The following is a 71,192-nucleotide window of genomic DNA, read 5'->3' as shown; positions in this document are numbered from 1 at the left end:
AAAAAGCTGAAAATTTAAATAGTTAAAAGTTGAAATGTGAATAGTTGATTTTTGTATTATGATTTATTTATTACATTTTATGTGGAGTGAATAAATAAAAGTATATTTACGGTGGCCCCTAGAGACAAAGCACGTAAAAACTCCAAAACACGTACGAACTCTGAAGCACGTACAAACCCTGAAGCACGTGCAAACTCCAAAACATGTACAAACTCTGAAGCATGTAAAAACTCAGGAGCACATAAAAACTCAAAACACGTACAAAATCAACAGAAGTGCTCCAGGATGCTAGGCGCAGTGTTGAGCTTTTGTTACCTACTGGCTACACAAGCCAGCAAGTACCAACGACCGGATTTGGTGTGTGGTAGTAACAGGTAAATGAACTTTTTTTTTTTTTAATTATTTGAATATATATGAGTGCCTGTGTATAAATACACAAATACACACATGCTTTCAATTGTGTAATTTAAGTGATCTAGTAGCTCTGCTTTGGAAGTTCAGTTCATGCTGGAATGTGTTTTGGAGTTTGTACGTGTTTTGTCTCTAGGGGCCACCGCATATATTTATATATAAATAAAACCACTTGTTTTTACGTTAGTAATTCCTTTTGTGCATAATTTTATATTATTGTTAATAATAAATTAACTAAAGCAACAAAACAACCTGAAGAGCCGGTTCGGAGCCGAAAGAGCCGGCTCTTTTTAGTGAGCCGAACGGAAAGAGCCGGAAATCCCATCACTATTTTTTTCAAATTCTGTAATTCTCACTCGCTTTGGCAACTTTGTACTTTTGTGTTACTCGGAGCAACAACTCCACCTCATTGTTAGTCCATTTAAAAAACTCGCTGCTTTTCCTCAACATTTTGCTGCGACGTTTCAAAGAGCCGGAAAGTAAATAAGCGGCAGACAGAAATGAGGCAGGTCGAATCTTCTTGCATTTTACACATGCGCAGGACTGGAACCGTAAGCGTTTTCGGCTGTTTCAATGTGGACGCACAACTCTGTGAAAACGATTGAAAACACTAGTGTGGACGCGTTTTCAAATCTATCCAGGCTAGCTAGCTATCTAGGCTCAACTTTTTAAATTATGCAAAATGTTTAACTGTATCTCTAATAGAAACTTCTTTAACTTTGCTCTGCTTCACTTCAGCAGCATCAGGTAATGTTCAGATGTTGATTCATGGTTTTCTTCCGTTTCTGTTCGTCTGCAGAATATTTTTAAGGTTATCTGTTAGAAAAAGCCAGACCAGGAAAATTTCCTTCATGTTTTTCTGTTTTGTCTTCAGTTACTTTGACACAAAGGCATCTGCTGTGATGCTCACAGCTCTGATAAAGTCTCACAAATGTCAGCTTTCTTTTTATATATGTAGAATATGTATATGTACTGATTAGTGATCAGAATTATAATATTTCTGACTGTCTGAGGCAAAATTTCCCAGATTCAAATCCATTTGAATTGAATTGATTCAAGAAATCAGTGATGATACACAGCCCTATAGTTAATATAATAAAATACGCCTTTCAGCTTTTTATATATTTAGTTTTTTAGGAGAGCTGGAATGTAATTGTGCCCGCCTCTGACGCACTCTGGGTCAAATGTGCTATAAACAAAACAGATGTAACAGTCAACACAAAAAGGTTCAGACACTTTCCATGGCAATGTTTCATTTAAAAAAAAAAAAAACGTATTTAACCCACTCAGTGGGCTACATCTGTTCATGCCAGTATCGATATTATCGATATTTGGTTCAATCTCTCCACCTCGAGTCTCGAGTTGAAAGATAGAGGAAATCCCCAAACAGCAACAACACACAAAGGTTTTTATGTTTAACAGCCTGACGTCTGTCCAGTCATCAGGTTAGCATTAGCTGTAATCTAACCTACGTTTCTGAGAAATGCTAGTATTTTTTCGTGCTATAATTAAAACGATCACAGAGGCCGAAGTTCAGGCTTCAGAGCGATGTTGTTTGATGTCAGATTAGCTCCAATCGTCTTTTTATATACACTCTGTGTAGCACTGATTTCCTGGGTGAATCAAAACCCAACCTTGGACGAGTCACTAATGAGCTGCTGGTGTTGACCACGTCAGGATTCATCTTCTTCTGTGTGCAAACTCAAAGAAGGTGAAAAGCCATAAACTAGAACTGTTGGTGTTTAGGAAATTTGTATTGAATTTATATGTTGAGAGGAGCAGAGACTGGGCCAATAATCCAACACAGCAAAGAATCACGAACTCGTGCTTCTGGGTACAAACGGTCACGTTTGAGTTCGTTTTTTTCGTCCTGCTGGAGAGTCCAGAGAGCATAAATGCTGCAGACACAGAGTATACTTACTTTAGAAGTACATCCATTTCTGTGTTGGTGTCACTGATAGAAAAAAACTTGACATATCTGTGAAATCGATTTTCTTTTGTGGATGGTTTGATGTATAATTGATTATTTTTCCTCTTATGTACACAAATGCTACTCTAAAAACCTGATATGTAACTCCAGGGGAAGAGATGTGAAACTAAACCTGAACTGATTGGAGAATTTAATTGAGTTGGATGTCTAGAGACCACTTTGGTCTTGGTCTTGTCTTGGTCTCGGCGGACTTTGGTCTTGGTCTTGTTTTCGTCTTGCTGTCTCGGTCTCGCTGTCTCAGATCGACATAGTGTTCGGGAGATTTGGATTCAACCATCGGCGGAGCGGTGATCACTTGACCCATATTACGTTACTTGCTCTTCGAGTGAATCAACAAAAGGCGAAATGAAAAGCCGAACAACAACAATGCTGTTTTTTTGAGTCTTAGCTCACATGTGTTTGTTTCATATTTTCAGTTGTTTCCCTCCACGGCTGAACAAAACTCTCTAAATCGGTTTCAGTTATGTACTGGTGAACACAACAATGGACATAAGGATCTTCTTTCAAAGAAAAAACTCTGGTAGATGTTATTTTATATATTATGCTTTGTATGTTGTTCAGTATATTTCTATGCAAAACAAGAGGAACTTCAATACACAGCAGTATATTCACAGCTGAAACCAGATATTTACACTTTAGGGAAAAAACAACATTTTTTTTTTTTTTTTACTGTTGAACATCAATTTAGAGTAAACTTGTTTGTTTTAGATAAATAAATATTGAAATGTCTTTTGAATTAGTTAAATGTCAGAATAAAGAGAGAGAGAGCTGTCTATTTTGACCACTTTCATCAAATTTAGGTTTACATGTACACTAAGTTTATTGTTAATTAATAAGAAAACTCTGGACGATTCCATTCTGAGCTGAAGAAGCTTCTGATAGGTTCGTAGACTCCATGTGAGTAAATTGGTGGCTGCAGTTTAAAGACTCTCTTGTCTTGGTCTTGACTCGGTCTGTCTTGGTCTCGATAGCCTCTGGTCTTGGTATTGTCTTGGTCTTGGTTTAGGCGGTCTTGACTACAAGTCTAGAATTTAATAACAACTAAAACTCTTTGACTGTCAAATAACATCTAACTCTATAACCGGTTGATTTATATCGATGGTTTTAAGCTTTAAGAAATGAGAGTTCCTTCTAATCTATGCGGACGCTTTTATTAGTTTCTTTTCTGCTGCTGCTGTTTCCTGATAATTTCCTAAAAATGACAAATAATAATTTCCCCAGGGAGGGAAAACAATTAAAGCTGTTCAAAACAAAACCACATCTTCACTCCTGTCAGTCGGTAAATTAATATTTGTGGAGGCAGAAAATAAACCCAAGGATCCGGCGAGGAGTTTAGCGGCCGGGCTGCGTCTCCCATCTATCAGCAGAGCTAATTCGCACCCAGGATGAAGCAGTGCTGGCTGAAAAACAGCCATAATTTTGACCGTCCTTATGTATTTATCAAGATGAATAATCAGGATGAAATATCCCCCCACCACCACCACCCAAGCCCAGGAGCTGAGAGTGGAGGATCCTTCACTGCCGATCGCTCCGCCACATCAATATTCAGACGATCAGCGGCCCATGAGTAAACAGGAAGAAGCGCTGGCCTCGGCATATTTAAACGCAGCCAGTTTAGCGCGGCAGCTATTAACTGATCTGCCCGTTATTTATTTCCTTTCCTTGTTATTAACGCCGGACGTGATATTATTCTAATTATATCCGGCCCAATCAGCAGTATGGCCTGTCTGTGGCTCATTTCCATTAGCTTTGTCTTTCACACTGTGATACTAATTCAATGAGACATCAAACATTTAAATGGAGCTGAGATGCAGAGGTCAGGAGTTTCTCACTGGGTTTTTTTCCTCTCTTATTGCTTCGCTGTAATTGTGTTTGTCCCCCCGCCGGATGACTGATCACTTCGAGCGGCCCATCCCATCAGATGAGCCGCACACTAATGTGTTAGTTTGCTCTCTAATGCTAATATGTGTTTTGTTGTGGAAGAGGTGCTGCCGGACTCTGAGCACCATCCAAGGCTTCGGGTTCGACAACAGGACGGGAAGAAAAGCGAGAAGGAAAAGTTTCAGAGAAAAACGCCAAACCAGAGGATGGACGCTCAAAAGACACAGCGAGCCACAAGAGGGTTCGGGAGAAAAACTAAAACCAGGTTTTCCATCAGAGTGCTTCACAAGTTTCACAATCTAACTTGAATTAAAGCCCGTTTTCCTATTCTATAAATATTAGCTCGGTGGCCAATAGTCACGTTGATTTAAATGGCACTTTTAAGCACACCAAAGAGCAGCACAACAATCAAGAAAATGCAAAATGAAAACATGAATAATTACAGATAACAATCAATCAATCAATCAAAGCTTTATTCGCTGTACACCCTGTACAGTTCACAGAATGAGAGTTACAAGAAAAAGTGAGCTTTGGTGAAGCAGACGACCTGATTCGGAGGCTGTTCAAGGATGATTGTTGGTTGGCCTGGTCTGCATCAGGACGATCCAACAGAAAATAGAAGCTCAGCTGCAGAATTTATTCTGCAGAACGTAGCGCTACGGGGGTTTTATGTTCCTCATCAGCTCTATGTGCAGGTAGTGACATCTCTGAGTCCTGGGACGGTAACAAAAAGAGCTAAATTGGAGTACTTAAAGAAACAATAAAATAGACGAATACTGGAGTGGCTACTTTTAAGTCTACTGATTATCAACTAAATCAACTATTGTCCCCATGGCTTTTAAATATGGAATAAAAAGATGGTTTTATGTCTCGTATATACACATATTTGTCTCGATTCGACTCGACTCGTTTTGGTTGTTTTCCATTACAGTGGTATTCCACCTCAATGTGCACGGGGTTGTTATAGCAACGTGGGACAAAAGTCTCGTAATGTCATTTGTATGCAAAATAAACACAACACAACAATGGAGGACATCCAAACAACGGTGTACCTGCTGCTAAACTGAGGTAAGTGTCTGCACCTTGGTATTGGACCATGGCGTTGGTTTGTGTGCTGCCTTTCACCTCATTGTGGGTGTCAGGAATGTCGGGTTGAACTCTTGTGAAGGAGTCGCTCTCATGACTCATCCAGTGATGCCACTCCCTGACCAATCAGTGGCATGCAGTCTGTTGACATCACATTCACAGCATTCATTGGAACCCCGATAGAGTAGGTGCTAAAAATGACTTGGTACAAGGGCCTGTCATTCAATTTTATTTATACAGCACCAAATGACAGCAACAATCGCCTCAAGGCGCTTTATATTGTAAGGTATAAAGTACAGTAATACATACAGAGAAAAACCCAACAATCATATATCCCCTTATGAGCAAGCACTTTGGTGACAGTAGGAAGGAAAAACTCCCTTTTAATAGGAAGAAACCTCTGAAGAAGAACCAGGCACAGAGAGGGGCGGGGCCATCTGCCGCGACTCACAGGGGACTGTTGTTGTGATTTGGCGATATATAAATAAAATTGAATTGAATTGAAAAAATTCGAACACGTGGTTTTAAAGGCAGACTGCATGGCTAGGAGCTCGAGTCCGTGACAAGAAGTTGTTGTGATTTTTCAGGCCAGATCTTTAAAAAAGTTACTTGTGAAGAACAAAGTCAAAATTCTGCAGTTACGTAGAAATCACTCCCACATGTGAAATGCTCGCCTGGCTTGTGGTCATGATAAGTGCTGGCGTGTTCGGTTTTCCTGTGTAGCGATGAAGCTGAAATGAGTGAGGAGAAAAAGGTGGGGGAGGAGTCCTGATAATAGTATTTAATTTATCACTTAAAGTGGTGGTCGACCTCTGGGTGTCCCGGTCCCTCCATCACCTCCTCAGCTGCTCCTTTTAATTGTTGAAGCCCAGAGAGTAAATGAAAATCAACTGGCCTCATAATGAATAGAGGCCATTACTCTACTGAAACCACACACACAGACACACACAGAGCAGCAGCACAAAGCCAACCGAAGGCTTTCAGTCTGAGATCCAAGAAAACATTAAACACAAAGTTGTTGGTGAAACCTGTAACGTTACACTGAGTGGTCGAGATGACTGAAATACAAAAATGAAGCCAAACTGTAGAGACTACTACTCCCATGATTCATAAAGGGTTTTGCGTCAGATCTTGTACCAAAAGCAGGAACAAATCAGTCATAAAGAGAATGACCGATTTTACCTAGCAACAGCAAGCTTCCGCAACCACTCGCCGACTGGATAGCGGTGGGCGGATACCAATTCTGTTGCTGAAGAGCCAAAGGTAACACGACACTAAAAGGTACAGTCATTCATTTTTGAGGTTACTTAACAGAAAAAAATAATACTGTACTCATGAATATGCACTTGTTAGTGTGTAATTACATCTTAAAATGAACTGAATTCCAGTTAACTAACAATGAAACTATTTAAAGTACATAAGCGCGAGATTGCAGTTTGTGGTAGCCGTCATGTTCGGTCTTCCAAGTAATCGCAGTTTGCGTATGTACCTAGAGACCAGCCACATATGTATGACACAGGCTGAGCAGAAGAGAAATCACAGGGTTTCACGTGGCGTGACATTTAAATTCATGGCTGCACCTTCAGGCTCAACATACGAAAGATCGTACCTATATTTTATTGTTGAAGAAGCGGTTCCCTTTACCAAAGAAACGAAAATGATCATAATCCTCTTCCTCCTCACCTCAAGCTGCATCTCATAAACTGCAGTCAGGACTCTAATACATGGAAAGATGCATAAACATGATTATTTATTCCCAATAATATCACAATTACTTATTCCCACAGATGCGTGACCCTCCAGTCTCTGAACAGCCTACAAGAGCTAAACAAACAACAAAAGCTGGTTATAGAGATAAGACAACAGTTTATTGTCATTGCACAGTGATGCCTAGTACAACAGCAGGCACTAGGCACAACTAAACACGAAACACAGTAACTTAAATTGTTTGGGGGTTTTTTAAGTGCAAGAAAGATATGAGCAAAAATAAATAAAAGAATGAGTGAATGTTTATTGCACATTATCATTATTGTTATTGCCCGCCCAAAAGTAAATCAACATTATGCCAGCTAACGTTAGGCTAACTTTCCCTCTCATAAACAGCAGTTTGATTACATACAAGCATCAGAGTCCAACAAAGTTACTAACAGAGGCTAACAGCAGAGCTTACCAGCAGTTCAGCATATCCTCAGCAAACATCACTGACACATCGACTCATATCGCACTCCTTTCACACAGTTTTACAGCCAAGTGAAAACTTCTCACCCGGCATTGACAGCTGAGGTAAACAGCAGACTGACACGGATGGGGAAAAAGTCTGGTGTCGCGGTCATTTCGGGGTGCAGTCTAAATGTTTTTGATTTCTCTTGGCTGACTGAAACATGTTTGTCCTCTAGGCGACACTGTAGGGTTATGCTTGAATTGGGGGGGGATAGAAAACAGAGCTCAGTTACTGCAATCTACTGACATCTAGTAATAAAGACGGTGCACACTATACCTTTAAAGAAAACATAGACAAATCTCAACTTCACTAATTATTCTGACCGTTATGTCAGGATGTGAAAAATGCTGCGTGGGTCTCATTTGTCAGTATTTAAGTTTTAAATGCTTTAGAGAATATTTATTTGTCTGTTTCTGTGTTTTTACGAGCTGTAAAAGTATATTTATTGTTATTAAATTCCTATTTAAATACAAGATATTATTCTTATTTAGGTGATGTACAATTATGTTTGCAAAGTCTCTGATTCAAATACAGTTTATAATCTTTGCTGTTCTGAGTGTGGGAGTCAAAGTTATGGAGGCAAGGCTGAGATGGTTTGGACATGTGCAGAGAGGGAGAGTAGATTAAAAAAAAAGGATGATGAAGATGGAGCTGCCAGCCAGGAGAAAAAGAAGACCTCTGAGAAGATTCATGGATGTAGTGACAGAGGACATGCAGAGGGTTGGCGTGACAGAGGAGGATGCTGGGATAGAGTGAGAGGGAGGGAGATAAGGAAGAAGAGGCAACAGTTGACACAAAGATACATACATCGCCTTTTCTCTCCCCGCGCACTGATGGAGCTCGTAAAAACACGATCACATGTGTGTATATAAACAGACTCTTCTCCCCGTGCAGACCTGGACCTGGACCCGAGGTTCATCGGTGAGCCGGTCAGGACAGATCCGTGGATCCCGAGCGTCTTCGCTCAGGACGGTGTAATGAAAAGCCTGCGAGCTTCCACGTGCTAAAGAGTTCATTACGCCCCGTCATCAATCCTTCCTCTTTCTGAAGACTTACATTCATCAGGAAAATTAAAAAAGTGTCATGTCTGGAGTGATTTGTATTCTTCCATCAAAAATACACACCGTCGCTCTGCCTCAATTTGCATATTCCCAGGATGTAATAATAACTCATTGGGGCCTGGCTCAGCCTGAAGAGCGCCAGGGACGAGATGGCGTCCCAGCAGGCGGCGAGACCAGGAGAGTCTCGTAAACCATCAAGATTGTAGAGCTAAAAACCCCCGAAATAAAGTCTGGTAAACACTGTGGTTAGTTCCGTTATTTACATGCTGTTTTTTAACAGAATAGTTTAGTATACCGTGTTTTTTTCTTTGTACCGCGAAATTTAAATTTGGTAAGAAATAATGGATGAGCTGCTGCGAGTCCTCTGACCTTTTTCCTCAACACTACACCAAATAAACTAATCTTAAATCAAAGAAGCAGAGCTGGCCGAGATGTCAGAATCTTACGTCGTCGACGTGGGTTAGTGACATCCTGTAATGAAGCCTGTGCTGGATCCCCTCCATGCCTTTGGTAATAAATCCCAGTGGTGCTGCCAGTGCCTGAAGGTGGGTGGAGTCCTGTGGTCACCCAGGGGCGGGTGAGGGTGGATGAGGGTTATTATGCTGATGATATATATATATAGGAGAGGAGGATCAGAGATGGAGGACACAGCTGACTGAGTCCATTTACATGACGGCTTTGTTAGGAAGTTCAGTGACAGATGACGATGAGGGTCTTGGAGTGAAAAGCTGTTTCTCAGAGACTGAAGAGCGAGCACGTGGGAGAGAATCACCATCTTCTGTGGAGATGGGCTGGACATACAAAGTATATACAAAACAAAAGTGAGAACTGTGACGAGGAGGTGAAAACTGCCAACAGAGTCGGATCAAAGCTCAGCTCTGAATCACATCATTACCCGTTTCTTCTTTAAAGTGGCCGCACGGTGACACTCCCGTTAGCCATCATGCTGTGATGATGATGCCTTTGTTTAACTTTACATTCTGCATTTGTCAGATAGCGACACAGTGTTTCATAATCCATGAAGAAGAAGGCCCACGGACACAGGGAGGCCTTCGGGACTGATCGTTACCAACACTTCTGTTCAAAGGTTTTAATAATGAAACATTAAAGAAGACCAGAAACAGTCAACAGTGCTGAAGTTACTGTGTGATTCCTAATGTAAGTGTCATAAACCTGCATTCTTTTAATGTCCAGCGGGGGCGGTGTCTCTGGTTGTAGTCACCAGTAATCACTCATCACATCAAAAGGCCAAGATGGAAAAATGCTCGTGCTGGGTTTTTAAAGCAGGATGTCTCAAACCGTTGGTTGACGTCACAGTGACTACTGGGGATGGTCATGATTTAGAAATATAAATAATCTATTTGTTAGATCAAAATAGTTTGTAAAACTCTTCCTTGTCTTACAGTATATTTTTTGGTTTGTTGTTACTGATCACCAGCCTCCATCGTGCCACTCTAAGAGTCCTGAGATGAAATCGATCGATGACTCTGTGAAGGCGGTTGTTGTTCCACCACTTTCCCCAAAGAACCAATCAACAGCCAAAGCTGGAATCATATCAACCATTCACACTGTTATGCATGGCAGGGCTTCACAAGTTTTATCTGTGTGGTGGCAGCAAGCTCGAGTGCTAAAAGCTGCAGTTCTTCTAATGTCCACCAGAGGCTCCAGCAGTGAGTCAGACCCCATAGACTCATGTTATAACCTTATATCATGAATATGTTTACGTTTAGGGAGCAGTTAATAACACACCAGTTTAAACTGTTTTAAGGCATATCGTTTTAGGGATTATTAGGGGCGTGGCCTGTGACTGACAGGTGGCTGTAGCTACTAATAGTGAGCTGGGTAATTGTTAAAAATACACAGAACCGCTCACGGTGTATATCACTCTGTGTATTTGGTTAAAATGCCAATTCCTACAGGCTACAGCCATCTTTTATATCCAGTCTATGATTCTGGAGTATTGCTCCTGCCTCGTGGCGGGACACCGACGTTCTGGTTTCTGCACTCGTGGGATTTCTCTGGGTCACACGATGAGCCTCGATAAACTGGATTAGTCCAAACAAATCGGGGCCTCCGGTCGTATCTCAGGCTGCGTGTTTCTCTCGAGTTTTCGCCTTTTTCTTCTCGTTTTCTTTCGGTGAATGTTTCACTGGGGAGATAATCAGCTCCGATCCAACAGACGGCATCAAATAGTGAACGAAGAGCGTTTGACTGGAGTCGGCGGGCCGCGCGGTTTGTTTTGAAGTGCTGAGCGGTAGCCGGCGGCGGCGACTGGTAAAATTCTGTGCCTGCCTTTAATTTTAATGATGCTCTTCCTCCAGCTTAAGTAAAGTCTTCCACAGTGGGCACCGGGTTTCCACCCCCTTTGAAATCACATGTGAGTATATATTTAATTTTGCTGCTGGTGGCTGCGGGCGCTCGCAGACACAGAAATTAATTGGCACAACATAATGTGGCCTTATCACGTTCCTGCCTTCGTTTTCTCGCCGCCAACAACTGACGGAAAAGTTGCTCTGTGAGTTTTCTGCACTACTTACCTGAAAGTTTCTTGACTCTCTGTCGGCAGGGAAGCCGCGATTCCCTCGGTAAACTTCCAGCCGATTGCTTTCCATCTAGAATGTAAATAAGTTGGTGTGAAATACATAACGCGTACAAGTGTGGGGAGATTTGCATTTGCCTCGTAATCAAACTCTGCTCTCTTTGCTCCCAAATATGTTCAATAAAAGATTCCACAAAGGGTACATATGTTTGGCTGTTTGCCTCCCTCGCTTCATCTTTGTATGTTAACGGGGAGAAAAGTACACTTTACAAAGGTTTGCCGTTTTCCGGCAGCCTTTCAGCCGGATCCCATTTCAGCAGCAGCAGCAGCATCAGGGCGGAAGGAGATCAAATATTTATGCTAATTGTTGCAAAACTTCCCACAAAAGACGACAAGAGGCGCGTGACGAGGAGCTGTCAGCGGCGCTGTCATTATGACGAGCTGAAAGCGGCGGAGGCGCGGGAATCAAAGGCCAACACAGGCGGGCGCCGGGTCCCGCAGAAGGTCGGAGCTTCTAATGAAGGGCTGCCATCAGGAGCACGTCAGCGCCGATTAGCAGACACGGGCGTCACGCGGCCCTGCAGGCGAACTCTGCTCCTACCTGACTCCTCAATCTCTGTCAGCGGCGCCGTCGACGTGCTGAGGCCCGACATGAAAGCCGGGACGCAGGCCCTGCTGATAAACTTTGCATGTTCCCCAAGAACAAGAGCAGAAGAAAAGGAATGAGGAACATTAAACATGCGCGAATCAAACTTTTACAGCTGCTCCATTTGCATTTGGCTTCGGAGAGCAGAGTTGCAGAGAGCAGCGGGCCTCTTTGTTTTCACTCATGATGATTCAACAAGCCGCGGCTTTCATGGATCCTTCAGCAGGAAATATTTGTTGTGTTTTCTGCCTCTGTCGGTTTTTGCTCCTCTCTCTTCTGAGTGCTAATCCGCGTTTAGCCAGCGGGGGAAACGCGCCGTCGCGGGGCTCGATCGCCGCTCGGGGCCTCGCTTTGATCAAAGTGGGCCCGGTGGAAGAAGCTCCTCGAGGGCGGGGAGAGAAAGGCGCTTGATCTCTGCGCTTAATTAGCAACGCGCTTCTTAATTGTTCATTTTCCAGATCGCGGCCGCCTGGTGCGCTCATCAGAATTCAGGACTTGAAGCTTTGATTCGAGCTGAAAAGACACTAAATGGTTTCAGTGAAATCTGCTGCTCTGCATTATGCATGAATCGTTTGTCTTTTTATCTCTCAAATCTTCTGTAATTGCTTCTTCCTGTAAATTATCCACGTTCACAGCTGGAAGAACGACTCAGGTGTCCACCTTTTTTTTTTTCTAATCTGGGAACATTTTGGTTGCTCAGTGACAATAAAAAAGAAATCCAGGAGAGACCGGTCTGAGACGAAGCAGCCGAGAGCAACGCCACCATTAAAACCAAACCTGCGGCGGGACCACGACCGAGGGGAGTCCGAGGTAAACCCGCCCCCCAGCAGAGAGCGGCTCCTTGTGAATCAGGGTTATGACTGAAAAACAGATGATTGAAAACACCTCAAATCATCATTCAAACATTATTCATTCAGCTGCTTCCACAGACATACAAGAAAAATATCAAAAATAAATATTTAAACAGAATAAATTCAAATACATTTTTCTTTCAGAAATTATCTGAAGACTGTCATCTGAACAATTATCTAATTATATAATTAGAAGATGAAGGAACAATGGCTATGACCTCATGACTTTACGTCATCTTTGAATGTGTTTAAGAGATATTGGCTTGAGCTGAATCAGAGCAGGGGCTGTACTTTCATGTAATACCAGTTTGTACCACATGATGGTGCAGTGAGTTAACCAGGCAAAGTACATATTTACACTGAGTACAGTTTCCTGTTAAAGGTAGAGCCTGGGAAAAGGAAAGATGAGTAAAAGAAACATTAAACATTAAAACCAGCTGCACACATCGAAAACACTCGTCGGTAAAATGTCGTCAAAGTTTTCAACTACACAACGTATCTTTAAAATGCACATGAAACACCACATGTATAATGATACCGTCCACTGCACTGACTCGAGATGTTTAACGCCGTCTTGTGTCAGTCCAGAACATGACATCACCGGGTTATAAGCAGATGATAGATAGATTTACATTAGTTTATGTTAGCCAAGCAGTCTAAGCGGCGTTTATTTTGTACTGCCCCGTCTGAGTTTTATGTTGAAAGACCAAAGATGTCCACTTTCACTCCGTCTCTGCTTTGGTACACTTGATCTTGTCTGATGATCTTGTCACAGACAGGTTGTCCTCCACATCGCACTATTATCTACAAATCTCCACGTTAAGGCTAACAGGTGGATTTTCCTGTTGTAGTTTAGGTTACCAACAACGAATAACCACTTCCTGTTTAAGAGTAGGCGAGTGAAAGTGGACAGAATCTTGATGATTTTAGCCAGAGCTCCCTTAGACTGAGTTTTACTTTTAGTTTCGTTGTTTTGCTGTTTGCTGATCTTTTAGTTCTGCCTCCTGTTTCTAGTTTACCCGTTAACCCAACCATCGCCACAGGACAGCCGCTGTTGGACAGTAAAGGTAGAAGGTGTGTTGGTCTAAGAGTTTTTACTTTTAATTTTTCACTCTGGACCAAAATTAAAGGTCAGAGGTAGAAACAGAAGTGGTTAAACATGGTCACCATCTTTCTTTAATCTCAGCACAGGTTGTTTGTTTTTTATTAACCCCGCCTCCTCTGCTAGTTTCCCCTCCTCAGTCCTCCACATACATTTGATGAGCTGTGACCTATGGTAGAGCGGCGGCTATAATTTGAGGCTGACATTTGGTTCATGCTGGAGTGGCGGTCGTGGTGATTTCTGAAGTCTGTGTGTGAGGAGAAAGGGGGGAGGCGGTGGGATTCAGAAGGAAGGCCAGCGATGGGATTAGAGGAGCGTGACAATCGAGGATTAGCCGGGCTCTAAACAAATAATGCTCGCAGAGGTCAGCAGAGCGACACTCAGTCTGTAGAGCTGCTGCCGACTTCATTATCACAAAATCTCCCCACGACTTTGATCCACGTCTGAACGAAGAGGTGATCTAAGAGTGGAAAGTGACACCTGTGAGCTGTTACTGTAGCTCGTGGCTGTTCACAGGTTGGAGAATCTGTGTTAGCAGCTCTGACTGTGATGAGCCAGTGAACGTTCAACAACCCCCACTGCAGTACTGAAGAAAGCATTAAAACCTTGGGATTCTCAGCCAGGTGCTGCCTAAGAATCCCTAAACCACCTTTTCCTCCACATTTACCTGTGGGAGGAAAGGTGTGCCTTAATTAAAAGCAGCGTAAGAGTCATTTTTGCATTTATTACCTTATGTGTGGCACTAGGGGTCACTTTTAGTGTTTGTAAACACTGATATTTAAGGTAGGCAGATTTCATTAGCGTCAAGTGTTGTTGGTTGGAAGGAGCAACGAGTTTGTGACAGTTGTGATTCATGTTGGACGCTAAGAGAAACTGTCGAACAACTAATGCAACCGATGGTGAGCAATAAATGTGTTAAACGGACCAGATAAGTGCGGCTGGAGTTATTGGACTTCCTCTGTAGTTTCATTCATAACGGTGGCATCGCGTCAACGCCGCCTCAAACACCTCAGTGGCTTCAAGCGTAGCCTCTACAAGCAGTTTACTATTCACTTAAATTTGATCATTCTCACACCAGCATCACCTGCTGGTTAGAAACAGGTCATGCTATTAAATTATTAATTACTCTTAAAGAAAGTGACTCCGTGTGCATGAATGTGAGACGCCAGAGGCTCTGATAAAATGTCCGAGCATATTAATAAAACACACAAACCGTAACAGCAAAACCTATAAAAAGCCTTTATAATTTGTATGTCCGCCATCTTGGTTTTTAGATCTAATGGAGCTAATGCTAGCAAGCTTGGTTAGCAACCACAGACTGTCTGAGAGCTTGTTAATGCTCAGTGACATCATGCTCCGCCTTCTCGGACAGTACGGTGACCTCACAGCAGCCATATTATTGGTCACATGATATCCTTACAAATGCCCCCAAAGGCTCCAACAGCACAAACACAGTGCAGAGGTCCAGGAATCATAATTCGGAGATTTCTGCTAATTATGACATTTTAACATTGCAGTCTGTGGACACTGACTCACTGCTGGAGCTTCCAGTGGACATTAGAGGAACTGCAGCTATAGGTGCATAAACAAAAAAAGAATATCATTATAGCTTAGATGCTAAATTATATTCCTTGGAATGGAAGTTGGAAGTTGAACTGTTTGACTTCTTAGTTCAGGTCAGATTTCTTCACAGTGAACATGGAGATTCAAATCTTTTTCTCAGCTCTCTGCTCTCTCTTTCTTCCTCCTCTTCTTCCTCTCTCTCTACACAGCAAAAGCTTTTTTTCCTCAGCTCCACAAATGCAAATCGGCGAGTGTTGCTCGAGGTAAAATCAGCATCTTTAATTAAAAAATTAGCAGCAAACAAACAACAGAAAACCTACGAACGATTAAAGGAAAAACAAGCCGCAGGAGCAGCGGAGCCGTACAAACACAAACACACACCACAAATATGTGTCTACGTCAGTCTGCCGGGGACTAATTAATAACCAATATTTTGACATCAAATACAGACTTTGATCCTACAAACACTGATCAATCGTCAGGAGAGCCAGCTTCGGATTTTATTTTCAGCGCGGCAGCCTGACAGAATCCAAACCAACGTGTTCGTGGACCAAACCGCATAATAACAGCGAAAACAGCTCAGAGTTATCCTGCTCTGTGAGTTAAAGAATCATTCAGGATGTTTATGGCTCAGTGGTTAACTTAAACCTGCTGCACATCAAGTCTCTCCACACGGCAGACAACCACGAACGAGCCAGCGCTGATTTACACGAAGACGAAAAGCAGTGACTGTAATTTTATTGTCTATAAAACCTGAATATGAATAACTGCATAAATCAGATCTGATAAACGTGGCTCCAGAATAAAGGTCATACACTTTGGTCCCCTTTCCAGAAAAAGAGTCAAATGGAATTTTTAAAAAAATAAAATGGCAGTAATTATCTGATGTCTTTATTTCAGTGACAAAAAATCAGCATGTCAGAGTATAAGAACAGTTTAATCCATAACCTGATTTGAGAACTAAGAGATGGACTTAAAAGGAAGTGATTTTTTTTCTAATTTTTATTAGAAAAAATAATTTTCTGTTTTTTATTTTTGGCGTTTTTAGTTAAACTTTTATTTTTTTTAGATTTTATTCTCAATGTGATTCTTGTAAACGAGGCCATCTGTGTGTGTTTAACACGGAGTTTGATCCTTCGTGGTTTCCTGTACTGCGGCCTGCGCAGTGTTAAACATGCCTCTGCTGCCCCCTGGTGTTCTTTCACTCAAACAACACAAAGACAAATCATTTCTTTTCCCGTTTTTTTATTCCACAAACTGACGTCGATCACAGAGACAAACATGTTTAACCCTCTCGAGGCAGGCGTTGCCGATTTGCAACAGTTAAAAACTAACAACCCGATTACCCCACATACATATTTTATGAGTTTTTTTACTCAGAAGTACCACTGCAGGTATTCTTTTGTGCATTAGCAACAAAAACTTAATTTGAGCCTGAGAGGGTTAATCTGAGCACCGTGAAGGATTTCATCTGATGGTTGAAGGCCCTGCGGCCCTCTGGGAAATGTAGTTTCAGTCGTCTCCTCCGCACAGACTGAGCAGAGCTTTCTGGTAGTCTCCTTTAGTGTGCTCCTAAACACAAACGCACACACAAAATTATCCATCGGCAATAAACACAAACATGCCCTCTCCGTGGTGTGTTCGATGCCCTCCGTGTGTGTGGGATATTGTAGGACTCACAGTGATGGTCTGGTACAGCGACCTCTTGAAATGCTTCTTGAACTCTGTTCTGATCTTGATCAGGTCGACTTCACAGCGAGAAACGATGATCCTGGTCACCACCTTCTCCTTCGCTCCTTTACTCTGAGACACAAAATGTCAGCATGGACGGAGAAGGAGGAGGTGTTATGTTTAGTTCCAGGTGGAAACGTTGGACAGAAACGTGGGAAACTCACCTTCATGGCTTCGTTGAGTCTGCTGGCGAAGTACAGCTGCCTGTTTTCAAAGCACTCCACTGTGGACAAACGATACACACCTGCTTAATGTGTCCTGTCACCGTGAAGTAGAATTTCACTCTTACTTTGTTCTGATGGCGTCTATTTCTTTTAACGTGTGGCTGAAAATGAAAACGAGACTTGCCCTCGTGCTCGGTTTCCCCGTTAAACCGGGTCTAAATCTGTGACTTGAATATTTGATGTTTCTTAGACGTACCCAGAGTGAGGAAGGATTTCTCCAGATCCCCCTTCACCTCCTTCCTGATGCTCTCCTTCATGTCGTAGGGGCTGTAGCTCTTATACCGCTCAAACACTGACACACAACACACACATTAAACGTAAGACTTCAAACACAAGCTATGCTTTTTCACAGCACTGGTTTCTTTCAAGTATACAACTATAATTCCATATTATTTGTACATTTGTTGGTTTCATGGGTCTTATTTTGTAGGTTTCATTACATTTCCTGTTGTTTAGTATTTCATTTCATCTGTCCTGCTTATATTTATAGTTCTCGTGTTTTCTGGCCTATTGTTGGTGTCGTTTGCCTTTTTGTTTTGTTTTTATTGCTCTTAGTTATTGACTGAGTTTTACATTAGCACTGTAATGTGCTGTCTGTATAAATAAAGCTTTGTTGCATCAGTGTTGAGGATGCAGTTCACCTTTCTGCAGGTGGGGGACGCTTCTCTGAGACATGATTTCAATCCAGGTCACCACGTCGGTTCCCTTCCTCTTCACTCCGGCTTCATACAGAGCCTGGGAGGTTCACACAGGAGGACGGTTTAATGAAGAAATTGTGAAAAAAAAGGTCAGGTTTACATAAAAAAGAGAAAAAGCACATGTACAAAACTAACAGTTATACCTCTGAATAGATTATCCCCTCAGAGGACACCAAACCTCGTTTCAAGTCTTTAAAGGTGCTTTTTGTAATCATGTCCTGTGAGTTTTAACTTTCACCACCAGGGGGCACCGAGATGTTTTCAGACACGTTGCTTCAAAGTTTCATCATTATTTTTGGTCCACCCCCGTTTATTTCACGCCATCGCTGTAACAATGATTACTCTTCTACCCCGTTCAATAACGGTCACTTTCTTTTGTTTTTTCATATTCTTTTGATAACTTTAACTCTTAGAAGGTTTCAAAGCATTTTTAAGTCACGTGAATTTACAAAAAGTACCTTTAAAGAAAAAAAAAAGTATATTTTGACCTACTCTGGCATCCTCATCAATCTTTTCATAGTCGACGACATTCGAAGGTTCATCTCGTCTCGTCTGTGAAAAAAAGAACAGATTAAATAAAAACAGGTTTTTGTCGACTAAAATAAATCAAAGCTCATTTTCTTATCCAAGCATCAAAACTATAAATATCCTAGAAAAGCATTCGTGTTTTCAGAGTGTCGGTGAGAAACCAGTGTAACTGACACTGTCTGACAAAGTCTATCAACTTATTATTAAATATTGTGAAAGTAGTTTCTGTAGGTTTTTTCATATCTGTCTGAATATTTAACTGTTCTTAGAAAATATTTAGTTCTCTGAAATATTTTTACCAAATCCACTAAAGTCAAAATGAAGTCAGATGTGTTATTGCAGTTAAACACAGACCCGATACTCACAATAACATTTCCTGTGTTGTATGTGAAACATCATTTTTAGGATTTTATGGGAACCTGTCAGAGTTCTTATATTTCCTGCTTTGTGAAGATAAATGAAGTCCTACCTGAACCAGAGCCAGCAGCAGTTTAGCAAAGTTTCCCGACGTGTCTCCTGCGACGTCTTTCTCTAAGTCCTTCTTAAACACTGCAGAGAAAGTCAAAGTCACATTCTCTCACTTTTTGCCTTTAGCTCATGAAAACCTCTGTTATATATTTATTTAGTATTTTCAGGTTCCTGAAACGTGACTCACTGTCTCTGTAAACCCTCTTGATCTCAGCTAGTTCTTCATTGTTCCTGGAGCAGACGATCTCGATTAAGGTCTCCTCGTCGGTCCCCAGTCCCTGCATGAAAAAACCCCAAACTGTGTGAAACATCCAACAGCAGCTCTCAGCTATCAGAGTGAGTCTTTTCTGGAACGTTCAGATACCCGGTGAGCCATGTTCATTTGGTCTTTAGCGTGACACTGACCTTCATGGAGGCTTTGAGCTCCGAGGCGTCATACTGAGCGGTGCTTTTCATCAGACCCAAAATCAGAGCCTCCAGAGAACCGGATAGCGCCCCCTTCAGGGCACTGACCAGATCCTGACACAACCACAGACACAGGGTTAAAAATCACTTTAGAAATAATCATTTGTACAAAAGCAAAAAGTTCAGGATCTGTTGTATTTCTCACTGCCTTTTCTGTTTGTCAGTTTCCTTCATTTTCCATCGACCTTCAGAGTAAAGGTTCTATTTTTGGCTCATGATTCGAAGCATGAGATGTTAGCTGTTGGCTGGATTACCACCATGGCTGCTTCACGGCCTTTGGGTTTACATCAGGCTCCAAATGGAGGGTTGTCTGTGGACTTCAGGTTTATGCAAGTTTGGTTTGTGTACAGTTATTTTCCTGTCATTACAGAAATCGCTATTTTATTCATGATAATAATAATATCCCATTTATTAAAACAAGATTTAAAAAATAATCTCAGTGTTGCTGACTTTTGTTGTCCACCAAAAGTTTGTCGGTTCATGAAAAACTCTGAAGATAATTTATGAAATTATAAGTTTGCCAAAAATTAAAAGTAGTGGCAGTCGTGATTTGTTTTTATATTAAAATGAATGTAAATTACATCATCCAGCTGATTGATCTGTGCGATAATCTCTAGATCATGTTTAGCAAATTTCTTTTTGATGTTTCTTTTATTTCCTTATTTTTATCCTTATAAGTTATTATCCAAGATCATTGTTATTATCAATCAATCAGGGTCGATTTATTTTGAATGATTTATTGTTTAATTTATATTTAAACGTTACTGAGTAAAAACTGGGAAAAAAACAACAAATTTTTACGTTTATTTTTCATATTTAGGGAAATTACCAGAAACATTTTGGTGATTATTTTTTAATTATTCTATAAGACTACCCTTAAAAATTCTAAGCTATTTGGTCAATGATTATATAACATTTTCACTCACAGTGAACAAAATGCAACAGAAATAATTTGACCTCAGTTATCTGGTTTTAATAATCACTGGAAGCCAAGATTTAAATTAAAATGTGATTAACTGATGGCCCTGATTAGTTTCTGTATATTGATTGATTGAAATAATGAAAGTAACGTATACGTTAAAGGTTCATTTTTGTTCGTTAACAGCGAAGCATCTCTGACCTTCTTGGCAAATCGTTCGTATTCAAAGGCGATCTCTCTGCGCTGCTCGCAGCTCCGTCTCGTCAGGATGTCGATGATGGTCTGTTCGTCCACACCTGCAAATTTGTCAAAGAAACTAAGTTACTTACTGTTTTCAACTACCAAATACCATATACAGACGTCAAAACAACTTTCGCCTGTTGATTGCATACATGTCTTTATTATTTTTCTAAAGAATCAGAGATCACACATTCTCACAGGGCCAGTGAGAATGGTGACGGTTCAGGTATCCGTCATCATTACAAGTGACTTTGACCCTGATAAACTGTTCCTCTGATTATCTCCAGCAGTTTCTTTTGTTCTGATGCTGGAAGTCTCTCTGCCGAGGGACATCCTGCTTTTCCAGCAGCTCTCACAAAGGAAGCTGGAAAATGGAGGCCGAGCCTCGCTCAGCAAGTCCTCTGCAGCGTCTGAGTGAGTCACTTTCCAGGCAGATGAAATTATGTTGTACTTTGAAGAGGACAGATGTGAACAGATGTGTTACCCTGTGATTCAGAGTGCTGGGAGCTTTTATTTGTTCGGATTTTATGTCCCCGTGTTCTTCCTTCCTCTTTCCATCAGGATTTTTTTTTGTTGCTCAACCTTTTTGCTGTTTTTGTAAATACTACAATAATTAACCTCAGAACAAATTTGTTATTAACAAGACAAACACTCCTTTGCATTTACTGTAATGAGCATATTGACAGTGTAATGACGTGGACGTGATGAGGCTACCTGTGTCTGATTCATGATGTGTGGCTCAGTTATAGCTGTAGGCATGTTGGATGTTACTGTAGAAGCTACATATTATACATTATGCATTTTGCTTTCTACCTGTACACATTTATTGATCATTAAAATCACTACCGTTTCACATTGTGCATGAATTTGCACCAATTAGCATTATGGGTCATATTAGCTGCTGAATAAATTTGGCAAGCTAGCTAACGTTAGCTGATAAACTAATCTGAAAATGAGCAGCTAAGTTACTAGATCAGTTTGGTTGAATTAGTCACTCAGATCTATTCTAGACACCATTTTCCTGAGATAGCTTTAAGTTGATTTATGTTTGCAGGAAAGCTAGCATTAAGCTAGCAAAAAAAACCTTTTCAAAATAAAGGTTTTTATTTAAATAACTTAAAAAACAACAACAACCAAAAACCACTTTTTAAAATAACTTTTAAATAAATAGATATATAAAATGTGCAGCTTTAAGGTCATGATTTAAAGTGCCTACTTTTTTTCTTCTCATGGTTGGTTATGGTGAAATCTCCTTAAAACTCGTTACCATAGCATTAATAAACCATTAGGCCCATTACAATACCAGTAAAACAGTAGCTAGTATCCGCTTGAGAAAAGCTCTGAACCCCTGACTGTTGGCTATACCGATATCTTTTCCTCTTTTTGTAATCCGTTAATTGCTAAAAACCGGTTAAGAAGCTGAAACACCATCAGAAAACTCTGTTGCTGCAGTGTCGGTGATGTCCGAGTCGTGGACACTGTGTTTCCTGTGCACAGTTGAACAGTTAAACTCGGAGAGAGAAGTGGTGGGATCACAGTTACATAACTCAGTGGAAACTTCCTGACCGGTGGGCTTGGCAGGGAAATATCAGGGAGGAAGTTTTCCTGGACTCGCTCACCTTTGGTTTTAATGGCCGTGTCGATCCTGGCAGCATCACGGGCCGGGTCGAAGTCTCGGGCCGGCACCACGGTGGGGTATTTGGCCTCTGGTTCCTACAGAGGACAGAAACTGACCATTAGCTCCTGTTAGCTGCTTGACAGAAAGCACCGGACGAGACGCTGATGCTGTGATTTAACCTCGTAATGCCCAACAGACTGTTAGAGACACACGCAGGGGTACGGGAGGAGTTCTCCATCAGGCAGCTTTCTGAGGTTGGAGTAATTCTGAATGAAGCACTGATCAGTCATCAGTTTATCTGCTTTCTAACTGTACAGATGAACTCCAGGTGGAGAACGACTCTTGTTCTCTGTTTATTGTTGACTTCATTATTCTTGTGTTAATTTAATGAATCTGAGGTGGTGAAAATATGTCAGTTCACTGCTTTGTTTTTGTTTGGATTTTTTCAGGTGTGCAGAAAACATTGAATAACACAGAAATGCCTCCAGTACCTGAGACCTGTGTTATGGTACAGTACCAGTAGTGTGATGTAATGCTGCTCTAATTAGGGCACAGTTGGGTTCATCAGTAATTGGAGGAATAACCTGATATATCAAAGTCATTTATGGTGATTGCTGTGTTATCGGTGACTCACCCCACTGTACGACAGCGTCAGCTGACCCAGAAACTCAGACACCAGCGCCATGATGGATTCACCTGCAACACACAGTTCAAGCAGCTTAAAGGTGAGTTTACATCATTTTCTGCAGTCGTACAGTTTCTGTTATCGCTTACTTAATAGTTAAGAAAAAGGCAGTGAGAGAAGGTTCAGGATCAGAAAGTCTGCAGCCTGCTGGCAGTCGAGCTTCTCTGGAGGAGTCTCTGGAGCTGTGATATGTCCTCTTTAACCTTTGAGTGGAAACACTGGGTTTCCTCCTCTGACTGTCTAAAAACAGACCAACAATGGCCTTCAGACTCCAGCAGGCTGTAAACACTCATACGCTGGAGGGGTGTTTGATTTATTGAGCGGGACGTGCCAGCGGAGGGCGTGTGTGCAGATAAGGAGCATGAATCAAACAGATCTGCAGGAATCTCGAGTGCGTTGTGTAACACGGTGAAGCTGAAGCTGTAAAGTGATTACTGCAGAGTTTCCTCCACCTTTGACCCTCTTACAGACTCTGCCAGCATTTCATCTCGCAGCTGCTACAAACAGTCCTGAAGTCTCGGCTCGTCCCGTCGTCTGCTTGCTGCCGTTCAAAGAGGAATTCCACATATCGAAATAAATCACGGAGCACAGAGAGAACACGTCCCGATTAACCTCCTCAGGGAACCAACCAGATTAATAGTTGAAGAGAAATTAATTTACAACAATCTGACAATTTCTACTTTCCCAGTTTTCTATAGCAGCGTCTAAGAGACACCAATAATAATAATAAGTTTTTTTTCTATCACTTCACACAAAAATGTATTTATTAAAGGTACTTTTTGTAGATCTCATCGCCATATGTAACTAAGACATTCACCACCAGGGGGCAGTGTTTTACCGATCAGTGCATTGAAATTTGGGGGTGGTTTGTAAATATTTGTATAGTTTTTTTAGTATTTCTAAAACTCGTAGTGATTTCTGTTTCTGCTGGTGTCTAATGGCCCAACATGGCAAAAGCATCTTTACATGAAGAAACAATATTATGGTTGTTTACAGAGTCATAATTATATTTCCAGAGTCTCCTTCAACTCAACATCCAAAACTAGTTGATCAATCATTATTATCCTCAAATACTCAAAAGTCCCTGAAAAGTCTTCAGCTGATCCAAAATGCTGCAGCAAGAGTCCTGACAGGGACTAGAAAGAGAGAGCAGATTTCTCCTGTTTTGGCTTCCTGTTAAATCCAGAATTCAAAATCCTGCTCCTCACATACAAGGTCTTAAATAATCAGGCCCCATCTTATCTTAATGACCTCATAGTGACCTATCACCCCAATAGAGCACTTTGCTCTCAGACTGGGAGAGCCTTCAGCTGGAAACCAGCTCCCAGTTTGGATAGAGAAAACAATGCCGCTAGTTTTAAGCTTTCCTTTTTGATAAAGCGTATAGTTAGAGCTGGATCAGCTGACCCCGATGGCCCTGAACCTCTGCTTAGTGGAGCGATAGGCTCAGGGGGACTTCCAGTGATACGCTGAGAACTTCTCCTTATTTGTGTTCTTTAGATTTTGGTCTTTTCTGTCCCTCAGTTAGTTTTTTCTTGTTTGTTATTCATGGTTTCCTCTTTTTCTCCCCTCACCCTCAGCCAGTCGTTGCAGATGGTTACCGCTTCATCAGCCTGGTTACGTTGGAGGTTTCTTCCTCTCTGATTGGTGGATTTTCTCTCTGATACTGTAGTCTCTTTACTGTACTGTATGTAGGACTGCTGTCATGTTTAAAGTCCATATCATTTTAACCCTTTTTCACTCCTGTGTCTTTAAGTTTACCAGCTTAATTTAGTCTTCAGGAGCTCCCACTGTCTGGAAAGCCTGTCCCATAGGGGGTGCTCTTGAGCTGGTCCAAAATGATTGGGGCTCTTTGGGGCTGCAGAAAAAGTAAATGTCCTGGGAGAAATGTTGTTTTCACCTTAGATACAACAGATATAGCTCAGATTTTTAGATATTTTACAGGTTTATATTGTTGTAAAACAAGCTGTAGTTTCTACGACCCAAGTGTAAAATAAGAGCTTCCCTGAGCCTGAGGGTACATCTGTCATAGATAAAGAGCAGTGTGGAGATGATGGTCACAGCGATGTTTCCCTGTGATGCTGTTTTTACTTCCAAACATCTGGAAGAACCTAAAACTACCTGTTGAACCAAACTCAGAGTCAGAAATGAGCCCACGCACTCACTTTAGTTGCTAACATAAGTTGAGCAGCTTGAAGAATGAAAGGCGACATGAAAGCACAGCGAACTGCAGCCAGTCCTCATTTATCGCTCCGAGGCGGCGGCTCGGCTCCATGCACGACAGAACGACTCCATCTGCAGCGGACTTTGAGCTTTATAACCCTGCAGACATTTTACATCAACAAAGCACTTCAGCTTTATAAAATCACTGTTGTTTGCAGCTTCTCTGTCCAGCATTAATCACCGGTGGCTTTAGGTTTCACTCATTTCACTCTTATTTTGGCGGATTTTAGAGGAAGCGTTTGTAAAAACTGCTCATGCTGCTTAAAAAATTACAAACAAACACTTGAATTGATGGTTTTGTTTCTGAATGTTTGGTTAAAAAATGCTTTAAAAGTAAGTGAAACTACTTCTCCATCCTCTAGGCTTCAAAATAAAAGCCTCCAGTCATTGCTAAGTAAGGAAACAAACACGATTCGTTCTTTTTTGACTCTTTGAAGTAGAAAAAAGAAGAAAAGTCGTAAATCGTTCCTGCTGCTAAAGCTCTCTGATATCCCGATATCCCCGCTCACTCTGATGAGTTCTTACCTTTAGAGACGCAGCAGCAGCTCCGTTATGAGCCAGGACGAGGCTGGGTGTGGTGTTTAAATACAGGCTGACTCACACACACACGCACACACACACACTCTGCCTTCTGACTGCCTGCATGACTCACTGAGTTTTACACATCAGGCTGGACACATGGGCAGAAATTCCTCAGCGAGGCTCAAATCGCCTCGCCAGGGGCCGAGAAAACACTCGATTCTTATTGGCTGGCTGGCTGGTGGGAGGCTTTAAAAGTTAGATACAAATTTTTTCTTAAATTCAATCTGAGCTCATGATTTAACTCCTTCCTGCATCGTCTGTGAGTCAAGTTCATGAAACAAAGCAAAGTGAATGAGGGCGATTCAGAAAGGTTTCTGCTCGGTGATCAGTCAGGTGAAGTCAGGCTGCTAGTTTTATATCATCCGATGGGCCTAACAAGTTGGTTATATAACCACAGAGTCAGTCTGCCTTTCTCAAGTGTCGTGGCAGAGCGGGGTCCACAGGAGGTCACCGACTTTAGCTTGTTATCTTTGTCGTCACCCCGTCGGGCTGGTGGGCAGAAGATGTGAACACCTAAGCTTTAAATGCAATAACTCGAGAAGGAAGTCACCTAGGATTTTCAGATTGATACCATAGATGCATCTGCTAAAAACCTCAAGGTCAGAGGTCAGGTTTTCTAAAAGTCTTCTGAATGCACTAACTTGAGAACAAGGTGACGTAGGATTTTGAATCCTACCAGGGCTACCAGCCAGCCCACTCAGGCTGTGCAGGTAGTCCTGCTCCTCTGTGATGGCACATCCACATCCAAGTGTCATCAGAAGTAGGTTTGCTGTGTCTCTCAGCCCAGCAGCACAGGTATCATCTTCTTTGTGCAAGGAGGAACAAGAAGAGCAGTACTCAAGGTCCAGTAGTGACCTCTAACTCATGTGCATGCTTCTAAAACATCCAGGGTCCATCTATCTTCTGATTGATGGACCTTGAAGAGACAGGAGATAAAACAGCTTGTTTCATGGAGATGATGAATTAAGGAACTTAAAGATTTTTTTAAAATCTTTTTTTTTTATCGTGTTATTATGCAAAGCTGCTCTGATGCACTCCCACAATAAAAATACTAAACTCAAACTGAGCAGAATGGGTCGCCTTTAAAAATAAAATCAATTTATACTTGCACACTTTTAATTATGAGTTTTTTTTACAGTGGTGTCAGATCAGATTTAAGAGACTGTATGTCATGATCACTCTTCAGCAGTGACACTTCCCTTTTCTGTCCTCTTCTGAAGTTTATCGACAGGTTCACTGACAGTTTCTACGGCCCGAGTGAGACAGCGTGGTTCAGCCCTGCTAATATTTATCCAGACAGTGTGTGATAAAGCAGGTGCGGCGGGGTGGAGCGGGACAGTGACGGAGTTTTATTGATCGTAACAGGGCCACATGGTCTCAGGTGTGTCCCAGCAGGAAGTGACCTCCCTGTGGAGGGAGGGGGTGATGGTGGCCAGAGAAATCGGGGCCTTGACAGGTTAGATGGTCTAAACGAGCTGCTATGGTGATGCTGAGCGAGTCGTCACACTCATTCAGCAGTCATCCATGAGTCAGCCTTTCTGATCCCAACAGTTTTAATCTTCCCTGCATGAACAGAAACAGGCACATTCATCGTTACCACAGACGGTCACAGCTGGAGCAGGATCAGCAGGAAACCCTCCTGGAGAACAGTTAACAGCTGGAAAAGGTGACCAGGATTCAGGGAGGATTCAGGGTTACCTGAATTATGCTGCAATAGGTCTAAGGTGCTGGAAGATTCCCATGATGCACTGGGTGTTTCTTCTTCACTCACTATGTGTTAATAGACCTCTCTGCACTGAATCATACCTGTTATTAATCTCTATCTCTCTTCCTTCTCTCACCCCTCCACCATGTTAGACACATGATATGGATGCTTCTAGATCATGAGGTGTTTCTCTCCTTCTGCATACTTTTCTCTTCTCATTATCCTGGTAAAAGTTCATCTTGGTTTCCTCCACCAAACAATTTTTTTTCAGCGCTGTGTTGGCTCTTCTAGATTTTTCGACTTCCTGTTCTTGAGTGTAATCCGTGGCTTGCACCTCGTTATAAACTCTTGATTGTAGACCTCGTTAATGACACCAGAGTAACACCTGAAAAAGAAGCTAAAGTTTTCTCTTCCTTTTTATCTGCTTCTCTTTTATAAAAAGCTTTTATGTGAGAAAAGTTAATAAAAGAAAAAACAGACACAAAGCCCACAGAGCTTCATGCTGTAAGCAGTTTCACAGTCTGTGGTCGATCCTTTTAGTTTATCCCTTTCTGTTGAAATCTGTATGGCTTGTAATTTTGTGCATAGCACAGGCAGGTTGACCTGCACGGTGATGACACCACCCTCGGCTTTCTCCACAGCTGCTGGATAAAATCCAGACTCAAAGCCATGAGTCAGTGCTTGATTGGGAAACCCTGGGATGATTTACTGAACCACCCTGATGATCCTGACAATGTTGTTGGGATGTGACAAGTCAGATAAGAAAAAGATATCCTGGGAATGCTGGACTGGATTCATGGTACAGGGTTTGGCTTCTGTGTATTGGGGCTATAAAAACGAGGTGTGCAGTATGGGGTCATGAGTGAGATTAGCTTCTCTGAATAAGTTGTGCAAAAGATTTCTTTCTTTAAAGGTTTCATACCGCTGCGTGCGTTTTATCTACAGTAATCTGTGCAGGTGTAAAACTCCCCTTTTTTTGGCTGCAGATATATTTTGTTTGGATAAACAACGTCTCTGAATATTACTTGTTCTAGAAAAATGTAAACATGTGATTCCTCCTTTGAAAGCTGTTCTCTAAAAGTGAAGAGTCCTGATGAAGGGTGTTTACTTGCTGGGAGGTGAGGAGCTTTACACAGTGGTGTAATGCAGAGGAATGCAAGCTGAGTTCAAGCTGCCCTCGAAGGGACGAGCTGAACTCTGAGGGGCAGAAAAAGAAAATGAGGGCTGTCTGCGTGGCGCTGATAACACAATCAGAAACTCAATGTCGTCAGAGATATGAGAGCTGAGAAACGAGAGCCAGGTCTGCTCCGTGTGTGGAACTGAGGACGACACAGATCATCCACAAGAGGGCAGCAAAGGCCCAGTTCACCCGAGTCCACTGCAGAGCATAAAGGCTCATTGTGTGACTGTTATTACACTTCATGACACAACACAAAGAAAAATGAAGCAAACAGGATGAAATTTTTATGATGCAGCAGAACTGAAGGTCAAACATCTGCCGGGTGCAGGAAAGGAGACAAGGGAAGGACAGAAGAGAAGATTACATTAAAAACAGAATGGAGACGGGAAAAGCAAAAGAAGCAGAGAAGAAGGAAGGAAGGACAGAAAAATGTCCGACCCTTATTTAAGGTGCACTCTGAGATGGCGCTCAGGTATCTGCAGTGCCTCATCCGATCCTCTGTTTTGCTGACACTGGACTTAACCTCGTTAGCAGCTAATCCTCAGGGCCACATTAACAGCTTTAACACGGAGTCGCCACAGTGTGCTGCAGCCCAGAGCTGTAAACAAGCTCCAGAACCAAAACCAGGCCCTTACCAAACCACCTTTATCCAAACCAGAGACAAAAAAGGCAGTGAAACGTCCACGGCTCTGAGGACAAACGAGGCCTCTGACTTGTGGAATCAAACCTGTAAATTAGAGTTATTAACAGCTTTATTACAACAAGTCAGCGACAGAGATGGTACTGAACTTGACATGTTAGTCACCGTTGGACCTGGAAGCTTTTTCCCTGACGTAGATTCAGTCATATGGAGCAGGTGGGATTCTAATAACAGAGAAATAAATCAGTGGATCGTTTCATTAAAAACAGAACCTCAAAAGAAAGCTTTTTCATTTTCTGCCCCTTGTCTGTTCTATGCCCAAAACACCTCAACTAGGAGTCATTCAGGACGTGTCCCAGTCAGATGGTCAAGCCGCCTTAACTGGCTCCTTTCGATATAGAGGAGTAGCAGGTCTGCACCTCCTCAGCCCTCTAAGCCCAGAGGAAGCTTGTTTCTCGTGGCCATAGGTGAGGCAGGAACATAGACTGATCATCCCCAGTCCCATCAGCACTTCGGGCTCTTTGTTGCTCAGTGAGCTCTTCCTTAGCAAAGAGTGACTGACTAGGGGTCGGCTGTTGCCATTTGCACAGAGGGGATGTTCTTGGTCGGGGATAATGTTTACATCGATGGTACCCAAGGTTTCCATCGGAAGATTGTTTTTCAGTTATTTATTTGGTGTCCGATTGCTGGATAGATCTGAACTTTATTGATAAACCATTGTGGTTTGGTTTGAGGACTGTGGTTCCCTTCATGGTTCAGCTTCTGAAAGTGTAACCTGATTCCATGTCTTGCCCTGCTCTGCCTTTCATCGGCTTAGTAATCTTGTTAGCAGAGTTCCTGCGTAATCCTCCCACAGTGTTCAGATCCCTGCAGGTCTACACGGCTTCTTCCCCGCAGCTCTGTGGGATGCTGCTGGACCCCAACTGAGCAACTCAGGTAGGACAAGAGACGCCCAACACTTTGACCACTGACACCTCCATGGATGCTGCGTAGCTTTGAGAACAATGAAATAAAGTCGATTAGGTGCCTTGTTTCGCTTACAGTTCAGGTGCATGCCCTGGTTTCGAATGGTAGTAGCTGGTGATTTGTACTCTTTAAATTTGTTTATACTTATAGTTCAATTTGAGCTTCCTGAACCAACGAATCAGGGCAGGAGACACAAGGCTGAACCATAACTATTGTTTTCTTCTTGGTCTGTGGTTTTATCAGGTTGTCCTGTAAATTTGATAAACTTGATTGCTGCTGATGCCGTGAACTTCTGCTAACACACACTCATTTGTTTGATATTGATCCCCAGTTTTGGGTCTTGTGGAGGTCTAACTGAGGCAGAGATTAATTAAACGTGGTTTCTGTTGAATTTTCAAAAGATGTTTTTCTTTTTTAACATTTTAGCATAAGCATCAACAGGAGAGCTCCCAAAGTCGCAAAATTGAACCGGGTGAGGGGTATATTTAAGTAACTTTGAGCTCATGAAGTCAAAATGGTTTAAAACTCCGAGTTATGTCTGCTGTAAACTCACCAGAGGTGCTCTTCTGTGAGTTTTTCTTTACCTGAACTGAAGCTGGAGGGTGTTGGTGACTCTGAAATCCTTTGAGAGCAATTTGTAATTTAGGATGACAGAGTTAAAACTGACTTAACACAAATAATGAGCTGCAGTGTGTGGAAACAAAAATCGAATCTTTTAGTAAAAAGTGGCACTACACTAATTTTAAAATCCAAAAAATCAGCCTATATTAAAAATATACTTATGTGAAAGTATTAATTAACCCAAAATATAAAGTGCAAAAGTAAAAATATCATTTATGCACTAATTCAATGTGTAAGTGTTCTGTTTTTAAATATTACACTCCTGAAATATAATAATATCTCTTTATATGGTTCGTTGGTTAAGTTTACGGTTTGTGTAACGCATCATTATGCAACAAAAGGTAGAATATTTACCTCATAAATAAGGAGGTGATGATGCATAAAGAAGCATAAAATGAAAGTAACTTAAAAAATATACTTAGTTACTTTACAGGATGAAAACAATGGTCCAGATTAGTTTTGATAAATCTGGTCTTACCTGAGGGTTCGATCAGTTAGGAAGCTCTCTCTTTTGGCAGTTATCTGAAAGTCTAAAAAGAATAACCAGTCAATTCGAAAAGCTCTACTGCTTTCCTAAACCAGCTGATTCGCTCACCTGGCGAAAGAGCCAACTAGCTTAGCAGCTACTTTATAGACAAAAACAAAAAGTGAGAGAGACACAGACACCATGAAGACACAGACAGATGAATCCTTAAGTTTTACTTTTTAAAGCTAGACTTGCGTATATTTAAAAAAAAAAAAAAAAGGTGAGTCTGTGATGTTATCTGCTAATACAACCCGGCTTGATTAGCTTTGCGACGGTAATCAAGATGCTAATTGTAGCATATGAAACCAGGCTAGCTAACCTAGCTAAATATATTAAAACTAAATATAAATATAAAAAATAAACAGCTGATTCTTTAGTGTGACTTAGTCCAACTAAACACTGAAAAAGACATTTTTAGTCGACCAACCTTTAAACTCCAGAAAAACAAAGAGACTTCAGGCTGTTAGATGAGTCCATTATTTCAATGCACGCAACATACTTTCACATTGCTGCGCCTTGATCCTGATGCCAGGTCGTCATGAGTCAGTCGGTGGTTTTTGTGGGACAGCCCTAAAATGGTAACATCTGTACCCTAAAAACACATTGCATAATGCTAACGTTGCATTTTATCACAATAATCATGCAGCTTTACCAGTTAACGCGTCAACTTTGTTCTGTGGTTGAAAACAAGCCAGATAGAGACTAATAACGTAAACACAATATACTTCAGTGTTAAATTTATGGTAATGTTGTTGTATTTCATTATCAAATGCAGTGTTTTAGAATATAAATATAACATGTTCACATCTTTCCATGTTGGCTTTCCTTTTTTAGAACTGGAAAAAAGGAAAACTGACTAACAAATTAGTCAGCTTCCCAACTGGTTAATTGGCACATACCCCAATTAGAAAGTAAAAGTGCCAAACTGGAGACCAGTGTAAATGAACGTATGGCTGCAGTGAAAAGCCGTTTTGTGCTGCCAGGCCTCCTGTGGAGGATTAGGGTCAGCATCGGTCTGATCTAATTCGAACTGACACTCAGCCAGACATGATCTAAACACCGTTAAGTGCAGCGGGAAGCTAATTGTGTTTGGTTTCCATGTGTCCTCATATCCACAGGCGTTTCCGTAGTGATTGTAAACACAGAGCCTGCCCTGACATGAAGAAGACGATAATATTTAGTAATAGGTTCACACTGTAATGGCTGACAGTGTCTGTTCTTCTTCTTTGAGGATGTTGAGCTGGGTGGTCAAAGTTGTTCCCCAGCCGCCTGAGCCCAAAAAATCAGAAGAACAGAAGGATGCTGCCCCGCCCCCTGCTCCTGCCCCGCCCCCTGCAGCTGCTCCGCCTCCAGTTACTGTAAGCTTTGCCCAACTAAAAAATGTTTTATTGTGTCATGTTTACGGAGCATTGTGAGGCAGAATGGGTTGTTTGCCTTAATAACTCAAATTTTTGTGCTGTTCTGGAAACCACAAGTCTGTGTGGTACCGCCACACTTTAACAAAAACACATGTTATTAACAATGTCTAATATTAAACTGAAACAACAATGTTGGTGATTGGCGGAGGTTACCGTTACTATGGAAATGTTGAGACCCATTATTTGAACCTGAAACTCATCATCAAAATCAAATATTTTTTTTAATAATCTTGATTCAGCTTGGAGCTAATTGGCTTGTTTCAAGGCTTAAAACTCTTTTTTCTGAAACTGATCAGAGAAAATGAACAGGAAATTCACTACGGTCACTGTCAAATCCATATGGACTATCATGATTCTGTAAACTATGGTGTTGAAGTGTGTGTGCTAAATGTCCATCATGATACTAATACTTTTATCCAGAAGTAGTATTTGCACTGTTACTTTTTATGCATTATTTTAGTTAAATATATATAAGATGACTTTGTGTGTTAAACAGGAGAAGAAAGTGAAGTTTCAAGATGAAGTCAAAAGTGAAAGTAAGATCATTCACATGCAAATCGTTTAACTTTGTGTAGCTCAGTCGGCATCTTTGTTTTTTAAAAATATTAAACATATATCAATGTTTGACTGACAGCACCAAAAGCTGAAAAACCAATGCAGGAACCTCAGACAGGAGCGGAGAATGGGTAAGTTATAACCTGCAAATATACCACACAAGACACAATGTTTAAACTTAAACACAATGTTAAACCTAAACTATACAAAAGGAGCCAGCAGTGCAGCTCATATTTTCCTCCTTATTTCCTGAAACCTTTCCTCATAGTTGCATAAAAATTAGTTGTTATTTATAAGCAAGTTACAACTGTATTTCCAGCAAATCCCAACACACACTGGTTTTATTTATAAGGACAAATATTTTTCCAAATGAGTTTATTTGTTTGGAAAAGTACACATGAACAGTATTATAACAAACATTATGGTACAACTGATAAATATACAACTCTGAGTTCCCAGTTCAAGCTATGGCTGATAGCTACATTAGCCTAAACTGCTGCTAAATTAGCTGAAATCTAATGCTAACCTAGTCCTTCAAAGATAACTGAAAAACTAATTTTCCTCTGAATTTTCTTAATACTTCTATAGAAAAAATAGCTGGATATTTATGACATTTTATAAAATGTTTTTTTTATTGTTTTTATTTTTATTATTATTTTTCAGTAAAACCTAACTTAAAGGTTTTATTAATCCTAAAACCTAATATTATACAGATTTACTAATGAGTACTAATAGCTCTAAAATTCCTGTTTCATTCAGCTGTTAGACTTTATTAACAGTTACCGTATTTTTCGGCCTATAAGGCGCACTTAAAATCCTTTAATTTTCTCAAAAATCAACAGTGCCCCTTATAATCCGGTGCGCCTTATATAAGAATTCTGGTTGTGCTTACTGACCTCGAACTGATTTTATGTGCTACACGGCACTCAAAAATCTTTCAAAAAAATGTTTTAGTACGACTTTGGTAAGCTATGAAGCCGCACCGCTTGATGGATTGTTGGAGCATTACGGCTGCCATAGTCAGGAGCCTCGCAGAGTAATCTGGATCCAAAACTCCGTCCGCTTCAGGTCCCAAAGTCAAACGAACACTGCAGCATCACTGAGAGTTACAAACTGTCTAAATTCTTTCATCTGTAATAAAATGATCAGCGTTGCTGCTTTACCAGGTGTAACAATTAAGTTTAAAATCCAGGCATCCATGAAAACAGGATTTATTAAATTTAACAGAGTTAGAAGTTAGCAGGAAGTTAGCTCGCTAGCTTCCACCTGAGCATGATATAGCATGTTCTGACTGAGAGATTTCTGAAACAATTCAAACGTACAGCTCTGCTATCACTTCCAACATAAATGAAGACAGAAAACTAAACAGTAGTGACGTTTGTAGGGTTACTGAAGTTGGGCTAGCTGGTATATAATGATGTGCTACGTGGTGGCTAGCGGCACAGCTATGTTAGCATAACATAAACACCGTGAAGCTGGTGGATAAACACTAACTTTTTTCCATTCAATAAAAGTTAACGTGAGGGTTCCCGATCATTAGGGACAAATGCCAAACTTCAGTCAGGAGAACAACTGAGATAATCCATCCACAATACGAGTTAGTCTTTAATATACTGCAATAACATGGGAATAGAGCAGCTGTGAGAGAATTCAATATTAATGAATCATTGGTACAGAAGTGGAGGAAGCAAGAAGAACTAGTTGAGTAAAGTGTTTTGTTTTGCTCCTTATAATCCGGTGTGCCTTATGGTCCAAAAATACAGTACTACACGATGGAAACATGATGTTAATGATGGATTCTTCACTGTGAATGTCTCATAATTTAATTTTATCTGTGATAATACTCCCCTGGAGAATGCACCATTAGCTTGCTAAGAGACTTTTCCCTTCTTAATGATTTTAGTACCTTTTTTCTTACCTCTGACTCCAGTGAGGGAAGTAACCAGGGACATTTTCCTTGTACACACTAAAGATTAAATATCTCTTTATGTTTTTCAGCCTTTAAACAAGCTGCATAATTTCAGTAGCATTTTTGATTTTGAGCCCTGATTATATTTCGGTTCAGTGTTACTTTAGAAGGGAAAAAAAATCTTTGCTTTGTTCCAGGAGAGTGAATAAAAAGCCTGAATTTAAACGTTTACATCCTCAGCCCAGCAGCTGGGTCTCAGAGCGGCATGCTGACGTGGATCAGCGGCGCTTTGCCTCAACCCGCAGTCTCACCGAAAATGAGCCGAGCAAACTCCACTGCCAAGGTGAGGTCCTGATAAACGACCCTGGGTCTGACGCAGAGTCAGACTCAAGCTTCATTTTTCAAAAAGATAAGTCTGTGAGGTTTTCATAAACATCAGATGAAATCTCTGTTGGTTTACAAGGTGGCAGTCCTGATTTTAGCCCTTAGTCAGTTTTTCAGTTTTTCAGATTTAGATTTTCAAAAAACAGAAAATTGATCGCAGCTTACACACACAGAGCCACTAGTCACAAACACTGTTGCATGTCAAGGTAGAGATCGACAACAATGAGGTCAATAAATAAATAAATACATTAAAAGTAAGATAAAAACTAGAATACAAGGAGAAATGTCTAAAAATGATCAACTACATAATCATTTTCTGTGTTATTGACACATTTAACTCCAGATAGTTATCATCACACCACTTTACAAATTCAGGTAAAACGGGATCACAGTGCTCTGTTCTCATAAGACGTCCTGCAGATGTCGGTGTACATAATAAAAAGAAGATGTGCCAGAACAAAGCCCTGAGGTGAACCAGAGCTTCACACAATCCCACTGGACATTTGTCCGTTAACAAGGACCTGGACAGACTCGCGCTCTCGCACAAATATGAGGCTGCATCTTGTTAAAAGCAGAGGAGAAATCAGCAAACGGAAGTCTTGCATAATAATGATACTTTTTAAAATCTCACTAGTGGTTTAAGTGTGCTGTGAACCTTCCAGAACATAAACTGTTCCTTCTTTTAATAATAGGAGTCACAAAAAGACAAAAATAAACAGAAGCAGAGACACAAAGAGACCACTTACAGTCAGAAACTGATCTCTTTGCCCATTTCTTCTGCTGACTTATATTCTCCAAGCATGATCGACTCTTCTAGTGTCCAGACCTGACCTGACCCTGAATGCTCACTATCTTTATAATTGGCTAACAATCTCACCATAACAGTTTCCCAGGATTATACCTGTAGTCCTTCCTGAAAGCTTCATCTGAACCCCACACCTGCTTGATGTCTCTCTGAAAGCGCTCGTAGGGCCAGTTTGAGAAGTTAGTTTGTGATTCAGAAAACGCTGATGTTTTTACGAGTCTTGGACTGATCGGTTTGAACATCTGCTGCAGCTGGATCCAGCAGTTCTTTCAGGTCCAGCTCTTTTATTGTTCTCATAGTGTTTCCTTCTCTTTTCACTCATGCTGCCTACTCACAGGAGGAAGTTGAACCAGCCAGGTAAACAGCTGTGTGTGAAACAGCTCTGTGTTCAGTCTCGTGATATTTGTGTAGAAGCCGGAAACGTCAGAACTGTTAGACTCAGTAATGGACTTTGCATTTTCTGCCCTGACAGTAAACCCGAAGACGAGTGAGTAACCACCATAATAAAAACTAAATACTAATCTGATTCATAAGCCGATCAGCAGGCATATTGCCAAATAGTGAGCAGCTTGAAAAGCCTATCAATGAGCGGAATGCCAAATAGTGAGCAGCTTATCAAAGGCAGGATGCCAGAGATCGAGATTCTTTACGAAAAGCACCAATAGATCAGATGCCAGATAGCGAGCTGCTGTTTAATCCTTCATTAAGCTTCGCTGGATCTTCCGCAGCGCCTCCTAGTGTCCCGTAAAATCCCTCTCACAGTTATTAATGCATGTTTCTTCCTTAGCAAAGGGATGATTGCCTGGATATCTCAGGGTCTGGAGAAGGTTGTTCCTCAGCCTGAGTTGAAGAGCAAAGAGCCGCCCACAGCTGAGCAGCCGGCAGAGGTACGCCAGCACTGACTGATGGACTCCAGCAGCTTCATCTGAAAGCTGTTCATGTCTCGGCCAAGTTACTCCTGGCCAGTCCTTAATTGCACCTAAGCAGTCAGCATATTTTGAAGGTCTCACTGTTGTTGTAAATAGTGTTTGTTTTAAGTATCTGACCAAACCCGGCCATCGACTGTCAGCTAAAGTTATTAAAGCTAATTTACATCTCTGATTTCAATTTTATTTTAAACAAAAACACACATCTGACTCTGGAGTGTTTAGATCATTAATAGTTCTTTTTTTAAAAGTTCTGCTAAAGTCCAACATCCACCACAATCATTTAAAGAAATCCTGAACACAATCTGAAACCCCAACAGTGTGTGGAAAGCTAAAAGTAATCTTAAACATTGGGAAATCATTGATTACAGATTCTGCAGTGTTTCCATCTCCATGATCATATTTTTAGCTTTTACCAAAAATATTCCTGCCTTGGTTACATGCTTGTTTCTCCTCAGGTGCGTCAGGCTGCACCTGCTCCAGGTGAGAACAGACCTGAATATGTTTGCAGACACGGACTGGATTTTAGCTGCTGCTCAGTCAATCATCAGTTTCCTTGTCTTTCAGCTGCAGAGCCTCCGGTTACTGTGGTGGAGGTGAAACCGGACCGAGATGACAAAACTGAAAACAAGCCACCGAGGTCAGCGTCCTGTTTTACAACATTATCTTTCCTTTAAATAAGCGTCTGTGTTTTATTAAGATGCAGGGGCGGACAGAACTATTTATACATTAGATCAGCGGTCCCCAACCCCCGGGCCATTTGGTACCGGGCCACTAGGGCTGAGGCTCAGGTGTGAAATTCATGGTTTTCAAGATTTTTATCGTTTTTTAATTTTATTTTTTAAATGTCTTTATTGTTAACTCTGTTTCCCCAGGTCTTTTCCTTGTGTTATGAATAAATCTTCTTTTTTGTGGTACTGGTTCTGGTTTTATTTTGTTGTATTTATCTTTGACACCTTAAAGGCCGGTCCGTGAAAATATTGTCTGGCATAAAAGGTTGTGGACCGCTGCATCAGATGTTAGAGGTGAGAGATGGATGGGTAAATGAGACTCAGGTGAAGATAATTAAGCAAAACAAGAAGTAAAACTTGAGATAGACAGAGGAGAAAATGAGACAAACAAGACATAAACAGAAGGTTAACACAAAGAAACAGAACTCAGCCACCTCACAGGAGCTAACTGTTCATGTGATATTTCAATCTGCCTGTGTTCTTACTCACAGCATGATAGACTGGATCAAACAGGGCATCGAGAAGGTGGTTCCTCAGCCAGAGATCCATGTTCGCTCAAAAACGGAGGCTGAAGCTCCAGCTCCAGCTAAAGGTATCTTTACTTCTCATTCAGCCACAAATCATCATTATAGACCTATTTAGCTCAGAGATTTTCTTTCATGTTGTGGTGGTAAATGTTTGATTTGAACTGCTTTGCTTGGTTGAGCTCACCTGAAACATCATGTTCTGCTGACAGCTGGAGAAAAGAGAGTACTTATTCTTTCTAAAACAAACATTTGGACATTTAATCACCTTCGACTGGCTGTACTTTTGTGATATTTGGTCCTGGTTGAAAACACAGAGGTCAGCATAGTTGTAGATAACCTTCACAAAAACCAATAGAATCAGCATTTTATGGAAATACATGTTTAGATATTATTCAGCAAGAAAATCTTTACGAACTGATGACAGCTTTCTGATTTTTTTTTAACTATAAATGCAGTTGCTAACAGCAGTGTAAGCTGCGTCCAACATCTGTAATTCTACTTAGCCTCTTTCTGCCAGATGCCTTTTCTTGGACATGTAAAACTTTAGGATTCAGTGGTGCCGTTTTGTAAAATTGTGCTAATATGATTTGCTCCTCCCCTTTTAAACAGCTGAAGCTCCGCCTCCAGCTCCTCCACCTGTCCCCAAACCAGCCCCAGAGACCGAGAAGTGAGTCAAACCTTTGTCACGGTGTTGTGTCCTGTTTTAAAGTCTTTAAAAGGGAATCAGGCCCTGCGGAATGATCTATTTTACTCTAAATTGGACCATAATTTACAAAATGAGCATCATGTTTCATTCGGTAAGATTTAAAACTAGTGATTGAGACCATAAACTCACCGGAAGGTGTTACTTAGCTCAGAGATCAGGTGAGCAGGAAGTACATTTTCTCACAGCCTTCTACAAAATCATGCCAGAGGAGTCGCCCCCTGCTGGTTATTAGGAAGAATGCAGGTTTAAGGCAGCTTTGCTTGATTTTTCAAAGCTGGAAGCTCAGGTCTCTCCTACTTTTGTCCTCACAGGTCCACCAAGGAAGCCGAGGAGCCACCAAAGTAAGTGGAAACATATTTATGTTGAGATAGAAAAGTATTTTGTCCTTGTTAGCAGGGAAGCTAGCGTTAGTCCAGACAGAAGAAAAGCAGTTCAGCGTCAGGTTTGGTCCTGAAAACCAAACAAACCATACCTCCATGATTCTATGCGGATGTTGACTGTAGTCAACTCTTCTTGTTGTTCTTCCAGCATGATGGGCTGGATCGTCAATGGGATCGGTCGCATGTTGCCTCAGCCCGTGCAGAAGTCGGTGAGTTGCTGTTACACGACGCTCAGCTCTCGCAAACATGCCATAAAATTCCAGTTAGGTCAGGTGACCTGAAGGTGTCATCTGTTTCCTTCATACAGGATGCAGGAAATGACGAGGTGCAGACCAGTAAGTACAACAACAAACCAACATCAGAGTTGCATCACACTCAGTTGTGAGTTTATTAGTGGCCAATTGTACGATGAGCAGCTTGGACAGAAAATACTGAGATACAGATAATTTACATCCATCCATCCCAAAGGGAACAATACAACAGGAAACGCAGCTCGATGATCCGATATAAATGCACGTGAAAAGGAGACTTTTTATATGCTGTAGCTTGTTTTGAGCAGCCACCACTGACACATGAAGATCCCAATATAGACTTTCTGAAGTTGGCTGAAAGTTGGTTATAGAAATCATGCTGACTGAAAACCTGGTTCATCCTTACACTGTGACTCTTGGAGTGGGTGTAAAATGCATTTGGTTGTTTGGATGCCTTCATTAAATATACTAAAGTTCTATATAAAAACATTTACTGATTTAATAGAAGTGAGGTGGGAAATTTCTCGCGTTTCATTGTTACAACCAAACTTTTCGATGACAAACACCCTAAACCGAGCTACAGATTTAAGTCAATTAAAAAGTAATTTTCTTACTACATCTATTTTTTTAGAAGACCCCATTTATATTATTCTGTGACACGTGCACTGGCGAATTGATTGATTGGTTAGTGGTAGGTCAGGGGCTGGTGTCAGTGATGAGGCAGACTGTAACTGGGCTGCTCTTCTCCTTCTGTTTCAGGGGGGAAAGGCGGACAGAGCCCCTTAAAATAAAAGGAGAAGGAAGAGCGGGACAGAGTCGCTCACACTGACACTGACAGCAGCAGACACTTTAACTGACTGATGGACACTCAGAGCTGTTTGCGCACAGCTACGGCAAGATTCAGTCCTGTAGCGCTCACAAAGCTGCACTGCTTTTGTTTTGCACAGCCATCGTGCGGAACTTAAACTTAGAAAAGGGGCACAATTGTATGATTTTATTCAAGGGGACTCATTCTGCTTCTGCTCCCTGTTTTGATTGTTTGACTCTAACAGAGTAGCTTTGCATGATTCAAAGTCCAAAATAATCCTTTGTCTCACACCGGGTCGTTGTTCATTCACAAAGTTCTTTCTTTGTCTAAAACATTATGTTAGCTCCTCCCCCTTTCTTATGATAAGCTGCCCTTTATAAGGTGGGCGGGGCATCCGTGTCTGAGATGACCATATTAGGGTTAATCTCACTCTTTGCCCATGTTTAATATGAACTTCTACCATCTGAACAGGAGATATTTGAAGGAAAACAAACAAAAAGCAGAATATGTCCCCTTTAATGAACACCAGTTATGATTAGGAAGTCTTTATTGCTATGCTCTGTTTAAAGTCCAAGCCTTTGGTGCCCCTTCATACTGGGAACTCTGGATTGCTGGTAGTCCACGTCAACTGCTTGCTTGGTAAAGGGGACCAGTTGTTCTCATTTCCAGCTCTTTAATCTTTTAATCCTGGAACTTAACCAGAGTAACTTGGCAAGATTCTCAGGTGAAAATAATTCTTATTTATCGTATATTGCCCCTTTATGTAGTTTCCTGTCTGAAACTAGCTGCTTTAGCTCCCGTCTCTTCAAGGTACCCATCTCTAAAAGCCCAATGCCTTCTGATTGCCTGACTTATGGAAGCCTACAGAGGGGCAGCACCTTGTGTTTTTGAGATGTACTGCCTGTACGTCATGAGGGTGCTGTTCCTGTAGCAAGTGACTTCTGCGTAGTCTTTGAAACTTTGAATACAAATAAACATAAATATGTTTATTCATATTAAAATGATACCAGCCAGAAACTGAGGTAAAGCACAACTGGTCCCCTTTGAAGGTTTTTGCTAAATCATTGCAGACGACTACAAAGGAAGCCTTTTGCTTAATATTCATTATAATAAAGACATTATTTGGAAAAAAAGGTGTCTGTTGTGTTGTTGTTATAAACCTGAAAAGGGCAATAGACCTATCAATCAACCAACCAATCAATCAGTTATCAACTGTTCAAAAATCTAATCATTTCTAGCAACTTAAGCTTTTTTAGGACTCAAAGCACATTTATTTCTAAATTCTTCAATTAAAATATTTATTTCAGACATGCCAGTTAAGTAGCAGGTGCTTAAATACTTCACAATATGGATCAAAAGGAGCCGTTTGAAAATCTAGACGTTCTAATAATTAAACCCGCACATCTAAAACAAATGAAAATGCAGTTACTCAGTATGAATTACCTGAATTACCCCAAACACAGTCCATTTCTTTACTTTAACCTTTTTAAAGCAAAAGTTTCATACTAGCCATCTGTTAGGATTACTAGATTGATGTATGTTTCTTATTACAACCTTTTAAATGAATACTCCAGCTTTTACTGCACCTTCTTGGAGACTTCTAAACACATAAATATAGAGAAAGTCTTCAGCCCTGTTCTTCCTGCCATGTGCCATTCAGTCAGTATCATACAGAAGAACACAGACCTGGTGCTGGAGGACATTGAACAGGAAGAAGTCAAGGAAACAAAGCCGGAGGTGAAGGAAGAGCCACAGCTGGAGAAGAAAGAGGATGTGAAGCCATCCAAAAAGGAGGTGAGCCTGACCTGACCGCATGATTGTAACACACAGCTCTGAGCCACACCAGTGTAATATGCTCACTATGAACATAAGTATTTTAAATCAAATTGTAGTTCTGCCACAGGTAACATGGTACTAACATGGTACTAACCCATGTGGAAGAATGGTATGGTAGCAGCTCTGCAGTCGTAGTCCCAGAAAGGCATGACAGTACTTCAGTTACCAGTACATGTCCTTCAGGATATCAGTATCCCAATGCCATGGGACAATCAACATGGTAGTACCAGTGTAGGCACTGTGTCTATTTATATGGTACCATGTTTGGTATTATGGTTTCACAGTAACTACAGGGCACTCTACTATGGTAGCACCAAAGTAATGGCAGCACTTCTATTACCACTGTAGTAAAGATTGTAGATGGTGTATAAACTTTTGTCCTTAAGAACAAGGGTCCAATAACCCCAGTGGCATTTGGAAGGATAAGTGTTAATACCAGTGCTGGTACTGTGGCCATCTAAATGTTACCACGGTCATTTTTGAATTAACACTTTCAGTGGGAAACTAGTACTACCAGAATAAGTTATTTAGTAAGCACTTTAGGTACTGCAGCACTTCAAATACCACTGTAGTACTGGTTGTACCATAGTATGTTTTGCAGACCCAGGATACCAGTATTCCAGTACCATGGCAAAAGTGAAATGGCAGGAGAACTGTAAACACTGTGGTAAATAGTGTGATATATTCAATTCAATTCAATTTTATTTATATAGCGCCAAATCACAACAAAAGTCGCCTCAAGGCGCTTCATAGATACAGAGAAAAACCCAACAATCATATGACCCCCTATGAGCAAGCACTTTGGCGACAGTGGGAAGGAAAAACTCCCTTTTAACAGGAAGAAACCTCCGGCAGAACCAGGCTCAGGGAGGGGCGGCCATCTGCTGCGACCGGTTGGGGTGAGAGAAGGAAGACAGGATAAAGACATGCTGTGGAAGAGAGACAGAGGTTAATAACAGATATGATTCAATGCAGAGAGGTCTATTAATACATAGTGAGTGAGAAAGGTGACTGGAAAGGAAAAACTCAATGCATCATGGGAATCCCCCGGCAGCCTACATCTATTGCAGCATAACAAAGGGAGGATTCAGGGTCACCTGGTCCAGCCCTAACTATATGCTTTAGAAAAAAGGAAAGTTTTAAGCCTAATCTTAAAAGTAGAGATAGTGTCTGTCTCCCGAATCCAAACTGGAAGCTGGTTCCACAGAAGAGGGGCCTGAAAACTGAAGGCTCTCCCTCCCATTCTACTTTTAAATACTCTAGGAACAACAAGTAGGCCTGCAGAGCGAGAGCGGAGCGCTCTAATAGGGTGATATGGTACTACAAGGTCATTAAGATAAGATGGGGCCTGATTATTTAAGACCTTGTATGTGAGGAGCAGGATTTTGAATTCAATTCTGGATTTAACAGGAAGCCAATGAAGGGAAGCCAAAACAGGAGAAATATGCTCTCTCTTTCTAGTCCCTGTCAGGACTCTTGCTGCAGCATTTTGGATTAGCTGAAGGCTTTTCAGTGAGTTTTTTGGACATCCTGATAATAATGAATTACAGTAGTCCAGCCTGGAAGTAATAAATGCATGAACTAGTTTTTCCGCGTCACTCTGAGACAGGATATTTCTAATTTTAGAGATGTTGCGCAAATGGAAGAAAGCAGTCTTACATATTTGTTTAATATGTGCGTTGAAGGACATGTCCTGGTCAAAAATGACTCCAAGGTTCCTCACCGCGTTACTGGAGGCCAAGGTAATGCCATCCAGAGTAAGAATCTGATTAGATACCATATTTCTAAGATTTTCAGGGCCGAGTACAATAACCTCAGTTTTATCTGAATTAAGAAGCAGAAAGTTAGCGGCCATCCAGGTCTTTATGTCTTTAAGACATTCCTGCAGTTTAACTAATTGGTGTGTGTTATCTGGCTTCATGGACAGATAGAGCTGGGTGTCATCTGCATAGCAGTGTAAATGTATGCTATGTCTTCTAATGATACTGCCTAAGGGAAGCATGTATAATGTAAACAGAATTGGTCCTAGCACTGAACCCTGTGGAACTCCATAATTAACCTCAGTGTGTGAAGAGGACTCTCCATTTACATGCACAAACTGGAGTCTATTAGATAGATATGATACAAACCACTGCAGCGCAGTACTTGTAATACCTACAGCATGTTCTAATCGCTCTAATAGGATATTATGATCAACAGTATCGAACGCTGCACTGAGGTCTAGCAGGACAAGCACAGAGATGAGTCCACTGTCAGAGGCCATAAGAAGATCATTTGTAACCTTCACTAAAGCTGTTTCTGTGCTGTGCTGAGCTCTGAAACCTGACTGAAACTCTTCAAATAAACCATTCCTCTGCAGATGATCTGTTAGCTGTTTGACAACTACTCTTTCAAGGATTTTTGATATGAAAGGAAGGTTGGAGATTGGCCTATAATTAGCTAAGACTGCTGGGTCTAGAGATGGCTTTTTGAGTAAAGGTTTAACTACAGCCAGCTTGAAGGCCTGTGGTACATAGCCGATTATTAGAGATAGGTTGATCATATTTAAGATCGAAGAATTAATTAATGGCAGGACTTCTTTGAGCAGTTTTGTAGGAATGGGGTCTAAAAGACACGTTGATGGTTTGGAGGAAGTAATTATTGAAGTTAACTCAGAAAGATCAATTGGAGAAAAAGAGTCTAACTTAATATCAATGGTACTAAGAGTAGCTGTAGATAATATTACATCTGTGGGATGATTACTGGTAATTTTTTCTCTAATGATAAAAATTTTATTTGTGAAGAAGTTCATGAAGTCATTACTAGTTAACGTTAAAGGGATGGTTGGCTCAAAAGAGCTCTGACTTTTTGTCAGCCTGGCTACAGTGCTGAAGAGAAACCTAGGGTTGTTCTTATTTTCTTCAATCAGTGATGAATAGTAAGATGTTCTGGCTTTGCGGAGGGCTTTCTTATAAAGCAGCAAACTATTTCTCCAGGCTAAATGATGATCCTCTAGATTTGTGACACGCCATTTCCTCTCCAGATTACGAGTCATCTGCTTTAGGGTACGTGTTTCAGAATTATACCACGGAGTCAGGTACTTCTGATTTGAGGCCTTAGTTTTCACAGGAGCTACAGTATCCAGAGTCGTACGTAGTGAGGAGGTGAAATTATTAACAAGATAATCGACCTCTGTTGGGGTAGCGTTCAGATAGCTGCTTTGCTCTGTGTTGGTACAGGGCATTGGAGATGATAACAGTGGGTGGATTATATTCTTAAACTTAGTTACAGTGCTTTCAGAAAGACATCTACTTTGATAAAGTCTACTCTTCACCGCTGTGTAATCAATTATTGTAAAAGTAAATGTTATCAGGAAATGATCAGACAGGAGAGGGTTTTCAGGAAACACTGTTAAATGTTCAGGTTCGATGCCATATGTTAAAACAAGATCTAGAGTGTGATTAAAGTGGTGGGTGGGTTCTTTTACATTTTGAGAGAAACCAATTGAGTCTAATAACAGATTAAATGCCATGTTGAGGCTGTCATTTTTAGCATCTACATGGATGTTAAAATCACCCACAATAATTATTTTATCTGAGCTCAGAACTAAATCAGATAAAAAGTCTGAGAAATCAGACAGAAACTCTGTGTAAGGCCCAGGTGGACGATAGATGATAACAAGTAAGACTGGTTTCTGAGTTTCACAGCTGGGGTGGACAATGTTAAGCATCAGGCTTTCAAATGAATTAAAAGTCTGTCTTGGTCTTTCATTAATTAATAGGCTGGTGTGAAAAATTGCTGCCACACCGCCCCCTCGGCCTGTGCTTCGAGATTTCTGGTAGTTAGAATGGCTCGGGGGTGTTGATTCATTTAAACTAACATAATCATCCTGCTGCAACCAGGTTTCTGTAAGGCAGAGTAAATCAATTTGTTGATCAATTATTAAGTCATGTACTAACAGAGACTTGGAGGAGAGAGACCTAATATTTAATAATCCACATTTCACTGTTTTACTCTTTGGTTCAGATGTGGATACTGTATTGTTCTTTCTTTGTAATTGTTTATGTTTAAGTTGTTTGTTGCTGGTTTTTAGTTTGTTTTTTGTCTTTTTGGAAGCTGACACAGTCTCTATGGAGATGGGTTTTTGGGGGGGTAGCAGGAGGAGAGAAGCTGCAGAGAAGCGTGTAAGACTGCAACTCTGCTTCCTGGTCCCAACTCTGGATAGTCATATTTTATATATGACAGCAGTCCCCAACCTTTTTTGCGCCATGGACCGGTTTATGTCTGACAATGTTTTCAGAATCAGACTCCAGTCTCAGCACTATGGGGAAGGATAAGGTAATACTAACAAAGGCCTTGTGTAAATGTTATCATGGTGCTACCAGAGTTCATTAGGTGACTGATGACTGCTCGAGTGAACTGTTGCTAAGTAACTAAAATCATGGCTGGTTGCAGACTGGAGATGCAGAATCACAGGTGGATGAGTTGAGTCCACTGATTGACAGCATCAAAAAGGAGGCTGGAGAGGCAGTCCTAGCTCACATGGAGGAAAGGTTAGCCTCAGTCTTTTGTCTCATATGTGCAATAAGGATGATGATGATGTCTCTTGGGCGTTCTTGGGGAGCAATTTTAGCAAGATGTCTTTGTTATTTAAGTCACATAAATTCTTCTATCCATGACTATTGATTGATCTTGTTACAGGCTGCAGCAGGAGCGTCTGGAGGCAGCTCGTGTGGCCGAGGAGATGGCCAGAAAGGCAGCGGAGGAGGCAGTCCGCCAGCTCGAGGTGGAGCATTCAGCTAAGATTGTAATAGAAACACTACCAGAGTCCAATGAACAGTAAGTAACATCAATTCAAAACATCACGCATGAGCAGCGCCATGGCAAAGTGCTCTAACCTATGAGCTTATTGGGATTTATCAAAAAAGATCCTTGTTGTATCTCAAACATCTGAGCAGTAGTATGGTAAACAGAAAACAGTCCAACGTGACCTGAAACCTCGAATTGCTCCTGTTTGCTTTGAACAGGCTGCCCAATATCCTGGAAGAAGAAAATGAGGATGATCCAGAGTAAGTTTCCTTTGGTGAAGCCCAAATAACAATGCTGTGGGTCTTACATGCTGCTTTTGTGCTACTAGCTTAGGCTGCTGCAGCTTTTATATCACCTGAAAGTGATGGGACAGGTGAGACAATGTTCTTATCTCAAACACAATCCACATAGCACTTTATATTCCAAGTGTTGGGTTGAACAGTGTGTTAAATAACTTACATGCTACTGCTGAACTCCTATCAGCAACATGTACGCTTTCATGAAAAGAGAAATTTCCCAGCTCTCTTTGATGCCTTTAACAACAGGCTGGTTTCTCTCATCTTTGATTGCACTCAAATCAAAGGATGCCACATTAGCTAGCAACATTAGATAACAATAACTAGAAAAAAATCTTTTTCATCTAATGAATGCTGTCTAGCCAAATTGAAGTGTGGGGAAATGAGGATTATCGTCAGCAGAGCATTTTATTGATGGGGGCTCTTTGATTGAAAGCTGTCAATCTTGGCTAATATAAGCAAACACTAGCTTACTTGTTAGTCTTAAAGATTTGTAAGCTACCTCACACACCTCACTCCCAAGGCTGTTTGTGCAGATAAATTAGTTTTTTCTAAGTTACTTTATCAGCTAACATTAGCTAACATATTTAGCTAATAGTGTTATATTTAGCTAATAACACAGCTAACATATTTCTGTAGATAGCTATGTAAGCTAAGTTAGCTAGCTAGCTAACCGTAGTGTCCTCAAGTTACTACTTGAGAAAATCGCTGGAATGTAAATGCTTATTGTCTAGTTGGCTACATCTAAGTTAAAAACAACTGCTAACACTAACTAGTACTACATGTAACATTATACTGTACTGACCTTAGCCAACAGTAAGTCATGTAACAACACAAAGCCAAGGTGTATGGCATCAATGTCACTGTACAGGACATACAGGTCATACAGACCCCTGATGTCGGTGTCTCATTCATAACAGCTGTTTTTATGTCACGCCATCTGTAAGATCCTTCCCTGAACACTGACCTTCCACATCAGTCAGGTTCCGCAAACCAGTCGACTAGTTATTAAATGTCAAAAAAAATAAAACCTTGAAAAATTCCAACTTCTATATGTTATAATTATGAGAACATCTAAAACAATTAGAGCACGAAATCGTAAAAATACTATACATTCAGGTCCCATTCAAAGAACAGGCTGTTGGAATAGGAAGCGTTATTGTTGGATTCAGCCTGTTTTTCTTTAAATTGATAGAAAATTGATTTGAGATCGCTGCTGTCGCTCTGTGCGACTTGTTTCTGTTCTTGTAGAGTTATGAAATATTTTATCAACATTTTCAACATAAGGCCTCCAAAGGTTTGCTGTGTGCATATCCATGTGTCCATGGATAACAGTAGTGTAGTTTGTGGACAGTTTCTGCTGGTCTAGCCTTTTTAGTTTAACAGCAGGCTTCATCTTCATGCACCTTCGCTGCTCTCTGCTTAGCTCTGTCGCTACCGCCTTTAGCTTCAGAATGGTTGAAAGATGAGCTCAGCTGTCTCAGGTGTCTGACTGGGACTCTCCATCTTATTTAACATTTGCTGCACGCTGTTCAGGTTACAAAACCTGCAGGAGGACAGTGAAGACAGCACAGAGAATCAGAGTCCTGAGGAAAATAAAGTGACAGAGGAAGATAAAATCAAGACCACTGTTGAGGAAGAGACTAAATCTGATCAGTAAGTTTGGTCATAGAATTTGGTCTGCTTGTAGAGTAAGAAACTAAAAGATACTCAAATAGTTTGCACACACAAGTGTGCACTAAGAGGCTGATGTGCCTGCTGGCATTATCAGATTTATGAAGCTTTAAACCTTTTACATCTTTTTAGAGCAAACTGAAGTCCTGCCCCGTTCCTGGCTGGTATCTCTTCTTTTTAACAGGTGTTTGTTCGAACTTGACTCGCTCCACTAGGAGCTGAAATCAGTTTTGTCACTTGGAGAACATCCTGAAGGATAAAACCAGAGGGCCGCGCAGTCAGTTCTCCCATAGCTTTTTCCTCAAACTTGGTTCACAGCTCGTTTACTTTTCCATAGCACTAATGTTGCCTGGGTACTAAAGAGTCCAATGTATTTGCAGGAGTTGGTTGGCCAAATAAAACACTACCCGGTTTTATTTGGCTCCTTTCTAGCGCCAATGAATAAGACCTAACGAGAAATGGTCATTTCAAATCTTCAAGTTGTCATTCGGTTGTTAAACTAAACTTTCAGAGCCTTGAGGTAACTGGTGTTGTGATTTGGTGCTACAGAAATAAAATTGAATTGAATTAAACTGTATACCCAAGATGAATGTTAGAGACTTTTTTAAAATTTGCCATGTAGTTAAAACAAAATCCAGCCCTTCCTATGATGGGTCACTGATGACGTCCAGCCTACACATTGTTTAATTTCCTACATGTGTTTTGGCCATACAGTGCTTCTGTGAAAACATTTTAAATGTGTCACATCAGTGACACCTGTACATAAATGCATATTTATAAAAAGTTCAAACCTAATCTGCACCAGCGTAGCCAGCTGTCATAACAGCTCGGCCCCAAAAAGCACAGCAGGCCAGACTTTGAACAACACAACCTCACACCACAGATTTAACCTAAGAAGCTGATTCCTGTTGTTAACGGTGAATGTCAGACACAGCCAGCTGAAGTAGCTCAGTTGGGAGAGCGTTACACCGTAGATCTAAAGGTCCCTGGTTTAATCCTGGGGTTTGGTAAGCAGACAATGGGCAAGCTTTTGGCAGCTGGATAGTGTAGTGGTAAGTTTGATTCCTTCCGAGTATCCAGTAAGGGTCCTGGCTAGGTCCAAAGGAATGGTAAATGGCCTGTATTTGTATAGCGCTTTTCTAGTCCCTAAGGACCCCAAAGCGCTTTACACATCCAGTCATCCACCCATTCACACACTGATGATGGCAGCTACATTGTAACCACAGCCACCCTGGGGCGCACTGACAGAGGCGAGGCTGCCGGACACTGGCGCCACCGGGCCCTCTGACCACCACCAGTAGGCAACGGGTGAAGTGTCTCGCCCAAGGACACAACGACCGAGACTGTCCGAGCCGGGGCTCGAACCGGCAACCTTCCGATTACAAGGCGAACTCCCAACTCTTGAGCCACGATCGCCACGAATGCCCTGGAATGGTGTGGCTACGTCTGCAGCTCGGACGCAACACATTTTCACTGCATGTTGTACTTGTTTCGTTACGCTGACAAAGGCCTGACTTCAGCAAACTGGCATGATGGGTTCACGTGGAGTCTCCTGGTAAAGCTCTCTTTGGTCTCCAACAACTAACTTTCTGTCGTTAGATGTTTCCTTTGTTGTATGTATAGAGGGGCTTTCAGAGTTTATGGTTATCCAGAAATCAGGGCAGGACTTTGGTTCAAATAGTTTTTATGCCCAGACGTTTACTATGCACTACTCCTGTAGAAGTTGCTTCTTTCAGTTTTTCCAGTGATTACATTTACCTTTTATTTTCTGCTGCGTCTTGCCTACTTTTCTTCTGTGAATCAGGGCAGATCTCAAAAGGTAGGTTGGATTTTTTTATAGGCGGTATAACCACACAGAATAAAGCAGTTCTGTTTTTGTCAGCCAGCTACTGTGTTTCACCTGCTTCTGGTGGCTTCATTATGGTTAACTATAGTTGAAGATTCAGTCCAAGATACAGCCAAGAGGGCACATTTTGCTTTGTATAATCGATTACCTTGATTACTTAGAACAAAAAAATACTAACAGGCCCAGACACAGCCCAGTGTTGTCTTCTTTAGCAGTGTTGCTTGAACAGGGCAGGTATTGTAATCGATTATATTGATGTTCCCAAATAATGCTGACAGCATCCTGTTATTTCTAATATAACCGCCAACAATTAACAAAATAAACCAAACTAAACTGGCTCACCATTTCTAGAAAGAATTTGATGTGTTTAAATGCGATTCGTGTCCTCTGTACACACTTACCCATAATAACAACGTTATCCAGTGAACGGCAAAAATGAGAAAAGATCTCACCTCAGATATTTGCCCCATGGGGTTCAGGGTACAACCTTATGTCTGAATGTTTGACCAGTTGCAAACATTTTGTCTCATAATTTAGAAAAACAGGACCCAAGAGTACAAATGTCAGTATTTCCCTATCAGATCCTTCCACAGTAGATTATACCTCAAACAGAAGCCACTTACATTGCAATTGTAAGTTTTCCTGTGCCCACGTGCTTCTCATAGGAAACTCACTGAGATATTCACCTCACACTGTAAACTCTGACATGAACGTTGCTGTGAATTGTTGCTTGTCAGTGCAGATGATGTCAGTGGAAGGATCAGCTCTGCAGCTTTTGTGCAGGTCTGGTTCGCTCTTCTATGATGTTAATGACGGCTGCTCCTCTTCACCAGGTGCATGGTAGACGTCTGCCCAGCTGAAGATGAAATCAAAGCAACAACTCAAGTGGAAAAGGTGGAGCCTGCTCCAGACGAAACCCACAAGCCCCCAACTCCACCCACTGAATCTGAAGCACCAGAGGAAGCCACTCCTTCAACAGATGCAGAACCAGTCTCCCAACAACCTGAGCCACTGCCTCCAGAAACTCCACCCACTACCACGGATCAGGTGATGGTCTCCTGGATTCTGCTTCAGTAGATGGTAGTTTGATCCAAGCAGAAGAGTTCGAGTATGTTGACAGGTGAGCGGTAGATTGACAGAAGGGCTGTTTGATCTAGTTTCCTACCCTCACCTTTGGTCATGAGTAGGGATGGGTATCATTTAGGTTTTATCCGATACCAGTACCAAACCGGTACTTTTGAAACGGTGCTGGTGCTTAAACGGTGCTCGAACTGGTGCTTAAAGAATGGAGAACACACACTTTGTCCAAAAACCTCGTTTAGCTGTCTTTTTGTAAAAAGATAACAATGTTAGCCTTTTCTGCAGCTATGGGGCATATATGGTATCACTCTTGGCTGGAAGCAGTGCTTAAACAATGGAAAAAACACAAACTTTGTCCTAAACCTCTCATGTTTAACTGTTTTCCACTTTTTCTTTGGTCATTTTAGCCTTTTTGGCCAGGGTGAAGGGAGTATCTGCCATCAAACAAGAAGACAGCCGCATGTAACTACGTCTGTGTTTGCTAGTTCACCTTACATGCATTAATGTAATAACGTGGTTAGCCTACTCAACGTAAATTACACACGAACAACATTAAGCTACTCACGCAGAGAAGAACGGCTGCTGCTGCATCATCATCCTCATCATTTCTGCTACACTGGCAGGGCTAGGGGCCAGGACTCTCCTCTTTGGGTTCTTGGGGGATGTTGCTAACTCCGGGTCCGATAACAGGCACCACACCCGCAGTAGATGTGCTCGGTGTGAGGTCTCGCAGCAAGCTATCAAATACGGCGCATTTCTCGGCTTTTAAAAAAATGCTATGCGTTGCCAGGTGTTTCATCAGATTCGAGGTGTTACCTCCTTTGCACAGTATCACAGTATCAGCTTAAAGCACTTGTTGCAGGCTGCTGAGTTTGCATCTTTTGCTGTGAAGTACAGCCAGACTTTGACCGCTTCGCCTTGGGCATTTTTAATCTGTAGCTCTGCTCTAAAAGAACGGATGTACCTGGGCCCGCCTACTACGCTCGCAAAGGTAAAATGATTGGCTAGAATCCAAAGTGTGTGACATCTCAGTAAAAAAAAAAAAGGACCGAAATAAAGCACTGAAATGTGCGCTGCTTTTCGGTCTGGTTACTACCGTTTATGTCAGAACCGGTGCCATCATGGCACCGGATACCGGTACACATCCCTAATCATGAGGTAGTGACCCAAAGAATGAGATTGAGGACACATCCTGTGGAAAAGAGCTTCTCCTGAAGGGACTCTGGACGGAAGGGGAGGAACTCATTTAGAGTAGAGCCATGACTCCTACACACTGAAAAGGAGCCACCTGCAGTGGTTCATCATTTGCCCATGATGTCTCCTGCATGCCTGCTGCATGTCGAACCAGGAGGAGACCCCATGTGAGGTAGAACCAACACAAGCTGGAGAGATTGTCTCTCGACTGGTTGGGAATGAATCGGTGTCCCTCCATGAGCTTGAAGGTGGAAGAGTACAGAGGGAGGTGTAGCTGAGAACCTGAGGAATGTAAGGAGGAATGTACAAAAGACCGAGTCAAAGTGGCTCTGAATCTTTGTGGCTTCTTTCCCAGAGAGCAAAAGGAAGAACCTGGTGAAAGTCAAAGAGACAATCTAGGAACTTGAAGAACTTATTATTGGAGGACACATTAGAAAAAGTTCTGGACTTGAAAGATCTGCTGACCTGGTGCCAGATACCACTGGCATTGTTATTTATTGGTCTTAATTTTTTTGGTATGTTCTCACTTCCTAAACCAGCACTCTACAACCTGAATTATACGTACTTCGAAGAGTTAATCTCTGATTAATTTCTTCTGATTATCCCAGATATTTCACCTAAAATGTCAGAAAGGAGTTCCAGCTGCTTGACTTTGTCCTGAGCTTTCAGTGTATTGAGTGGTCTCCATCAGAGGACCGAGCTGGCTAAGCTGTCGTGGAGATCAGTCTGTTGGTGTTAAAGGTCATTAGTTCGTGTGGACGTCGGTGAGAAATCCAATTCCTGTGGTTCCTTGGAAACAGTTGGAAAAGAGCATCTCTACTTGAGAATCACTCACTGGTTTTCTAAGGAAATTTCAACCATGTCATGTTCCTGTGACTGCAGGGCGGATTGACAGTTATATCTTGTTTTTAATAATTGTTTTCTTCTTAATTCTCAGACCAGCACAGCAGAAGCAGAAGAAGGTGGATGTGGAGGTGAGACTGAAAAATCAGGTTTTATCTGTTTGGTCTTCTTGTTTCTCTTGTTCCGACTGCTCTCTTCATGGATTTCTTTGCCCTTCGTTACCTTCACTGGTCCGGTTTTAGGACCCTAACGCTAACCCTTCTCACTGCTGTTTCTCTGTCTAGTTCCTGACATTTGCTCTCCGATAAAGAGCTTTCTGCTTCGATTCCCTCATGCTGCCGAGTGCCTGGAGAGCTGCACAAAGCTGATGCGTAACCATAACCTCACCCCTCCCACGCTGTCCGTGCCGGCACCACCGCCAGAGCTCGCCCAGCTGACCCAGGAGCTGTTGCAGCTCACCAAGCAGGCGCAGCAGTGCTGTATGAGCATCTACAGCCGCTTCAGGGGCCTTAACTCCAAGTCCCAGGATCCTTAGCAGCCGTAACCCCCACCCCCCTCCAGCAGACTCCTAGAGACACCTTATAGATTATAGACTAGATAATCTGTGTAGATCGAAACCTTTGAAGTGCCAAACCAAACAAACACACTTCCAGTGCCTCCGAACGTCCTATTTCCCCCTCATCCTCACTCCTATCATGCTCTGCAGCTCTGATGTGCTTCACCATCAGCTGCCAACTAAGCGCGCCACAGGTAATCAGGAGGAGGTGGATGTCTGAGCTGCTGTAGGCTGTGTGCTTGTCCCTTTGCTGTTTTTAATGAGTCGTTTAGAGCTGAATCACCAACAAAACTGGGCAACAGAATCTCCATGTTTACCTCGCGATAGTCTGTGTGATGGGATTTGTTACTGAAGAGTTCTTTATCTGCCACGTTGTTGCCCCTGGTGATGGATTTTCATGAAGCAGCGTGATGCAGATTTCCTGTTGAGGCCGAAATATTTAAGCAAGCATGAATCAGTTTTTGCTCCATTTATGTGGACACAGGAAATCAAAACTGGACTTCAGTCCTGTGATTCTCATTTAAGACTGAAGAGAAACTCTGTGACTTTACCTGCATCATATTTTCTGTGACCTGTTAGAATAAGAGAGGCCATTTATCGAGCTGGTAACATTAAATGCAGGGGGGCTTCTGTGGATTTGGGGTTATTTCCAGACAGTTTTACATATTTAATGCTGAATAACTCTTGTAAACACCACACATCTGTAAACTGGAGAACACACTTGGCCCGTAAACGTATAAAAATTTATATATTTATTTAAATACACATTTTTCTTACCATAAAACCTCATCAGTTCTTTCTTTCTTTTTCCTCTGGATGTGTCCAGAGGCAACAATCAGCATTTTATCATCTACAAATAAATGAAAGCAGAAGTTTAAAGTTGCGCTGGTGCTTTGGAAACAGCAGTTTAACACGTCGACCTGAAATGCGGTTCAGTTGAGGGCGAGTTGATTCGTGTAGGAAGACGTTGCCTGAGGTCCAACTGCATTTATTTTCTGGTCCTCAGAAAACTGCAGTAAACGTTTGGCTGAAGCTTCAGAGCTGAAGGTGGAGGCGATGGATGTGATGGAAGGGAAAGGTCTGAACATCCCCCAGATTATCACCACCCCAGAACCAGAACCGAACAATCTCACAGCCCCAGAGCTCAGGTAACACACAACGTGTATGCTGCTGCTCACGGCCTTCAGGGGGCGCTGTTACCACGCTAAGACATGTAAATGTATGAAAGAATCCATGTTTAATGTCTGTGTTATCCTGTCTTCATGTCCAACTTTGCATCCTTTCATGGTTGTTCTTGTCCTGCTAAAAGTTGCTGAGCGAAACATCTAACAGCTCCAAATATGATTAAAAACACAACTCTGAGTTAAAATCAATGTAAATGGTTTCCTTAAATCTTTCTTTAGCTCCATCCTTTCTGAAACTGTTTGAACTGATTCATATCTCCATGTTCAGAGGCCTGCACACCAAAGGACGTTTGACATACCCATGTTATCACTGTCAGGGTCAGAGGTCACCTGAAGGTGGTCTTCAGCTCCATAAGTTAACCCAGTTAACCTTCAGCACACAAACATCCAAGGAATTTTACAGGAATAGAGACGTGCTTTTCCAGAGATCCGATTGGCCAGTAGGTGGTATTTTTGTATCTGCTGATCTCAAAGATAACCAGAAATCTTCAGATATCAATGAAATTCCTCGACGTGTAGCAACAAGAGACGGAATAAACACGCAGTGGGCGGGTCCCAAGTCAATATTCTCGCAACTTTAATGAAAGCAGGCACCAATGGGAGCAAAGAATATTTGTAAATGACCAGTAGTGACAAACACTGCTGGTCAATACACACTACAATATACACAACTTTGTCAGTATTGACAAGCAGAGCAATGCATGGTTGCTCTGCTTGAAGGGTCTTCATCCCAAATCTTCCTGCGCAGTATCGGCCTCCGATGGTCTTTGAGGTAAGTCGTATGTTCAGATGACGTCTCGGTGGAATAAAAATAAAACAGAGCTACACGAAGCCAAAATCTTTAAAGCAGTTTTTAACCCAAAGAATTAAATTAGAATCACTTTTCACAGTGGTTCAGTCTAAATATCAGGAGAGCAAATCAATATGCTTTCAGATGTGTGGCCACAACTGAAGATTAGCTTCAGAGAGTCTGACAGTGTAAATGTAGGGGAGTACAGAGCTCGAATAAAAGCTTTGTGAATCTGAAACTGTGTTTGAAACCATTAATGAAGCTGACTTGTTAATCTGGTCGAAATTAGAAGCTGGTCTCGCCGCTAAGCAGCCGTGTGAGTAACGTCTTGGGTGGTTATTGGGGCAGTTATTCTAAGGCTACTATCTGAATGAGTCAGTGGAGAGTCTTGACTTTATTGTCATTGATCACTGAGACCAGTTAACAACAGTTTAAAGAGCTTTTTTTCTGCTTCTACTACACAAGTTAGACAACCATCAGTTGATTCAGGGGCCAATGCGATGTTCTGTTGTACCACGATAAACACATCTTTAAGATTGTCTGTCTCCACAGACGGTATGTGAGCATCATATGGACACCTGCGCTTTTGGTGAACTTCTCTCACTATAGTACAATAGTACTGTGACCTCAAAGCAGCCATATTATTGGTCACATGATGTCATTAACCCATTTAATCCCACTGGCAAAATTTTTTGCCGTTTTAACCCTCTATGACACAAAAAGTAAACATATTGTGTGTAGGGGAAGTCTAAGGAGTAAAATTATTTTGCAAAAGGCTCCAACAGCACAAACACGGTGCAGAGGTCCAGTTCAGGGTTCACCATCCCCCTCTGTCACAGAGGCCACGCCCACTAATATTGCAAATTTTAATCCCGATTGGCTCTCTGTTGAAAGAGCAGACAAATTTCTGTCCAGGACTCCCGTCTGGTCCCTGTCTGATGAAGATAAAAGCAAGTCTGAAGTCTGTGTTTGAACTCACAAGAGCTTCGGGTTCTCTGTGGGCCTTGAAACACCAAGCGTCTCCTGGAAATGTTGAAAATGATTCACAGTTTCTGATTTGACTGAGCTCTCTTCAGTATTGTGATTGGTGCTGTTGTTGATTTGTTGAGCTCACTAACGTTTTAGAGGCATTTTTTATCGTGCTGTGTTCTGGATGGAGGGACTTCCTTTAACCTCAGTAAGAGCATCAGTCTCTGACAGCTTTAATGTGTTCTGCCATTCTGAATCTGGACTAAATGCAGGCTGGAACATCTTATTGTTTCCTCTCCACGTGTCCGTGTTGATGTCTGTAGTGTTGCAGGTGATGTGTCTGCAGACGAGGACGATCCCGAGCTGCTGAGGGTCGGTTTGAAAGTCTGGTCCACTCAGGGAGACCACCTGTCTGCAGACGACGAGTGAGAGAAACCCCACAGACTCACAATGAGCTCCCTGCTTCCATCTGTCTGTCCACCATGTTTACCTTCCCGTTCTTCCTCCTGCAGGACACGTCCGCTGTCGGCGACCAGCGTCGGCAGCGTGGTGGTCCAGGACCGCCTCAACGAGCTCGTCAGACTGTTCAAAGGTCGGACGGAGCGGCAGAAAGAACGGCTGATCGACCCGGACGAATCGGAGGAAGAAAGTCCCGCAGCCTGTACGTAGAAACCGGTTTCACGAGTCAGGTCGAGTCAGAAGCTTTGATAAGATAGAACCAAATCCTGCATCAAAACGCCGCTGCAGTGGTTTGCTCAGTGATTGTATGAGTTTAACAATATTCGTGCATGAAGGATTTGAATAAATGATGAGATTAAACAGTTTGCATCAAATACTGAATGATTTTCAGCTGCATCAGTGTAAAACCATCAAAATGATGTTCTCGCGCTTCCTGTCTGATCCCTACAGCTCCAAGCAAAGCTCCGCCTCCCCCTCCTCCCCCGCCTCCCCCGGGAGAGGAGAAGAAAGACACAGCAGGAGGAGGAGAAGAGGAAAAGGAGGAGGAAAAGGAGTTTAAATTTGAGCTTCTGGGATATGAGGTCAAAATTCCCAATCTGCCCAAACTTCCCCAGATGCCTGGCTGGCTCCGAGCCATCCTGGAGTACCGCTTCCCCTCGAGCATCGACCCGTTCACCGGTGAGAAATCGAGTTCTCCATCACCGCACTTTTCAGGACAGCCATATTCACCCACTGCTTCAGCTTCTGGAGTTGGGTGGAGATGAGTTTCAGGGGTAATTTGTGACAGAAGGGAAGGGGAGGTTTACAGGATGGCAGTGAGACCTGCTGTGATTCGTTGGCACAGACACAAACACGGGAAGCCGAGCTGAAGATGTTCAGATGTTTATTGGGAGCGAGCGTCCATCAGGGGGACAGCTCAGAGAGGCTCAGATGGTTTGGACATGTGCAGAGGAGGGAGGGTGGAGGATGAAGACGGAGCTGCCAGGAAGACCTCAGTGGAGGTTCATGGATGTAGTGAAGGAGGACTGCAGGGGGTTGGTGTGACAGAGCTGGTGTGGTGGCCCCTAAAGGGAGGAGCCAAGAGACAAAGAAGTAGATTGTTTCCCCGTTGAATGGCAGTGCGCACCTTGCTTTGGTGTCCTTTCACCTTGTCGTGCACCTCTGGATCTTCAAACTCTGGCCCAGCAGGTGCAGCTCGGTCTTTAATATCTTTTCAGAGATAGATCAGTGAGGAGCTCAGAGGGTCCCAGACGAGTGAGAGGGCGATGCTGCAGCAGCATCAGGGCACCTTCTGGAGCAAAGTGTAAAACACAAGCTGTGCAGTCTCTCGTGTATCCTGTGGAGGAGACACCTCAGAAGGTGCAGAGAGGCCAGAACACCGTAAGTGCCTGTATCAGGGGTCACAGGGATCTGATGATGTCACACTTGACGCACTGACCATAAAGTTTTAAGGTTGGATCGAAATTTGATTGAACTTGATTTTTATTTGTGGGACGTGGACGAAGTCAGAGGAAGTGAAATCTGGTGAGCAAAGGTCACGCTGGTGGCCAAAAAGTTTCTGAGCTGGTTTGAGATGAAACATGACGCGTCAGGTGAGGTCATCCCCCCGGGTCAGACTGTCACCGGGGGGGACGAATTTACGATGCGCTACACAAAGATCAGGTTCTTGGTTATCTGAAGTTCAGGTCACCACAAACAGGTGGCGCTGCAGTAAGAACATGAAGTTAAATGATAGTCAGCTCTCTGCTACCAGGGTTTTTTTATGGGTTCTTCTTTTTCCGTCATGTACGGAGGTCAGAGAGACGTTTGACTGTGGATTTCTGCCCCATAGACCTGATCTACGTCATCTGGCTGTTCTTCGTGGTGGCGGCGTGGAACTGGAACGTATGGCTGATCCCCGTCCGCTGGGCGTTTCCTTACCAAACCCCCGAAAACATCCACCTGTGGCTGCTGGCCGACTACACCTTCGACTTCATCTACATCATTGATATCCTCGTCTTCCAGCCCAGGTTGCAGTTCGTCCGCGGAGGAGACATCGTGGTCAGCAGAAATGAAACGATAAATAAAACTTTGATTTTATCTCATAAACTCTCACAAACACCTTTGATCTGGAACTTCTTTTCCACAGTGCGACAAGAAGGACATGAGGGAGCACTACATGACCACAGAGAGATTTAAGGTGAGAACTTTGGGCCAGGGCCACCTGGTGGATGGTAAAGGTACTGCAAGCGGGCCACAGGAAGTTAGAAAATACAATGAATAATTTAAAAAAAATTATGTTTTAATTGGGTTTACATTTTAATATTCCCTTTTTAAAAAACAAATCAAATCACTTAAAATAATAAACGTTATTCTCCCTTTGACCTTTTCTCAAACCGGAACTCTCTTTTTTCAAATAGCAGGAAAAACTAAAATGATGAGATCAAAAATAATAATAAAGAAACACAGCTGTCACTAAAGCTTCGGCTGGGATAGAAAAGATTTTCATATTTCTAAAACTGCTGCATTCATCTGAAGTTTAGGATCTGCTGTTGTATATAAAAACCATAACTCTCTGTGGAAGCCTGCATTCTCTCTAACGTCCAGCAGGGGGCGAATGTAAAGTCTGACCTCAGTAAACACAGTTTATAGTCTCAGTCTCTAGTTTTAAATATTAGTACATTAAAGTTGATCTTTATTTTGTGAATCATGGTCACATTACAGGGGAAAAGTGATAAAGCACATTTATGAGGTCTGGCTTCAAAAATCTAAGATGCCAATGGACAAGTCTTAAAAACAGGACCAGTGGGTTTATAAGATGTATAAATATAAACCGGTTTATAAAATCTGGCTTCTAGTGATGGCTGATGTATCTGGTAATGGTCATAATGTGGATGCTAAAATATGTGTACGCTGCTGGAAAAAAGATGTTATAATCCTATAGATTCATGAATCCTAACAAAACAAACGAGTCTGCATCTTTGATATTTTTGCGTCTTTACATTGTGCACACAGTTTTTTAAACTCAGCACAACCTCAGCTGTCTCCGTACTTTATATTCAGGTTCTCTGAATATAAAGTACGGATTGATTCAGATCTCTAGAACTTCTTTAACCCTTTGGTTTCCCCCTGGTGAGTGTTTGCTGTGTGCTTTGCAGATGGACATCATCAGCCTGTTTCCTTTGGAGGTATTTTACTATTTCACTGGAGTCAACTCTCTGCTGAGGTTCCCTCGCCTGCTGAAGGTCAGAAGGTTTTTCTGATTTGTTCACAGCTGATCTTTGTGGTCGGGATGAACAGCTGACCTCTGTTTTCCTCTCTCAGTACATGGTTTTCTCTGAGTTCAACGACAGAATGGAATCTGTGATGAAGAAAGCGTACATCTATAGGTGAGAAGGTCTCCAGCCTCACTCTCCACTGTTTGTCCTGGACATAACATCACTCAGGATCACTGTTCAGGTTGGAGGTGTGAAGGTGAAAATGTAAAGAAAATGTTTTAAAGACCTCAGCAGTGACCGGTGTCCACCTGTTCCTGTTCCTGTGTTTGATGTTTGAACCCATCCTGGCACAAAATACCAAGACGCACCCAAAATTTGTAGGTCTTCAGATCTTGTCCCGTATAATTTGAGGCGTTGTTGATGACATAATGAAATCGTCATCACAGCATCAAACACGCCCGGAGGCAGTAAGTAAACATAAGCCCTCAATTTCTCCACGTAACAGGCACGATGGTCACCCTGGAAGTGTTTCACTTCATTGCTGAGGGTGTAGTTTGTCCCGTTTACCTTCAGCAGGTTTATCAGTCGTTTAGGTCTCAGTCACACAGGCTTGCAGTCCATCCAGCAGCCTTTTGTCTTTACCGAAAGCATATTCCCTGACTGGCTGGTGAGTGGTTGCTGGCTGTTGCTGGATGTCATCAGTCCCAAAGAGTGCGATGCACCAAAACCGTCCATAGGATTGCTGCGGTCGTCTGTTATTTGATGGAAGACTCTGAATTGTCTGTAAACACTAACTGAATTCTTAGCTGCAGTGAAACTTGAAAAAGTGCAAGAAATGGAGAACGTTTGCCTCCAAGCCCATAATGCCAAGATGTGTACAATCAGACACATGCAGTCCTACTGTGAGCAATAACCAGGAAACACCAGGAACTATTCACAAACCAGTCAGGGAAGCACATTCTATATTTGTTACTAAGTTAAGTTACTTGAAAAAAGTAATCAGTAACTAATTACTGATTACTTCCCCCAAAAAGTAATCCCGTTACTTTACTGATTACTTATTTTCAAAAGTAATTAATTACTTAGTTACTTTTTAAAAACACGATTTACAACCTGAAGAGGTGATAAAGCGATAGATCTTTCAGCCCAATTCTACTTTTTCTGCATAATCCATCATACAAAATGTAATCAAATGGAAAAGTCTCTTTTTAAAACTTGTTTTATTAGTTTTAATCTTTTAACTTTATGCATCAAGCAAAAATTTAATTATATGCAACATTCTCTGACTGGAAGAAATTTGTTTAACATTTAAACCTATTTTCTGCACATTCCAGCTCATAAAATAAAATCTTTTTTGTGTTTACTTTCAAAGTAAGTAAGTAAAACACTGCAGAAAATAAATCAAATCAAAGACTCAGCGGTCCTGTTGCTCTATTTTCACCTGTAAAGCAGGAGTGGGGTAGGCGGAGGTTTACCCTGGTGCAGGTGAGCTGCAGCGGTCAGTTGAAGAATCCGGGGGGGGGTGATCGTGGCTCAAGAGTTGGGTGTTCGTCTTGTAATCGGAAGGTTGCTGGTCCGAGCCCCGGCTGACAGTCTCGGTCGTTGTGTCCTTGGGCAAGACACTTCACCTACCACCTACTGGTGTTGGCCAGAGGGGCCGATGGCGCGATATGGCAGCCTCGCCTCTGTCAGTCTGCCCCAGGGCAGCTGTGGCTACAACTGTAGCTGCCTCCACCAGTGTGTGAATGTGAGAGTGAATGAATAGTGGTATTGTAAAGCGCTTTGAGGCATCCCAATATAAATGCAATCCATTATTATTATTAATCCGCGAGTTCCTCTGTGAGTTTCCCATTACGTCGTAGCTACTCGGTGCTTGCTTGGAAGTTTGGGGGTTTTTTTCGCTGTAAAAAGAAGTTTTCTTCCCACACAGTGAGCAACGGACACTAATGTTTTTGTCACTTTTTATGGAATCAAACTCAAAGTAAGGTCAGTACTTCCACGCTTTAAACGCTGCACGTTCATACTCTCTCCTGCACTCGATATATGATCCACTGTTGATCTGCACACAGCTGTTGTCACGAACGTCGCACTCGCTTACGTCACTGTCATGAGACATTCTCGCAAAAAAAATCATGGTTTTAGTAACGCAGCAACGCAGCGCTCCTACGGGAAAGTAACGGTAATCTATTTACCGTTTTTGCAATAGTAATCCCTTACTTTACTCGTGACTTGAAAAAAGTAATCAGATTACTGCCCATCTCTGATTACCGGAGGTTCCCAGAAGGTTGCCAGTCTTGTCTCTAGCTCTATATGAATCTTCACACATCTAAACTGACAAGTGATGATGTCACAAACCTCGTTGAACTTCTTTTCTCCGATCAGGATAAATGTTTTTTTGACTCTGCCCTGTAAGAAATATTTACCTCAGAGATCATAGAAAATATGAAAATAGCAACATAAAAATGGTAAAATATTACATTTAACAGCATAAAAATATAAAATACACACCCAGAAAAACTATTTTATTCTTTTACTTTAGTTTAGTTTTCAGTGGCAGGGTTCAGGGACATGGTGCAGTTTTTTCAGCTGATAAGAATGGTCATCATTTTAGTTTTATTTTGATGGGAGAAAGTTTTGTCATTTAGGCACCAAAAAATGGCCAAAAGAGTTTTTACCCAGAGCAACAAAAACAGTGTACCATCTGCAAAAAGCCTAAATGCATTCGTAGTGGCCCCAGTTTGGATCCTTGAGGAACGCCCAGGTTAAATATAATTTATTTCAGTAGATCTCTTTCTTGTTGCTGTTCTTGAATTTTTGATGTTATTTTTGTTTCTGCCGCTGTATGTCAGGGTGATCCGAACCTCAATGTACCTGCTGTACTCCCTGCACATCAACGCCTGCCTCTTCTACTGGGGCTCCGATTATGAAGGACTGGGATCCACCAAGTGGGTCTACAATGGAAAAGGCAACGCGTAAGAATTCAGATTTATATTTTTGCAATAAGAAGGGTTCAATGTTAACGATGTGAGACTGATTCTGTCTGTTTCTGGATGTCAGAATGAGGAAGAAAGAGGAAATCTGAATATAGAAGAGCCATAACTGTTTGCTCTTCAACAGGGCAAACAGACTGTATGGCAGTTACGTCATCTGTAAAACTGGAGCAGTGTGATCGTGCTTCATTTTCACTGTGTCTGATTTGGTTATAGTTGTAGCTCAGACATCAGTGGACAGATCTACTAACATCAGGGTCACCGACTTATTGTAACAAAACCTTTTATTCACTGTAATTGACAGGAAATTTCTGATGTGAATGTGTTATACTGTGTCTCTGATCCACAGGTGATGGTTAGTTTGGCCTCACAGCTGTGGCTGGGTTATTGATTGAATTTACCCATATAATTAAATTTTAACTATCACAGATTCGTCAGCTTTATGTTGCATTTTGCTGAAATCCTTGAAGGAATCAAAACCCAGTAGAAGTTTGAATTTTAAAATGTTCTAGGTTCTTCAAATCAGGTTAGAATATCTTAAAAGTGCATTTCCACTAAACTAAAGTTGAAGCTCTTCATGAATCGATGGACTGTTTTCATTCCTGCAGGTACATCCGCTGTTACTACTTTGCCGTGAAGACGCTGATCACCATTGGAGGACTGCCCGACCCAACCACTGTCTTTGAAATCTGCTTCCAACTCATTAATTACTTTGTTGGCGTCTTTGCTTTCTCCATCATGATCGGTCAGGTCGGTAAAACCACCATTTACAGCTCTGCTTCTTTTTGGCCATCCATGACCTAACGTGGTTCCGCCCCCTTTGGTTTTTGGTGCAATGTGTCAGATGAGGGATGTAGTTGGAGCGGCGACTGCCGGGGAGAACTACTACCGTGCCTGTATGGACAGCACGGTTAAGTACATGACCTCCTACAACATCCCTCGCGAGGTCCAGAACCGCATCAAGACCTGGTACGACTACACCTGGAAGAGCCAGGGCATGCTGGGTAAGAAATGTCTGAGAGAAGCTGTCTGAGACCTGGTCCCTGAACGCCTCGAGTTCAAAGTAACAGTGAGCATTGTGGTGTCCCGTGTGCAGATGAGCAGGAGCTTCTGATCCAGCTTCCCGATAAGATGAGGATGGACATCGCCGTGGACGTTAACTACGCCATCGTCAGTAAAGTCGCCCTGTTTCAGGTCAGAAACGGCGAATAAAAAATAAAAACATTTTTATACACATGAATGCATAAATGTGTGTGTGTGTGTGTGTGTGTGTGTGTGTCTGTCTGTCTCAGGGCTGTGACAGGCAGATGGTGTTTGACATGCTAATGAGGCTCAAGTCTGTCGTGTACCTGCCCGGAGACTTTGTTTGTAAAAAGGTAAGAACGCACCTGTCGAGCCGGCAGAGGTGTTACTGAGCTGATGGTGACACAGACTGTGTGTGTGTGTGTGTGTGTGTGTGTGTGTGTGTGTGTGTGTGTGTGTGTGTGTGTGTGTGTGTGTGTGTGTGTGTGTGTTTCAGGGGGAGATCGGCAGGGAGATGTACATCATCAAGCAGGGCGAGGTTCAGGTGGTGGGCGGTCCTGACCTGGAGACGGTGTTCGTCACCATCAGAGCCGGCTCGGTGTTTGGAGAGATCAGGTCAGAGCTGCTTCCTGTCATCCTGTTAAACAATTAAAAACCTGCACGTGGCGGCTGCAAATAAAGACGTTCAATCGTTCTCAGGATGTGCGGCTGGGCAGCACGCCAGACTGAAATATATTATAGATATATCATCATACTGTGATTATGTTTTGTTAAAATGATAAAAATAAGACAACTTTCATACCACAGAGGGAGAATGAAATTTACCCAACAGGGTGTTAAATGTTTCAAAAAAGTGAAATCATGTCAGTAGATTAGTTTTTCATGATCAATAATCATAATAAAGGATGTTTTGAAAAAACTCTGTGGTCTCTGATTGGTCAGTCTGCTGGCGGGAGGCGGAGGAAACCGGCGCACAGCCAACGTGAAGGCCCACGGATTTGCCAATTTGTTCATCCTGGATAAGAATGACCTGGCAGAGATCCTGGTGCATTACCCCGAGTCCGAAAAACTGCTGCGCAAGAAGGCCAAGTAAGACCGAGACCCTGTTAGAGCGGAACGCAGTTTAATTATTTTAATCCAAATGCGAGTCCTTTCACACCGAATTACGACATTTAAACACAACCAGCTCGTCTTCGAGTCAGCATCTTTACTCTCGCAGCAGCAAAGACTTCAGCTACAACCTTCTGGTTTATGGCTGCCATCGTAACCCCAAGAAACCTTCTTGGCATTTTTTAAAGCATATTGTCAGGGTTTATTGGGAAGTTAAGGTGGAGAACTATTACAGAACCTGCTAACCTGCAACACGTTGTCCAAACCACGGCCGTCGGGTGGAGAGACAACGAGGTTAGTGTTTGCGTCCCACCAGCTCTGTTTTATAAACAGCAGTAAAGACTCTCACACTGAGCTGGAAGGGTTAGGTCCTGTTGTCCTGTCACAGTAGGAACACTATTATTAATAAATACTGATTCACTGCATTCATGACCTTGCAGAGTCTGTAGAGACACACTTATGTTACCACAGTTTACAGATGAATACCTGAGGACAGATTTGTACTTTAACCAGCCGGACTCTGGTCACCATCCGGCTGGAGGCGGATCCAGCATGTCAGTAAAGCAGCCCCACTTGCTAATAACAACCATCAGTTAATAGGAGGCTGATTGTTTCTGCTGCTTCCTCAGCTCGCCTTCCTCTCGTTTGTCTGATCTCTCTGTCCGGGACAGGATTAGACTCACCTCTAATCAGCTTACGGCGCTCGCTCTAGTTTGTGTTTGAGAATCGGGTCAGCTCATTGAGGTGATCCACCTTCCTTTATCTGCTCAGTCAGGCCATGGCGCTGAAGCAGACCGGCCGGAGCCGCGGCAGCCGCCGGAGCTGCTGAATGTCAGATTGTGGAGGTTTGGAGATGTAGGAGCAAGGTTTTCAGTTTCTGAGCTTGTCTGGACTGCCGCCCTGTGTTTGTCTTTGTGCAGGAAGATGCTGACGAAGGACAAGAAGCCGGAGGAGAAGGAGGAGGGTAAAGGTGCAAAGACAGTCATCCCGCCACGACCGGACACACCAGAAATGTTCAAGGCCGCCCTGAAGGTGACGGAGCAGGCAGGCATCGAGGGAACCTTCGCCAAGCTGAAGAAAGTATACAGACCGTCTGAGGCGGGAGAGGCACAGGTAGGCCAGCATCACCACATCACCTCTTTGCAGCTGCAGGGAAGGAAGGATAGATAGATAAAGTGAGGAGACTGAAAGGTTCTTTTCAGTGCTTTATTCAGTGACTCCACCAGAGCAGCTTTGAATGATTCACAGTTTATAATAAGCCACCTTAATCTGATGCTGCACTGTTGTGGAGGCCCTCACGTTATCCCTTGTCTGAAATGAGCTGTTTAACTCCTCCTCTTTAAACCAGCTTTATTCTGACTGGGTCTTCTTCATGGACAGAAGGTTTGATCAGCAGGTGGGAGGGGCTACTGCGTCCACTGCCATATTAGGAATATCAGTAATGTGTCAAAACTGAAATGAAACGATTCATGTCCTAATGCGTGCTGATTGGTAAGAAACAGATTTAGAACATCATCCCTTGATAGAAATGTTCATATAAAAGCTAATTTGCTCGTTTGTTTTCGGGAAACATTCACCTCAATCACTAAAACTGCTTGACCTTAACTTACTTGATAACGTTAAACGCTCTCAGAACCTGGATCAGCTTTTATTTTTGTGCCCACATAGAGTTTTCTCAAATTAGCAGACTCCATTTCTTAGGTAGAGGTAGCTAACGTTAGCTAATGTTAGCTCATGTCAGCTAATGTTAGCTAATGTTAGCCATGGAGTTCTGTAGAGGAGCAAAGCACCTGGGAGACAGCACAAACTAGGAGGGAAGGAAGGAACAGTGGGGGGCGGTAAGGAATTTTAGAAAAAAAGTAGAAATGATGAAAGAAAGCAAGGAGGAGGTGAGGAAGGAAGTAACGGTGCAAGGAAGAAAGGAAATAATAAAGAAGTGAAGAAAGGAAAGGTGGAAAGAAAAGAAAGCAAGGAAAGAAGGGAGGAAGGAAAAGAGGAAGGAAGGATGTTTGTGAAGGAAAGAGGAAATAAAGGAAAGGAGCAGTTAGAAAGGAAGAAAGTGAGGAAGGATGGAAGGTAAAAAGAAGAAAAGAAGAGTGGGTAGGAAGAAAGAAAAGATGGAAGGAAGAAAGGAAGGGTGGAAGGACAGGAGAATGAAAGTTGGAAAGGAAAGAAGGAATAAAGAAAAGCATGAAGGAAGTAAAAAGAAAGACTGTAAAGGAAAGATGGAAAGGAAAGAAGATAAAAGGGATCAAAAATTAATCGTGGGTTTTTCAGGATTTGGATTTTTCCTGTGTGTTTTGGAGACGCCCTTAGAGACCAGCAGCAAAGGAAAGTCATTTTGTCCTCCATCTTTCATCCTGTCCTTTCCTTCTTTGTTCTTCAGGCTCCTCCCTCCATTTCTCCAATCCCGCCCCCTTCTCCAATGCACCGCCGGTCTCCGGTACCCCTGAGTCCAGCTCCGGAAGACGGAGAGGAAACGGTGGCAGAAACAGCCGACAGCTCGGTCATCATCAGGATGACGCCGCGGCACAAAGGGGAGGAGCTTCTCACCGTGGAGATGAAGGCAGGAGAGAGAGGGGGGGAGGAGGAGAAGGAGGAGAAGGAGGAGACGAAGGAGAAGGAAGAGGAGCCGTCAAAGGAGTGAGCTGACAGGAAGCTGCTGCCCTCCACCTGCTCCAGGGAGGAAACAGGACACTCTCAGGTGTAGGACATGCTTCTTCTTCTGTGGTGGATTTTATTGTCACAGAAAAACACATTTCATCTAAACTGTCACATGACAGGAAGGAAGGAGAAGAATGATGTAAATGAAAGGAAGCAGGAAATAAAGCAAGGACGGAAAGAATACTTCCTTCTTTTCTTCCTTCCTCCCACCTTAATTCAGGTTTTTTCAGGTCTCAGAGCTTCAGAGAACTTTGATCTCACGGAGGTTACTGTCTGGCTGCAGTACCGTCTTTGGCCACACGAACTGACTTACATGTACCAGCCATTAGAACCCAGAGGGGCGCTGTTTCACCACGCAGGAGGAGTGTGTCTGTAACAGAAATGATTAAAGAAACTCATTTTCCCAGAATCCCCGGTTTCTGTCCTGCAGCTTCTTAACCACTGACTTTCTGGGGCCCTCCCTCAGCTGATTTTAGAGGCATGTGTTGGGAACTACAGGAAGCAGCGGGAAGAAGAAGAAGAAAGGCGTGAGCTGCGTCTTCTTCATGTAAAAACAGACTGAACATGTATTTGTGGCGTGTGAGAGATCTGACAGCCGCTGATTGATTTTCCACCGAGAGCTGCTCGATAACGCTGTCTGACATCAGCTGAGCTCTGAGGACATCCAATGATTTTAGCCGGCAGCTTCCAGGTCATTCAGGGTCACCAGGATGACGGTTCAGGGTTAGCGGGTCAGTTTGGACCTCTGAGTCATGAGGTCTTCATCAGCACGCACAAAAGTGCAGCATATATTTTAATGTCTGAACATGTTGCTTTTCCTATAACACAGTAAAAAATATCATAGTTAGAACAAATGGTTCACTGTTTGAACTCTGGAAGCTTGTTTCTATCATAGAAAAAAAGATTTTCTGCCATTTATGAACCAAAATTTGCCCAAAAAGTTTGACTAAGTAAGATAAAATTTGGGGATACTGAACCTGAAATTTTGAATTTATGATGTCAAAAATGTACTGAAACAAGCTTCTGTTCATAACAAAAACCGCACATGAAAAATCTAAAATAAGCAATTAAAAATGAAATCATGAGGCAAGCTTTAATACAATAAAGCCTACAGTCATTTTAGCTGTAGCTGCTGGAGGGCGCTGCTGAGCTTTATGATAGGATAAAGAGCCTGGGGGGTAGAAGCTCCTGCCCACAGAGCTGCTGCAGTGTTTATACAGGACAGGAAAAGCTTCAGGAAGCGCAGGAAACTGTGTCGGCCGAGCCGAGAAAAAGGCGGGAAAACAGAAACAATGCAGCACAGGAAGCTTCGTGATTACTGCTGATTGTCGAGAGTAGAAGAAGAAACATGTGACAGTGCTGCTTTGGCTCAGAATTCAGGTTTTATTGTATTTGTACTGAAGCAACGACGTCACTGTAAGAATTAAAAACCAGTTTGTAAATAAAATGATTATAACGAGCGTCTGTGTTTCAGCTAAGATTGCTGCACATTTCATTTCTTCATATTTTGTAGGGAAACATGCAAACACACATGGAAATAAAGGCAAAATCAGAGTTTGCGCGACTCCGGTGAGCTTAAAGCGAATATTTGGTGTAGCACCTTTATTCTCAGGGCTTCTTGAAGGATGTTCAAAGCTCTTCTTTGGGTGTTTCTGCCTTTCCTTCTGTTCTCTGTCAGGATGATCCCACACTGCTTCAGTAACGCTGAGGTCCGACTCTGGGGAGGCCGACCCATGACCGATAGACCAGGTGTGCTTTTACGGCATTGTTATGCTGAAAATGAAGCTGCTGCCAATATGCACATAGTAATAAAACCAGACATAGCAATAAAATAAAAAATAAGAATGAATCAGTTATCCACAGAGTTAAAAGCCAGGGAATAAAAATAGGTTTTTTACAAAGACTTAAAACTGGCACTGATGC

At 42.1% G+C, this 71,192-nt stretch overlaps 2 protein-coding genes across 10 annotated transcripts; one reads left to right on the top strand and one right to left on the bottom strand.

The window, feature by feature from the left end:
* Positions 1–16,748: 16,748 nt before the first annotated feature.
* On the bottom strand, positions 16,749–25,816 carry LOC113027104 (annexin A2). 3 transcript variants are annotated; one of them, XM_026176596.1, is made up of 13 exons: positions 25,676–25,816; positions 22,877–22,938; positions 22,244–22,337; positions 20,586–20,680; positions 19,406–19,519; positions 19,188–19,278; positions 19,002–19,081; positions 18,497–18,556; positions 17,948–18,041; positions 17,503–17,598; positions 17,247–17,305; positions 17,032–17,154; positions 16,749–16,923 (listed from the first exon to the last, which is right to left on the bottom strand). In XM_026176596.1, exons 2-13 carry the CDS (start codon positions 22,925–22,927, stop codon positions 16,864–16,866), a joined length of 1,017 nt encoding a protein of 338 aa, XP_026032381.1. In that variant the 5' UTR covers positions 22,928–22,938; positions 25,676–25,816; the 3' UTR covers positions 16,749–16,863. The 3 variants fall into 3 exon arrangements, with proteins under 3 accessions (XP_026032381.1, XP_026032402.1, XP_026032391.1); XM_026176617.1 differs by lacking the exon at positions 25,676–25,816 and adding an exon at positions 25,093–25,254; XM_026176606.1 differs by lacking the exon at positions 25,676–25,816 and adding an exon at positions 23,017–23,193.
* Positions 25,817–29,714: 3,898 nt separating this feature from the next.
* On the top strand, positions 29,715–70,729 carry cngb1a (cyclic nucleotide gated channel subunit beta 1a). Of its 7 annotated transcripts, XM_026176534.1 has the most exons (40): positions 29,717–30,193; positions 32,602–32,728; positions 33,285–33,324; positions 33,423–33,474; positions 35,493–35,595; positions 36,779–36,798; positions 36,914–36,928; positions 37,229–37,328; positions 37,826–37,850; positions 37,935–38,007; positions 38,590–38,690; positions 39,235–39,292; positions 39,643–39,672; positions 39,860–39,920; positions 40,019–40,046; positions 42,431–42,564; positions 47,041–47,138; positions 47,287–47,424; positions 47,613–47,654; positions 49,227–49,346; positions 51,169–51,183; positions 52,044–52,257; positions 54,422–54,458; positions 55,890–56,031; positions 58,150–58,251; positions 58,339–58,487; positions 58,736–58,963; positions 60,117–60,325; positions 60,414–60,464; positions 61,423–61,509; positions 61,589–61,653; positions 64,332–64,454; positions 65,081–65,222; positions 65,317–65,476; positions 65,569–65,666; positions 65,765–65,848; positions 65,992–66,110; positions 66,438–66,584; positions 67,526–67,718; positions 68,992–70,729. In XM_026176534.1, the coding sequence occupies exons 2-40, from the start codon at positions 32,603–32,605 to the stop codon at positions 69,250–69,252; spliced, it is 3,990 nt and encodes a 1,329-aa protein (XP_026032319.1). In that variant the 5' UTR covers positions 29,717–30,193; position 32,602; the 3' UTR covers positions 69,253–70,729. The 7 variants fall into 7 exon arrangements, with proteins under 7 accessions (XP_026032336.1, XP_026032327.1, XP_026032319.1 ...); XM_026176551.1 differs by lacking the exon at positions 36,914–36,928 and having other exon boundaries at positions 29,715–30,193; XM_026176542.1 differs by lacking the exon at positions 51,169–51,183 and having other exon boundaries at positions 29,716–30,193.
* The last annotated feature ends 463 nt before the right edge of the window (positions 70,730–71,192 follow it).

The sequence above is a fragment of the Astatotilapia calliptera genome, chromosome 1 (assembly GCF_900246225.1).
Source record: "Astatotilapia calliptera chromosome 1, fAstCal1.2, whole genome shotgun sequence".
Lineage (NCBI taxonomy): Eukaryota > Metazoa > Chordata > Actinopteri > Cichliformes > Cichlidae > Astatotilapia > Astatotilapia calliptera.
The sequence above is the reverse complement of the archived record's forward strand: the minus strand, read 5'-3'. Positions and strand labels throughout refer to the sequence as shown.

Excerpts from the sequence above, each read along its gene's own strand:
- cngb1a (XM_026176534.1), top strand. The coding sequence starts at position 32,603 with ATGTTGAGCTGGGTGGTCAAAGTTGTTCCCCAGCCGCCTGAGCCCAAA. Across the intron at positions 38,008-38,589 it reads ACTGAAAACAAGCCACCGAG|CATGATAGACTGGATCAAAC; the intron begins GTCAGCGTCCTG and ends TCTTACTCACAG. Across the intron at positions 65,667-65,764 it reads GTAAAGTCGCCCTGTTTCAG|GGCTGTGACAGGCAGATGGT; the intron begins GTCAGAAACGGC and ends TGTCTGTCTCAG.
- LOC113027104 (XM_026176596.1), bottom strand. The coding sequence starts at position 22,927 with ATGGCGCTGGTGTCTGAGTTTCTGGGTCAGCTGACGCTGTCGTACAGT. Across the intron at positions 19,520-20,585 it reads ACGAACGATTTGCCAAGAAG|GATCTGGTCAGTGCCCTGAA; the intron begins GTCAGAGATGCT and ends TGGTTGTGTCAG. Across the intron at positions 19,082-19,187 it reads CAAGAGGGTTTACAGAGACA|TGTTTAAGAAGGACTTAGAG; the intron begins GTGAGTCACGTT and ends CTTTCTCTGCAG.